Here is a 69,765-nt window from a genome sequence, read left to right on the forward strand (position 1 = left end):
TGGGGCTAATGGGCCGCTGTCATTGTCTCAGTACTTCTTGAACAAGGGCCCGGATTTTCATCTCTCTGGGCCCTGCTCTCGGATATGGGGATGGTCCTGGCCCGAGGCCGTCCCCTTCTGGGAAGACACGTGTTTGTCACAAACATTCGGCATGTCTGCTTCCTCCTAAGTGGCCCCTGACATGGCCCCCGGGGGCGATTCACTCATTCTCGCTCAGGGTCCCCTCAGAGGTGCCTTCAAGCTCATTGTGGGGCTCTTCGGTGCCCCAGTTTTGATCCTCCAGCTTTTCCCTCAATTTTTGACCTTTTCCCGGCCAACACTCATCAAGCCTGAGCCAGGAGTTAGCGTGACCTCTCTCCTCGTCCTCATGACACCCCCTCTGAGATGGAAATGATGGTGCGCTCCACTTCACAGACGGGGAAGTCGAGGCTGGGAGACAGGGGCAGCTGACTGGGTGGCTGAATTCAGGCCGCGGAGCCCAAATCCTTACCAGCAGCTTCCTCTCCCCCAAGGGGCAGAGGCCACCCCCTGGAGGTGGGAGGAGAGAAGAGCCTGTCCTGAATCCACATGCTCCTCCCCTTTGCAGTGTCCCTTCCCCAGCGTCCACTCGGCACTGGAGCCAGCCGAAGTCTCTGGGCTAAGTCTCCGAAGGGCGTGGGGTCTGTGACTGCATCACTGGGTGGCGGGGGTGACCCACAGGACCCCTCGGTGGGGGCACATGTGTTCAGCACCAGGGGCCAGCCTGGGCCTCGGCCTACATCCCATCGGGGCCTTGCCTGGGCTGGCAGAGTGGCCTCCCCGGGGACTCAGGGACTCGCTGTACCAGCGTTCCCAGGGCTGGTTCTAAGGGAGCTTTTTAAAGCCATTTCCTGGGCTACAAAGAGGAAGATGCCAATTAAATGCCTGGCTGAAGCGTGAGACCCAAGCACCCTGAACCCAGTCACTCACGCGCTTCCTTGCGTTTCTCTCCTGGCCTCTGGGACCTCTCACTGGAGTCCCTACAGGGGAGACTTCTCAGGCTGTCTCTCCCGCCCCCCGCTCCCCGTGCCCGGGCGCTCCTCACAGCGCACACCCCACCCTGCAGGTCTGAGGGCTCAAGCATTTCTAGCCAGCTCCCCAGGGCCAGGTGCTGCTGGTCCTGGAGAGAGAGGAAGAGGAGGAGGAGGCAGGGAGAGAAGGGGGGACATGCAAGAGGGTGAGAGAGATGAGGGAGGAGGAGAGGAAAGGAGGGGGGATGAGAGAGAGAGACGGGGGGGGGGAGAGGGGGAGAGAGAGAGAGAGAGAGAGAGAGAGAGAGAGGGAGGAGGGCAGGTACCTAGTGGCAGAGAAGGCGAAGGCTCAGGAGGGGTGTGTGGTGGTGACTGGCATGGGCTTTGCCACTGGGGTCCTCGGCCCAAACCCCAGCTGCACCACTGCTGGCTGTGGCTCAGGGTGCCCTCCTCTTGACAATGGGGCAATGACAGTCCACACCGTGGGCGGTGTGAGAGCAGAGGACCTGGCACCAGGCGGGAGCGCAGGCCCTGTGGGGAGTTTATTTATTTATTTATTTATTTATTTATTTATTTATTTATTATTTTTAAAAATCTCCACTGGAGCATTTTTTTTTTAAATTGATTTTAGAGAGAAAGGAAAGAAGAGGGAGAGAGAAAGAGAGAGAAACATTGACGTGAGCGAGACACATCGACTCGTTGCCTCCAGTATGCACCATGACAGGGATTGATCCCGCAACCCCGGTGTGTGCCCTGGCTGGGAATGGAACCGCAACCTTCTGGCGTACAGGATGATGCTCCAACCAACTGGGCCACCTGGCCAGGGTGCCATGGGGTTTTACGTTATTTGAAATATGACCCAAGCAGGCTCTTTCCAGAGATATTCCCTGCCCCGATTTAGGACTCCTTCCTCCCCAAGGAGGGATACCCTGGCTGTGGAAGAGTCTCGTAAAACGAAAACAAAGAAGCGAACCCCACACATGATGCTTCAGCGTGGAGGGCGTGGCTGTGGAGAACATCTGGGAAGGGAACTTCATGTTTTGCTTTGCACACTTCTTCTATGTCAGTGCCCTGGGGCTCACTACAAGGGGTGCCCTTGAACTCTGATAAAAAGTTGCAAACGCAGTACAGAGAGTTCCTGAAGACCCCTGCTGAGCGCACTCAGCTGGAATGGAATGTCATGGGGCCTCCTGACCAGGGAACACTTGGCCAGACTAGGAGGCCAGCGTGGAACACTGTTGCTTACGGCACCGTCGGCCTCGCTTAGAGCTCTCCGGGCCTGGGCTGTCCCTTGCCTGCCCCAGGCCCCGTCCAGGGCCATGGCGTTCAGCCCTCACTTCTCCTTAGTCCTCTGGCCGTGGCGCTTCCCCATCACTGCTTGTTTGGAGATCTGGGCCATTTGGGGGAGCACAGCTCAGGTGTTTGCTGAAACGCCCTCCAACCTGGGTCTGCTTGATGTTTTCCTCCTGGTAGGACCAGGGCTGTGGGGTTCCGGAAGTGGACCACAGAGGTGACGTGCCCTTCTTGTCACATCCTATCAGGGGGCTACGTGATCTCCACACGGCATTGTTTTACATATACGCTGTCTGGAAACATAGTGATGCTACAGATGCTTCCTGTGGGATTTCTGCCTGCTGATCCAGGTGTGGAGGTGCATGTCCGCCTCTCAGCGCCCAGGGGTCTCTGCACGGAGATCTCCGGGGTTAACTCTGGGGAGGGCCGTGGGGCCCAGCAAAGGGTGTGGTCATCAGGGAGTTGAACCCTACCTGTTTTCATTTTGACAAGTTACTCGCTTTTTCCACTGAACCGTCATTGAAACTGTGACTGGTCCCACGCTGGCTGCAGGACAGGGACAGCGCACAGACACGGAGGAGGCCAGGCACGGGGGCTCATGACCCCAGTGCGTCTCTGGGTTCCAGCCGGGAGCTCACAGAGGCCCCTGTCCTGTGGGCTGGAGTGGGAGGAGCCCAAGCAGAGCTGCCAGCTCCCCGGCTGCACTTTGGGGGCAGGCTCACCAACCTCCATGCACAGGAGGGGGAGGGGCCCGTACAGCACGTGGGCCCACGTCAGAAGGACCACACAGTGTGGCCACCATCCGAGTGGCTAAAGCCTCATTCAAACACATCTCTTTCCAGGCCAGCATGACCCAGAGCCCCCCAGAAACAAAGCAGACACCTGGGGGGGGCCACCTGGGGGAGGGCCACCTGGGGGGCCACCTGGGGGAGGGCCACCTGAGGGGGGCCACCTGGGAAGGGCCCAGCAGAATTTGAGTTAGTTGTGTAACCCCTTCCCTCCCATAGAAACAGCTCAACTCCCTCCCTGTCTCCCTCTCACGTGGTGATGAATGAAATCCCAGGGAACATTGGCCAATGAAGGTGGGGCTTCGCAGCCAACTCACTGTTCCTAGCTCCTGGGAAACCCATGTTTTCATCTCCCAAATAGCACGAGACTGTGCTCCAAAGCCCGCCCTTGCCCGCCAGCCTCGGGCAGCAGTGAGCTGAATGACGGAGCCCCTCTCACACCCACCTGGAAGCTCTGAATGTGATCTTATCTAGGAAAAGGCTTTTTGCAGATGTAATTAAGGATCTCCAATGAACTCACCCCGGATTAGGGTGGGCCCCACATCCCATGACCAGTATCCTTAGACCCGAAGGGAAGGGGAGGGGACACATAGAAGAAGGCCACGTGACGACCAAGGCAGAGACTGGAGTGATGCTGCCACACGCTCAGGGGGCCTGGGGTCGCCAGAAGCTGGGAGAGGCAGGAAGGCATGCCCTGGGGCCTTCAGAGGGAGCCTGGCCCTGCCAATCACTTGACTTTGGACTTCTGGTCTCCAGAACAGGGAGAGAATGGAGTTCTGTTGTTTTAAACCACCGAGTTCGTGGTGTTTTGTTACAGCAGACACGGGAAGCTAATACAGACACCATTAAGTGGTTGTGATGATCATAACTATTCCTCTGTGCGGTTCAACCAAAATTCACATCCGACCTCAAGTGAGGGCAGGCTGCGTGCACACCCCCACGGCTGTGCACGAAGATGAGCGCCTTGCACTAAGGGCATCCTCTCCCTGCGAGGGGCCACTCCCTTGCTACATGGTGTTTGAGAAACCTTCTCTAGCATCCCGCAATCTGACTTGGCCAATTTCCTTGCTGAAATCAGACCTCCTCATAACACTGAACCCCAGCAGCCTGGCTTCCGGAGGCGGCACCTCCCCCACAGGCTCTTTGGAAAGACAGCAGGGCCAGGTGGGTGGACAGCAAAAGGCTCAGGTGTGTGGTCCTGGAGGAGCTATTTCTTTCTTTCTTTCTTTCTTTTTTTTTTTTTTAATATATCTTTATTGATTTCAGAGAGGAAGGGAGAAGGAGAGAGAGAAATAGAAACATCAATGATGAGAGAGAATCATGGATAGGCTGTCTCCTGCACGCCCCACACTAGGGATCGAGCCTGCAACCTGGGCATGTGCCCTGATTGGGAATTGAGCCTTCTGGTTCATAGGTCGATGCTCAACCACTGAGCCAGGCCAGCTGGGCTGGAGGAAGCTATTTCAAGACACTCTATGCCCTGGGGGCTGCCTAAAGACAGCACAAGGAACTGGAGGGTGCAGGAAAATATTTAGCGTCTTTGAGGGGCATTTGGCTAGAAGTGACTTCTCAGGGGAGATGCCCGTGGGGAAGAAGCCAGTTATTCTGGAATGGGGCAGACTGGGCACGAATCCCCGCTGCCGTGGCACTGGCTGTTGACCGATGTGCAAGTTAGAGCACCGACCCGGCCTTCACTGCAAAGGGGCTAATCATGGTACTGCCAGCGCTGGCTAGTGAGACAACTGACATTGTGCCACCATGGCTCTGGGCACAAGGACGGCATCTAAGATAAGGAGATGTGCCCTGGCTGGTTGCTCAGTGGTTAGAGCGCCAGGCCGGCCACCAAAGGGTCCAGGTTCGATTCACAGTCAAGGACATAAACCCGGGCTGCAGGTTCGATCTCTGGGTGAGGATTCACGGCCCTGGTCGGAGATTCCTATCACGTTACAAGTCACTCAGGGTGGTCGCATCTTAGATGCCTCAGAGCCACGGTTGTACAGCGTCAGTTACCTCACTGACCAGCGCTGGCAATACCGTCTTAGCCCCTTTTGCAGTGAAGGCCAGGGGCGGTGACCTAACTTGCACCTTGGTCAGCAGCCCTGGTCGGAGAGCATGTGGGAGGCAGCCAATCGATGTCACATCGATGTTTCTCTTTCTCTCTCTCAGCCCCCTTCCAATCTTCCTAAAAAGTCAAAGGAAAAAATAGCCCTGGGTGAGGATTAACCATAAATAAGTAAGTAAGTGGTGGGAGAGGCTCCTGGGAGCACCTTTGGGGAGTTTGGGGGATGTCACCCAGACCAGGGGTGGTATTTCCATCCCGCTCCCGCCAGAAGCTGAAGCTTCCGAGGTTGGCCACCACTGGCTCCTGTCTCCCAGCGCCCATTGCTAAATACTCTGCTGTATTTATATTTTCAGTTTGGTTTCCTGCGCCCAGGCCACTCAGTTGGTATTTCACTCCCTGCTTGCTCCAAGCCTGGTGCATGGGAAGCCTGCGGCTGGCGTGGTGGCTGCTCGCCATTGCTGTCCACGCCAGCTGCGACTTCCCCTCCTGCCCGGTCACAGAGAGGACCGACCTCTGCTGCCCACGTGCAGGCCCCTGGGCTCTCCGGCTGCCCCTGCACGTGCCGGGGGTCCTGTCTGCCTGGAGAGTTCCTTCCTCCAAGCTTTGCCATCTGGGGGTTCCTGCACCCCGATGTCTCCCCACATGTTCTCAGCCCCTCCTTATCTAGACCCATTGTGAGAGTCACCCGTGACGGCCTAGGTTGTCCCCTTGCAAGTTCCCTGGATCTTCTCGGCCTCTGTGCCATGAATTTGAACTTGACTTTGCTATCTAGTTGGCAATAACTAGTATTTTCCAGTCCTCCAAAAAACTTCTGCATACATCACTTAATTTCCGCACTATCCCTGCCAGATGGTGGTGTGAGTATCACTGGCTCCATTTCACAGGGGAAACTGAGGGCCCCACAGTCCTGGTGCCAATGAATGTTATTTACCCAGATGGCTGTCCTGGCTGGAGTTTACTGATCTGAATGTTCAGATCCGAAGGCTTCAGGGCACGCTGCTTCCCACCCCAGCAAACTTTTATTATGTAAACTTTCCAGCATGCAGAAAGGGGCAAAGAATTTAGTACAATAAAAGCCTGTATGTCCTTTGAATCTCCGCGCTGGTCCATAAGCACCTCAAGGGCACGGGAAGTGCAGGTCTGCAGGTGCAGGGTACAGGCACTCCGTCCAGGGGTCGACCCAGACCAGCCTCCTCAGACTCACAGTCACCAAGATCCTCCGGGGCGTCACGGGCACAGTCAGGCTTAGCAGTGCTGCTGACCCAGACTTTTGTCCACTCTGGAACCCAGCCCGCACATAGTAGGTGCTTAGTTCGCACCTGGGGAACGAAAGGACGCCAGCTCCCTCCCTCTCAGTTCAGGGCTCTCCTGGGACAATGTCCATCAGGGCTAACTTGGGGCACAGACCTGAGATTTGCATGCGTTTTGACTGAGGACCTGGGCAGCTGGCATGCAAATGCAGGGAAATGGCCCTCGGGCTCCGGGAGAGGCACAGGGAGGAGCCGTGGGGCAGGGCCCTGCTTTCCTTCGGGCTCCCACCTGCCCCTGTCCTATTTATAGCCCCACGGGCTGCCGGGGACTCTCCCCAGACAGTCGCCACTAGGAACATTCCTGGGCTTCTTGCGTGCCTCCGGGCAGCCAGTCCCACAGCTCGGGCTGGAAGATAAAGGGCGCCAGCCCAGCGCTGAGCCTGAGCCTCGGCTCTCAGACCTTTGCTATCAGTCCCGTAAAAATAGCCTCTTCTCGCTATTCTGGGCCATGGAAACCCTCAGGGAGACACGATGTTCTGAGGAGGACCAGGGGGAAACCCGCGGCTCACCCGGAGGGGAGGGGAGGGCCCTCACCAACCCCCACCCCGGCCGCACCACTGACCACTGACCGGCATTTCCAGCAGATGGGCCAATTTCTACAAATCGCAAATTAGCGGCCAATGTGTGAGAATAATGGGGAATGTTCTCACGAAAATGCAGTCCTGCCTCTTTCTACTCGCCATTTGGTTGCCTGCCAGGCTCAGAGGCCTTTGAGCTCCTGGCCCTGGGGTGACTTGACTCCCTTCATGGGGGAGGGGGTGTTTGAAGGGGAAGGGTCTTAGCAGGAACCTCTCAGGTGTAGGATGAGTTCACAGCAGAGGTCCCCTTAAATGTCCTATGCCCGTTTGGCTTAGTGGATAGGGCATCGGCTACGGCCTGCGGACTGAAAGGTCCCAGGTTCAAATCTGCTCAAGGGCACATGCCGAGGTTGTGGGCTCGACCCCCCAGTGTGGGGATCCCCAGTGTGGGGCATGCAGGAGGCAGCCAATCAATGATTCTCTCTCATCATTGATGTTTCTATCTCTCCCTTTCTCTTCCTCTCTGAAATAATATATATATATATATATATATATATATATATATATATATATATATATACACAAAACAAAACACATACTAGTAGGTGCTTGCCTTAAAATAAATAAACAGATACATAAATGAAAAATAAAAATCCTATCCCATCCCAGCTGAAACGTTCTCTCTTCTGTTCAAACACCTCTCCCCTCTGCTGAGCTCCGTAAGGACAGCGTTCTAACGGTGGGGCGGCCTGGTGCCCACCACAGAGGCTCGGTGGCATCCATATTCCCTTCCTGCCCCACCAAGTCCGCCTGCAGCTGCTGAGTGGCCTTAAGGACCAGGAAGAGCACTCAGTCCTGTCGATGCAGATGCCGGTCGGCTGCGGTCACTGTCCTGAGATGCCCACGTCGGCAGCAGCAGTTTCTCGGGGTTCTCAGAGCAGGTGACGGGGCATGAGGAGGCACTGATATTCACATGCTGGGTTTGAAGGCTTCTTTCTCCGGCGAATGAGCCTCCGTGTTCCCATCTGTAAAATGGGGGTGGTGACCCGCTCACAGGCTCTGGTAGGTTCCCTGGAGGGTTTAGTGCACAGCTGGGTTAAACCACCCTCCAGGTCCCTAGCTTGGCACCCCTGCTGCTCACGATTCACATTATTCTAATATTATTTTGCATCCCGAAGAGCAATCAATGCAATCCTGTACCCACAGCCTTCCCCTCCTTCCCCCTCCCTTCCCTCCTCCTTCCCTTGTCTCCTTAGGATAGCTGCTTGGAAACAAAGTTGCATGACTGCTTTTGCAGGCCAGGCTTCAAGGTCAAGCAGCCTGTCCAGGGCCAGGCAGAGTGTGAGAGCAAACAGCTCCGCCGCTGGGGGAGGGGGTAAGGGTGGTGATCTCTGGGGGAGGGGTGGGGACTGAAGATCCTGAACCCCCACCCCCACCAGACCCTAGCCCACCCTCCCTTCTGGACAGGAGCCTCTTTGCATATGCAAGGAGCTGCTCAGCCTCCCCAGGCCAAGTGGGGCCATTCCTGCCTCCCTCTCTGCAGGGGTGGCTGCAGCCACTGGGGGTGAAACCACTGGGGACCTTGGAGGGGCTGAGGTAGGGACCCCCATCAAGGGCAGCAGAGGAGCCTCCATCCTCCCTCCTTCCCTGCCTCCCTCCTTTCTCCTTCCTCTTCTCTCTCACTTTCCTTTCCTTCTCTCTCTCTCTCCTTCCTTTCCTCAGATCTTTCTCATGTCTCTCCTCCCTCAACCCTCTCCCCCCTCCCTTCCCCTCCCCTCCTGTCCTCACCATCCCCTCTGCTCCAGGGTATGCACACAGTTGGCCAGGTGCCCAGTGGGAGTTAAGGAGTGGGTGTCCTTTAGCTCTTCTGACCCTGGAGTCTTTGCAGGTTGCAGCAGAGCTGGGGACAGGGATTCACATTTCCGGGCTGACCTCACTCTCCATTTTCTTTAACACATGAGTCAGGGGAGCAGAGCCTGACAGGGAAGGTGGGGCTGGAAGTCTCCCCTCCATCCCCAGAATGATGCTTCAGTGGGGAGCGCAACCAGAGCCTGCCCCGCCCCCGGGGTCCCGGTGTAAGGGTCTAGGTGCGGCTTGGACACTAGGAATGTTTAAAGTTCCTGCAGGACTTAGTGCACAGGCAAACTTTGGGATGGCTGTGCCAATGAATATTTGAGAATCCGAATAATATTAACTCTCCTTTATTAAGCATCTCCTGCACACTGGATTTCTTTATTTTTGCAAATGTCACAAACTGAGCTCCCTCAGGGCCAGGCAGGCTGTGTGATTTAAAAAAAAAAAAAAAGCAGACAGAGTGAGAGGCAATAGGGAATGGTGAGGACTGTGGTGAACAACTTGGCGCACTTGGTCATCACCATCCTAGGAAGCAGGCCCAGTGCATTCGATCATCTACAGATCCAGAGCAATAGGAGCTCTGAATTTTAATGTGAAACGAGCCAGTTTAACATCAGCAGCTAATGCAGCTTAAAGAAGGTGGGGTGGGTGGGTGAGGACAACCACGCCCGTGACTGGACATAGCCTGCAGGTGGCCAGTTTGAGGTCTTGGCTTCATGGCCATTACCTTTTTTCCCTCATTGCAGTGTCCATGGAAGTTAGTATTATCACTCTTTTGAGAGATGAGGAAACAGACTCAGAGAAGTGAGGCGGCCGACTCTAGATTGCTATGGTAGGCAGGATAATGGCGCCCCAAAGATGCCCCACCCTATTCCCTGCGACCTGGGTTATGTCACGTGGCAAGGGAAATTAAGGTCGCAGACATAATTAAGGTTGCTAATCAGCTGAATTTCAGATAGGAAGAGTCTCCTGTGTTAGCCACGAGGGCCCAGTGTCATCATAAGCATCCTTTAAATGTGGAAGAGGGAGGCAAAGAGTCCGTGTCAGAACTGGAAGATAAAACTGGCCTTTTTTGTCGTTGTTATTGTTAGTCCTCACTCAAGGATATTTTCCCACTGATTTTTAGAGAGAGTGGAAAGAAGGGGGAGAGACCGAGAGAGAGAAACATCAATTGGTTGCCTCCTGCAGGCACCCTGGCCAGGACCGGGGATCAACCCTGCAACTGAGACACGTGCCCTTGACCAGAATTGAACCCGGGTCCCTTCAGTCCGACGCTCTATCCACTGAGCCAAACCGGCCAGGGCAAAACCGGCCTCTTTTGACTTTGAAGGTTGGAGAAGCGGCCACAAGCCAAGGAATACAGGTGCCTCAAGAAAATGGATTCTGCCCCTGAAACCTGCGGAAGGAGCACAGTTTGCTGACACCCTGAGGTTAGCTCCTGAGACCCATTTAGCCATCTGACCTCCAGAACCAGAACCAGAACCATCTATATATATAAAACCCTAAGGGACCAGCCAGTAGCTATGACACGCACTGGCCACCAGAGGGCAGACGCTTAACGCAGGAGCGGAACCACAGGCATGGAAACATGGGACAGATTGATAAATCTCAAGGGGAAGGGGAGAAGGGACCCCACTGGTGCACAGCCTCTAGTATGCATATAAGATCTTTGGTTAAGGTCTTCCCACCCTCCCCCCTCTTTCCTTCCCCTTGAGATTTATCAGTCTGTTCCATGTTTCCATGCCTGTGGTTTCCGCTCCTGCGTTAAGTGTCTGCCCCCTGGTGGTCAGTGCACATCATAGCTATCAGACAGTCAGCTGGTGGGCTGGTCGGCCAGTCGCTTAGGCTTTTATATATATAGACTAGAGGCCCGGTGCACGTATTCGTGCACCAGTGGGGTCCCTTGGCCTGGCCTGCGGGGATCAGGCAGAAACTGGCTCTCCAACATCCCCTGAGGGGTCCCGGATTGTGAGAGGTCACGGGAGCTGCAGTGCATGTCATAGTTACCGGTCGGTCGGCCGGTCAGCCGGTAGGCCGGTTGCTTTATATATATATATATAGATGGTTCTGGTTCTGGAAGTCAGGGGGCTAAATGGGCCTCAGGAGCTAACCTCAAGGTGTCAGCAAGCTGCGCTCCTTCCGCAGGTTTCAGGGACAGAATACATTTTCTTGAGGCCAGGCCAAGGGACCCCACCGGTGCACGAATCCATGCACCAGGCCTCTAGTAAGAAGATAAATGTGTGTTGTTTCAAGCCACTAATGTGTGGGTGCAGCTGTGGGCTCAGTGGTGTCCTACATAAGCTATGGCCTCTAGGGGCCGTGTGTGTGTGTGTGTGTGTGTGTGTGTGTGTGTGTGACCAATCGTGGGGGGAGAGGGTGGGGGATGGGGAAGGGGTCCCTGGTTTCTCCCAGGTTGCACTTCCTGTGGAGAAAAGTTCTGAAGAGAAGCAGCATTGACCCTTTTACAGTCCATCTGAGATGGCTTTGACCTCAGATTTCACCACCTCCTCAGCACCATGGATGCCAATGCGCAGCTCTACCCAGGGCTCTCCCGCGTGGTCCTCAAGCCACCTGCAGCCACGGTGGGATTGTCCCCAGGCTGTGGACAGCAGTAATGATAATACTAGAAACAATTTGCTTAGCCCTTACTAAGCACAGGGCCCGTGCCTAGCAGTTTTCCCTGTATTATCTCACTTCAAGATCTCAAGAGGTGGCCTGTGTTACAAAGAGGGGACCCCAGGCACTGAGAGGTTCTGCAACCCGCCTCCTGAGTGAAGAAATGAAGCTCAGAGGCAGTAACTAGTTTGACATCCCTGACAAAGCCGAGGTGGTAGGTGCAACCACGGCAGGGCTGGCCATCCTCAGGCCTATGCTCTTTCTGCTGTCAATCTTATTAAATAATAATTCCAGATTTTTAACTGCCCCCTCCCCCCCCATACACACCACCTTCCTCATTGCCACCGTGCTGAGCACGTGTGGAGGTGGGAGAGGTGAGGAAAAACTCAAAATTTCTCCTGGAGGCTGGCTACTGCGATAGGTGTCCCTGCAAAGCCACCGTACTTTGCAGAGAGAAATCTCGGTCATGAACGATGGGTGTTGTCCATCTGACTCAGATTGAGAGCCCCAGGTTGCGCGTCGTGTTGCTGAGAAATATAGCTTGTTGTTAGGTTGCTTAGCAATGTGGTAGGGAATTTAAATGAAGGATTTAGCCTCAGTTTCCCCATCTGCAGGATGGGAATCATGGGAATCATGTCAGTGAACGGCTATTAGTTTAGAAGGATGGTCTGGGATTTCTGCTCTTTCTAAAGAAACCCTCAGGAGGACAGAAGGGACACGTGGAAGTTGCGGGTTAATTTTTGCGCCCGTGAAATTCCAGCGCGGATGCAAATGAGGACAAACATGGTAATAGGTACTGAGGTTAAACTGGCTGTGAGCATGCCACTTCTAACTCACTTTAAAAATCGAATACACAGACAGCACACAAGCGCTGCTGCGGCACATGGAAAACACGGTTTTGAGCATTGCTCAGTGGCAGGCACTGCTGGGCGGCTTCGCAGGCTGTGACGCGTTCGTTCTCATGGGTGTGGCTCCGGGAAGCTGCTCCCATGAGTCCCGTCCTGCAGATGAGGAAACTGAGGCTAAACCTTCTTTTAGTGCCGCAACAATAGGGGCGTCCAAGGAAGAATGGGATTCACTTTAACCCATCTTTTAAATGTGCCTCAATTGCCCTCTCCTCCCCTTTTCTCTTATTTCACGCAGTTCCTATCTACCCTTCAAAGCTTAGAAAGTTGGCCCAGCATCACCCCCCCAAGGCTGGTGAATGCCCCCCCCCCTTCATGGCTCTGAAACACCTCCCATATGCCTGTCCTCAATGCCTTTCCCCACTGCCAGCCAGAGCTCCTCCAGGGAGGGGCAGGACCCCACTCTGCCCCCTCCCCAGCTCGGGGCACACAGTAGGTGCTTAGCGATCGCTTCTTGAATAGATGAGTGAGTGAATGAATGAAGCAAATGCAGAAAGCAAATTCATATTCAAAATCCAGCGTAGCTGTGTTTCCCACCGCGGCACCAGGACACTGGAGATGGTCCCTGTCTTCGCTGTTAGTGTGTCTGTCTGTTGAAGGTGCCACTGCTTTGAGCCTCCTTTCTCATCTACAAGATGGGGACACCTGTAGGAAGGGGGCGGCGCTGCCCCTCCCTCAGGGGACGGAGGTAAGGACTGAGTTGATATTGTAGCGTGTTAGAACTGTGCCCGGCACAGACAACATGCTCGGACATGTTAATAGCAGCAACATTACGTATCATGACATATATTATCTATTTATCTAGATCGTTGCTGTTTATGATAAGTGACATTGGTTTCCCACCTACCCCACATAGTACTGTGAAGTTTTAGTTAAAAATAAACGTATTTGAGATTCAATGCAGTCCCCATTAAAATACCAATGGCATATTTCCCAGATCTAGAACGAACGTTCCAAAAATTCATCTGGAATAAAAAAAGACCTCGAATAGCTGCAGCGATCCTGAGAAAGAAGAACAAAGTAGGTGGGGTCTCAATACCAGATATCAAGCTGTATTACAAAGCCACTGTTCTTAAAACAGCTTGGTACTGGCACAAGAACAGACATATAGATCAATGGAATAGAATAGAGAACCCAGAAATCGACCCAAACCACTATGCCCAATTAATATTCGACAAAGGAGGCAAGAGCATACAATGGAGTCAAGACAGTCTCTTCAATAAATGGTGTTGGGAAAATTGGACAGATACATGCAAAAAGATGAAACTAGACCACCAACTTACACCATACACAAAAATAAACTCAAAATGGATAAAGGACTTAAACGTAAGGCGGGAAACCATAAAAATACTAGAGGAATCCATAGGCAGCGAAATCGCAGACATATGCCAAAGGAATTTCTTCACTGATATGCTCCTAGGGCAATGGAAACTAATGAGAAAATAAACAAATGGGACTACATCAAAATAAAAAGCTTTTGCACAGCAAAGAAACCATCAACAAAACAACAAGAAAGCCCACTGCATGGGAGAACATATTTGCTAATGTTATCACCGATAAGGGTTTAATCTCCAGCATTTACAGGGAACTCATACAACTCAAGAAAGGAAGATAAACAATCCAATCAAAAAATGGGAAACAGACCTAGATAGACACTTTTCAAAAGAGGACATACAGAAGGCCGAAAGACATATGAAAACATGCTCAACGTCACTAATTATACAAGATGCAAATCAAAACGACAATGCAGTGTCATCTCACACCTGTCAGAATGGCTATCATCAACAAATCAACAAACAACAAGTGCTGGCGAGGATGTGGAGAAAAAGGAACCCTCGTGCACTGCTGGTGGGAATGGAGACTGGTACAGCCACTGTGGAGAACAGTATGGAGTTTCCTCAAAAAACTAAAAATGGAATTCCCATTTGATCCAGTGATCCCACTTCCAGGAATATATCCCAAGAAGCTAGAAACACCAATCAGAAAGGATATATGCACCCCTATGTTCATAGCAGCGCAATTCACCATAGGTAAGATTTGGAAACAGCCTAAGTGCCCATCAGCAGATGAGTGGATTAAGAAACTGTGGTACATCTACACGATGGAATACTATGCTGCGGTAAAAAACAAGGAGTTCCATTTGCAACAGCATGGATGAACCTGGAGAGCATTATGCTAAGTGAAATAAGCCAGTCAATGAAAGAAAAATACCACATGATCTCACTCATTTGTGGAATATAGAGAACATCATAGGCTGATGAAAAGGGATAAATCCAGAGGCAGAGAAGCAGTGATAAGACTGTCAAACCTCAGAGGGAAAGTAGGGGAGGGTGGGGGTAAGGGGGAGAGATCAACCAAAGGACTTGTATGCATGCATATAAGCCAAACCAATGGACACGGACAACAGGGGGGGCAAGGGCATGAGTGAGGGGGGGAGGTTATGGGGGGACTGAGGTCAAATATGTAATACCTTAATCAATAAAGAAATTAAAGATTGAAAAAAAACATATTTGATTTTTTAAAGTGAGTTAAGAATAAGCCAGTATCTGTGTGGTGGTACCTGGCTGTGGTCTAAATCCTGAGGTGGGACGGTAACTCAGTTTGGGGCAGCTTCTACAATCGAGCCTGGTCGCTGGGGACAGGACCACTGCCCCTGTGTGGCCTGGGGCCTGGGAGGGCGGAGGCTTTGTGAAGAGCCCGGATGTGCTGCCACCGGGCCTTGCCCACCTTGCCTGCTCTGAGGGTGCACTTCCGGCCCAAACCTGGGCTGGTATTTTTAGCATGAACGCACCCTCCACCGCCTCCTACCCTCTGACCAAGTTTAGAAATCTCAAGAGGTCTTTGCACTCCAAGCCCTGTAGGAGCAATGAATGAACAGGCTGCTGTCCAGCCAGAGCCAACGCTTGCAGCCAGAGCTGATGCTTGCAGGGAAGCCCCAGATTCATTGCACAGCGAGAACAAGTGAGTTGAGGGACCGCTTATGTGGTCCGGGTCTACTGCAAAATCATGCATGTGTATCTGGACGCACAGACGGAGAGGGGCGTGGGAGGGGCTGCTAACAATGGGAATGCAGGGATGGGGAGGGGGGGTCAGGCAGTTTAACGTAAGTGTGTATTGCTTCTTAAATTTGAAAACTTTGAGCAGCAAAACGTTTATATCCCAAGATTGAAAAGCCTCAGACCACACGTGCATTTGGGATTCCCCAGTTAACCGAGGGCTTCTGAGGCTGTGTGTGGGGGCCCCTCGCTGTTTCTGAAGATCTTACACCCACCACCTCTTTCTTCCCTAGAGCAACTCAGATGCTCTGGTGCACCTGGTGCTGGCTCCACCCTCAGCTCCAGGGAGGGGCATAGCCCGGGACCAGGATCTGAAGGCCACCACTACTTCCTGCTCTGCTCCACAGGGTGCGGACCCCACCCCCAGCCCCCGGGAGGGGCATGGCTGGTGATGGCCAATAGGAACACAGCAGCCCCTGGTTCCTCAGGGCTGGGTCTGGCCTCCAGCAGGGAGATTCCTGTGGACATTGTTGGAAATGGAGAGCCCGTTACCCCCTGCTGAAGAGCTACTGTGGGACCTTCTTTCACATCAACCAATTCATTCCCAGGCTTGTCTGAACAGAGATTAGGTCCTTCCAAGCAAAGGAGGTGGCACAGCTATGAAGTTACACATGCTGATGGCTGAATTATCAGGAATTTTGCATATTGGTTGTTAAACGTGGCCAATATTAAAATTAAACATATGAAGTGAATGATATTAAACATCCTATATAATAAAAGGCTAATATGCAAATTGTCCCCTTGACCAGGAGTTTGACCAGGGGTGGGGCTGGCTGGCCAATGGCCCGTGGCCCCTCCCCCTAGCTGGCCCCGCCCCCAATCAGCCCCGCCCCCGACTGGGGGTGGGGCTGGACAGCCTCCTGTGTCTCCTCCCACCAGCTAGCCCAGATTGGGGTGGGCCAGCCAGACTCCACCCGCGCACAAATTCGTGCACCGGGCCTCTAGTATAAGTAATAAATGCTCAGAACTTATCACTCCTTAATTATTTCTACACTTTACTGTTATCCATGCCCGTGGAGTTATTCACCTGTATTGTCTCGGGATAGCGGAAATACTGCATAATGGTGCGTGCCTGTGTCTCCTCCAACTCCACACAATGATTCACTCTGGCAGCTTGAAACCGAGCCATGGTGGGGGTATTTACACCATGGGAATTGGCTAACACGACAGTTAGGGCCCCTCCCTCCGCCCCCGCCCCAAGCTGTTGTTAAACATTTACTAGCAGAACAGAGGCCTGTTAAAAGGCAGGTCTTGTCTGCTTTTCAGGAGCCCCAAGTAATAGGAAGAAGAGATTATAAGTGTATTTAGGGCAAGAACCACACCTCAGCTCTCTTGGTCTCCCCGACATCAGCCAAGGCATTCAATTATGTATGTTGAATAACTTAAGGAAATCGGAGTCCAGGAAGTTGAGGGCTGCATCTGTGGTTACCTAGTGGTGGAGTGGTGCGAAGAGCCGGTAGAATACACTTGGTTTAATTTACGTCAGCTGGACTCAGGGGGCAGGCAGAGCCACTCCCTGGGGCGGGACCAGTCCAAAGATTGGACGCCACCCAGTCTGACTCCCCCGCCCAGAGTTAAGGGGATGGATCTCATGATGTCAAAGGCCCACCCAGATGTGATGTAACTTCCTGTAACTCAAGTATATAATAAAGCAGCTTTCGGAGCTGGCTCTCTGTGTGTGCTCTGCCCCTCCGGGAGAGCAGGCTCTCTCTGCCTGTCCCTCTGGAGGGCAGGCACCACACCCAGCCCAAGCTTTTAATCTGTTTTATGTCTATCTTTCATTTATTTCTTCAATCCCGATAGCGCCTCCTAGATTGTAGGAACTGGTTCAAGTCTCCTTCTCCGTGCGGGCGTGGGAAGAAGACAGCCCCAGGTAAACTGCTCAGTATAGAGTAGGGGCCCGAGCGCAGCTTTTACTTTACTCCAGATCCTAGTCAAGAAAGAATAGATAACCTGAATAGTCCCGTGGTCATTAAGAAATAGTATTTACAGTTAAAACTTTCTGACAAAGAAAACCCCAGAACAGGTGGCTTCACTGGTAAATACTACCATTCAAAGAAAAAATAATCATAATTCCACACACACTTCTAGAAAACAGAAGAGGAGGGAAGACTTCCCAACCCATTTTATGAGGCTAGCATTGCCCTAATACCAAATATACTACAAGAAAAACATCTGTAGACCAATGTTGCTTGAGAACCTAAATGAAAGAATTCTCAACAAAATATTATCAAATCAAACCCAGCAAAATATAACAAGGATAATACATTATAACCAAGTGATGTTTATTTTGGAATGCAAGGCTGGTTCAAAATGAGAAAATCAGTCATTGTAATTCGTCATATCAGCAGATAGCGCAAAAGCAAATAATCTTCTTAAGCACTTGACAAAATTTAACATCCATTCATGATGAATCCTCAGCAAACTGGTAAAAAAAGAAATGTCCTCAACCTGATAAATGGCATGTACAAAAAACCTACAGCTAACATCATACTTAATGGCAAAAATGTCAGGCTCTTCCCCCAAGGGGCAAAGATGTCTCCTATTGAACATCCTACTGGAGGTCCTAGCTAGTGCAATATGGTGAGGAAATAAACACAAACAAATTGGAGAGGGAAAAATAAAATCTGTGTCTCTATTTGCAGATGGCATGATTGTCTCTATGGAAAACACCCAGGGGTCTGCCAGAACTGATAGCGAGCGAATTTGGTAAGACTGCAGGATATAAGGCCAACATACAAAACTCAGCTGTCTTACTCTATGCTGGCAATGAACAATAGGAAATAAAAAAAATTAAAAAGAGTACAATAACAATAATATTCCCCCCGCCAGCCAAAAAAAAAAAAACAAACATGAAAAACTTTGGTATATATCCAACACCTGTGCAAGATCTGAATGCTGAAAACTATAAAACGAGGAAACAAGGATGAAAGAAATCAAAGAAGATGTAAATAAATGGAGAGATACACGGCATTCACGGATTGAAGACTCAATATTGTTAAAATGTTAACTGATCTATAAATTCATCTCTCCTGCCAAATCCCAGCAATCTTTTCCTGTACAAGTCAACAAGTGTGTTTGAAAGTTTACATTGGAAGGCAAAACAATCTAGAATAACCAAAACAATATTGTAAAAGAACAGTGTTGGAGGACTCACATTTCCTGATTTTGATGCTGACCATAAAGCTACAGTAATCAAGACAGTGTGGTACCCATGAAGGGCGGATCGGTGCAACAGAACGGAGTCCAGAAATAGACTCCCACATGTGGGGCCAATTTGCTTCCAACACAGCTGCAGAGGGAATGAGATGGACAAGGAGGTTTTTTTTCAATAAATGGCGCTGGAACAACTGGGCACCCACATGTGCAAAAAGCGAACCCCGATCCATACCTTGCATCATAAACAAAATTGGACTAAAAAAGGATCACAGACTTAAATGCAAAACAGAATTATAAAACTTCTAGGAGTAAACCTAGGGGGAAAAAAATCTTTGTGACCTTGAGCTATGCAAAGATTTCTTCAAAAGGACACTCAAAGAATGATTCATCAAAGAAAAAAAAAAGATAAATTAGAGTCCATCAAAACTTTAAAAAAATCTGCTGTTTGAAAAACACTGTTACCAAAATGAAAAGAGAAGACACGGACTAGGAGAAAATATTTGCAAAACATATGTCTCATCAAGAACTTGTGTCCAGAATCTATAAATAACTCTCAAACAACCTAATTTTTAAAAAATGGTTAAAAGATTTGACCAGACATTTCACTGAAGAAGATATGCAGATGGCAAAGAAGCCCATGGAAAGCTTTTCAAAGTTACTATTACTAGTCAAATGGAAATGAAAACCACAATGTATTAGCACTGCAAACCCAATAGGAGGCTAAAAACAAAACAGCAAAACAAACCCTGACGATGCCAAGTGGCATTGGGTGTTGGGCAGCTGGCACGCTCAGACCTGGCTGGCGGGAACACAGAATGGTGCATGCCCTTTGGGAACAGGCTTGGGAGTTTTTTTATAAAATTAAACATAACTCCACCTGATGACCCGGAAGTCTCACTTAAAGAGGAATGAAAATATATGTTTGCACCAAACCTGTACACAAATGTTTATGACGGCTTTATTCTTAGTCTAGTGGGAACCATTCCCCTGCCCTTGAACTCTGCATGGATAAATGGGTTGTGGACTGCCCATACCATGGAATGTTACTCTGCCATGAAATGAACAAGAGGTCCACCAGCAGCAGGACTGGATCTCAGGTGATTCTGTCTGTATCCTATCCCGGTGGTTACTAGGGGCTGGGAGCAGGACACAAAGGATGTTGGGGTGATGGAGATGCTCTATGACTTGATTGTAGTGATGGGTACATGGCCATTCATTTGTCAGAACTCAGAGAATTATACCCTTAAAAATAGGGTGGGGGATTTTACTGTATGTCAGTTATACCTCAAAAAATTAAAAAATGTTTAATGAAAAAAGATGTATTGTTGGAAACTAGCACTAAGAAGAATTGCAATATCCATTTCATTTAGATAACGAGTTGTGATGAGTAAACGAATGTCTATTTGCCCAACATCTGAGGGCCCCACCTTCCCTTGACTAATGTCTGATTCTTCATGGAATTTAAAAAATATGAGCAGGTATCTACCTGTACTCATCCATCCACCCATGCTGGGATTGTCCCGTCTGTCACAGTAAGGGGTAAGAATCATGTTTAAGAAGAACAGCGTCCTCCTTCTGCAGGGCCCCGTGTGCCGAGAGGAGCGTTACCTGACACAGGACACACACGCCTGCGCGGTCAGACACGTGCACTGTGAAACGGTCCCTGCCCCGCGACGCCGTCACCGGGAGCAGCACCTCCTGGACAGTCAGCAATCCTGGGTCTTCTCGCTGTCCCTCTCCTGTCACGGTTGTGCCTGACACTGTCACAGCTGCCGTGCTTGCTCCCGGTTCCCTGAGTTTGCCATCTCGGTGCCAAGCCATGGAGGAGGCTGGCAAGTCCCACAACACAGGTGGGACTTGTTGCTTCTGGAAGCTCTGCCTCTTTCTGTTCCCGTGGGACGGTGAGCGGTGGACAGGCCACTGGAGAGAGGCTGCGTTCTGTTCTGGGAAGAACCTGAGAATGGAAGCTATGGCTGCCGCAGAACATTCGCATCTCTAGTTTTCCCAGCATGAGTGAGGGCGGGGAGGGCCGAAGCCTGGAGAGCAAGAGGCCCCGGAGCTCGCTTTGCAACAAAACTGGAAAATGCTGATTCTCCGGGGCCACCCCCTGCTAATTCCACGGGCCTGGGGGTCCAGGAGTTTGGTTTCTATAAGCTCCCCAGGTAATCCCAATGCCCGAGAGCATTCTGAGCCACTGCTGTCCAGGGCCTCGAAGGAGCTGGAGTGTCCCCGAAGATGACGGAGTTGGATGAAGGCCGGGCATGTTGAGTGGTGGGAGGTGTACAGAGCCACGCTGCAGGGGGAGTACCCTGAGGCCCAGGCGGACGGAGTGAGGGTGACCAGTGCAGGGACAAGTGCACACCCAGGTGACAGGTGCCACAGCCCTCGCGGGAGGCACCCCGAGGACTGGGTGTCGCCTGCAGACAAAGTGACCAATGATGATGGGTTTAAAGTAACTCACTGTCAAGCACGCTGCTTTGTTCTCACTTTACGGATTCTGCTGGTTCAGGCCTTGGGACGTAATTATACCGAAGATCAGGATGAGTCTTTCGATCAGGGACCCTTGTCATACTCCACGAGCAGGAAATGGCAACACGGTGCCTTCCAGCTCGTTGGTTGCCCCCGAGAGGAGCGTGTCGCCCTGTGGCCAGCTTCCACTCGGCCTGGCTCAGTTAAGAGGTTTTTGTTTATTTAATCCTCACCCAGGACACTTTTTCCATTGATTTCTAGAGAGAGTGGAAGGGAGGGGGAAAGAGAGAGAGAGAGAAACATCGACGTGAGGAAGACACATCGATTGGTTGCCTCCTGCACGAGCCCCCGCCAGGGCTGGGGAACCTGCGCCCGAGGTACGTGCCCTTGACAGGGAATCGAACCCACGACCCTTCAGTCCTCGGACAGAAGAAAACTGGCGGGCTAGGAGGTCTCTTTACTGCCGTTTTGTCTCCGCACGCATGGTGAGCGACCTCTACAGTATTCTACCTGCAACTGCTGAGGAAAAAAGGGATTTATGTCTTTTGAAATCCTAGATAAGGGGTCCTCAAACTACGGCCCGCGGGCCACATGCAAATACAAATGTTGTATTTGTTCCCGTTTTTTTTTTTAATTCAAAATAAGATATGTGCAGTGTGCATAGGAATTTGTTCATAGTTTTTTTTTTAAACTATAGTCCGGCCCTCCAATGGTCTGAGGGACAGTGAACTGGCCCCTGTTTAAAAAGTTTGAGGACCCCTGTCCTAGATGGTGCGTGCTATAAAAGACAATGACTTAAAGGTCAGGCTCATACGCAGCCAGGCCTTGGAAATGATACAAACCTACTAAAGTAACGTCATAAACTAGGATGCCACTTAAAATCTGTTTTATCAGATATACTCAATCAAAAATAAACTGCAATATGCCCTGGCCACTGTGACCAAGTGGTTAGAGCATCGGCCCGCCTAGCAAAGGGTCCCGGGTTCGATTCCCAGTCAAGGGCACATACCTGGGTTCCACGTTTGATCCGGGTCCCAGTTGGGGTGCGTGCGGGAGGCAATCAATCGACGTGTCTCTCTCACATCGAGGTTTCTCTCTCCCCTTCCCTACCTCCCTTCCACTTTCTCTAAACATCAATGGAAAAAAATATTCTCAGTGAGGATTAAAAAAAAAAAACTGCAACAAAAGGATCAGCAAAATGTAGCTGAAGTCGGCTGGTTAAGCCAAATGTCCTAAGGCTTGAATTCAGCGTGTTTAAGTGTGACTAGCACTGCCCATTCATGACAGAGCCATAAAGCATACATTGAGTCTCCCTGTGGTTTCCCACGGTTACCAAAACACCACACTGATGCTGGAAATGACATCTGCAAACGCGCCATGTTCAGTAGTAGCTGTCGGACTTCACAATATCAACTCTTCGCTTAGATCCTCAGGGCTAACCCTCCGCTGGGAGCCGCCCCGTCAGTGGCCGACTGCAGCAACGCAGGCTTCAGCCAGGTCCTAGGTTTGTTTAAAAAGCGTCCTTTACATAGTAAAACTGTTGTCAAACAATGTTGTAATTTAAACACCCGCCCCCCGAAACAGAGACGTTAAATTGTGCAAGAGGTGTACATTCCAGAACGATTTCCTGTGGGCCGCAAAGCTATTTTAAGCTGAAGCGTTCCCGTTCCGAAGGTGGCTCAGTCCCCAGGCGTCTGAACTCAGGGCCTCCACCCCGTCCTCACCTCCAGGTTTTGTAAAGGCCCCTTTCTTCACGTGACAAAATCAAGTGCAAGAAACCCTCCTGTTACGAATAAGGGCAAACCATTTTCACCTTTCTCTATGGTACGACATTGATCACTCCAACGCGGGAGAGTTTGTTCCAACTTGGCCATTCCTATCAGAGTCTCCAGTAGCTGAAGGTGTGTGTCCGCGGTTGGGGAGGAAGGAGGGCGGGTGGAGGGGGAGGGCGGAGGGGAGACACAACTGCCCTCTTGTGGGGACTGCTGTCATCGCTCCTGCCACAGAAATCGAATGCACTAATAGTTTACTGTGCTTGACGAACAAACGAGTTTCTCCTTTTATGCAGGCGTTTGGTGGGAGTCTGGACACATAATATAGACTCAAAGCCCATCATCTGAATTTCATTCTACATCACATGTCATCAGGTGTTATACATGGAAAACACTGCAAAGCACTTACAAAAGACAGCTTATGAGGAGGTGTTGATGTTGTTAGATACCAACTGGGCTTGCAGTTTCAAGCATGTTTTTTGTTGTTAATCCTCACCCGAGGATATTTTCCCATTGACTTTTAGAGAGAGTGGAAGGGAGGGGGAGAGACAGAGAGAGGGACACAGTGATCGGCTGCCTCCCACATGCGTTGAGGCCAGGGATTGCAACCGAGGTACATACCCTTGACCAGAACCGAACCCGAGACCCTTCAGTCCGCAGGCCGTCCTCTGCCCACTGAGCAGCCCAGCCAGGGCTAAACATGTTTATCGGTTCCCTTTAAATTTAAAAATGCTTAATTGTAGTAAAATACACAACATAACACTTACTATTTTAACTACCAGTGGGCAGTTCAACAGCACTGGGTACATTCACGCTGTTGTGCAACCGTCAGGAACTCTTTCATCTTCCCCAGCTGAAACTCCGCACCTGTGGAACACTAGCACTCCATGCCCCGCCCCCGGCACCTGCCATTCTCCCTTCTGTCTCCAGGAATTTGACTACCCTGGGGCCCTCATATAGGTGGAATCATACAGTGTTTGTGTTTTTGTGTCTGGCTTATTGCACTTAATGTGATGTCCTCAAGGCACATGCATGTTGTAGCAGGTGTCAGAATTCCTTCCTTTTTGAGGCTGAGTGCTATTCCATGGTACGGATGGACCACCTTACCGACCCATCCATCCACCCATGCACATTGGGTGGCTTCCACGTATTGGCTACTGTGAATAGTGCTGCTATGACCGTGGGTGTGCAAATATCTCTTCAAAGCCCTGCTTTCAATATTTTAGGTGTACACCCAAACTGCTGGGTCATAGGGTGGTTCTATTTTTAATTTTTTTGAAGAACTGCCTTACTGTTTCCCATAGGGGCTGCACCATTTTACATTCCCACCAACAGTGCACAAGAGTTTCGATTTTTCCACATCTTCATCAGGGGGGAAAAGACATTTTTAGGAACCACCATGCACATTTTATAACAAAGATAACTTTAAGTCATTTTATTGAGTTATGCAAAACATTTTTAAACAACAGTAAAAAAATAAGAAACAATTACAAAAGTTCAAATAGAATGGTAGCATATAACAGACTACGTCTCACTATGTGAATTCAATGGTTTGTTGTTATGAAAAGAATATAACGCCCTCCCACAGGCTCACCTCGTCCAGCGCTTCTGACTTGGGATATTTTTAACAACAGATCAGCATTTTAAGAATTTGAACTGAGCTAACAAGATGGGAGAGATTCTTAAACAATGTAGTCACGGTGTAATCATGGTGATGTACACTTTAACGTCTCATATTTTTATTTGTCAATTATACCTCAATTAAACTGGAAAAAAAAAGAATTTGAATATAGGACCCATCATTGATTTTAAACTCTGGGGAGAAAATTTCACAGCAAAAGCAAGTGCTGAGCTCAGAAGAAAAAATGTGTCTCCTTATGAAGATAGGAACTAGTTAACTTTAATTCTGGGCATTTCACATGCTGTTCGAAGATGGGAAGGTCTTCAAAGGCTCATTGTTTACAGGGGGCTCTAAAAAGGTGCAAATTCTTCTCCAGGACACATTTTCACGACCAGGGTTTTGTTTTTTCTCTGCCAATTATTTTGAAAACATAAAGTGGTTTTAGCAGAACAAACGGGTGATGACCTGATATGCTGATAAGCAGTAATGGAAATAACCAGGGTGATTTCCTTCCAGCCAAAGGACACAATTCAGGAAGCACACAAAGACCTAAATGCAGGCTTTGCTCGGACACCGAGGTGAAATAGGTTAAGCATTATTTTCTAGTCGAATTTAGAGTTTCTCATTTTCCACTCAGTTGTGTGTTTTTTGTATAATATTAAGGTTCTTTGTGTTGAATCTAAAACTCATTAAAAGTATTATGATGACTTTAAATTTTATGGAAAATTCATTTGTACAAAAAAGGATATAAAATTTATATTTTATGTTTAAAATTTGTAATATTAGAACTATCACGGGCATGTACAATTCAACATAAAGTTTTCCAGCTTTGACTGTTGGCCGAAGCACTCAATAGTCTGTGCTACGACAGAAATAGGTATTGTCCAAAAATCATTGCTCATTCATTGTGGGCGACTTTGGCCAAAATCTAGTGAATGAATTCATGGGTTTGGGATTTTATCCCTCAATTCAAGATGTGGGCCTCTTATAAAATACCTGCAATGTTTTTTGTTTTAATTTTGTAAATATTCAGTGAAAAACAGGCAAACAATCCTAGGCACTGCCTCCAGCTTTGGAAAAAACTATGACTACCAGTGTCACAAACTTCACTGTCTCACAGAGGAAGCTAAGCGTTCCCAACCCGCGTGAGGATGGCGCGCTGTGAGAATGGCCCGAACGCCTCACTCGTTCAGCATGTTGAGGACCATCTCGCAGGTCAGGTCTCCATCCAGGTCCTTTCTTCCGGCTGTGGTTTCCCCGAAGTTGACAGGAGTCATCTCTCCTAGGTACTGGTCTCCCCTCACCATGGAGGCCTCCTCGGCCTCCCAGGCAGCGGCTTCTTGGGGGGGTGGGTGGGGGGGAGGGGAGAAAGGCACAGGGTTGACATATTTAAAATAAGGCCAAGGAGTCAGTGCGAATGCATTTTGGTTGTGAGCCTAGCAGCACTCTTTTTAGAAAGCAGTCTTTCTGGGATGGACAGGACGACTAGTCTGCTCTCAGCCCTGCCTCTGTCAGGGTTCCTCCACCTCGGCTCTGCAGCTGTTCTCCGTGGCGGGGCTTTAAACACGATTCCCCCGCGCATTTAGGTGAAGTCACACATCTATGCAGATGTTTTCAGGTCCCTCCCACTTAGAGCCCAGGTCCAGGTGGCCTGGTCTTGGGCTTGCTGTTGGATTCCACCTGGTTTGTCGCCTCCAATAAACAAGTGTACCTGGAGTGGGTTGAATCGCTGCCCGCCCCCCCGCCCCCCCGCGTTGTGTCCACACCCTAACACCCGGCCCGAGTGTGACCTTTTTGAAATAAGGGTCTTTGGAGAGGTAATTAGGGACCTCGCGATGAGATCATCTCAATTTTCCAGGCAGACCCTCAGCCATGACAAGGGCTTTATAAGAGAGAGAAAAGGTAAAGACAGACAGAGACTGGGGTGATGCAGCCAAGAGCCAGGGAACGCTGGGGCCACCAGAAGCTGGAAGAGGCAGGAGGCCCCCACCCTGGAGCCTCCGGAGGGAGGGGGCCTGGCCACGCCTCCACTCAGGATGTCTGGCTTCAACTGTGGGGGTCTGTCACCTCCTGGTCCAAGCCCCCCAGTTTGTAGTCGTTACTGCAGCACCTCCGGTGCAAACACAGCGCCAAGCAACCCACGGCTCTGCTGAGGGAGCTTCAGGGACAGGAGGGCGGTGGGCAGGTGCGGTTGTCATCCAGCCTCACCAACGTGCCCCCCAGGAACCCCCTCACCATGTGGTGGGGGGTGTGGACTCCGCCCAGGGCTCCCCAGTCCCTCCCTACTCCGACCTCACTGCAGCCCTGAGAGGGGGTAAGTGACCAGGCTGCTTCCCCCCTGACCACACGGGGCCAAATGGAGCCCAAGACCTGCCCGCAAGTGGCAGGAGCCGCTCCTGGGCCAGGCCTGGGCCGGTGCCTTCAGGGCCTGGGCCTCAGGGGTCCCGGGTATGCTCCCCGCAGAACGCTCAGCACCCAGGGAAAGGGACAGCGAGCACATCATGGTCAAAGTCACCCCCAATATGTTTAAAAGGAGGTACCGTATTCGTCCTTCTCCTTCGGGACCGCCCACATCCTCGCCTGGGTCCGTCCTTGTCCTCCTGCTCCGGGGGCCGCGGCCGCACACTTCCCCGCGTGTCTCCACATGTTCGCCTGCGGGGAGCACACACGCTGAGCCCGCGGAAGGCGTCGGTGCGCGGCCGGACGCGCTGTGGCCACGGTGGCGCGTGCCTCACACTCGTACACAAAAGGGTGACTTTGTAAAGGTGACCCTTTCTGTTGTGTGTAGGTCGAGCCAAAAGCTGGCGTGTTTTAGATAGTTCTTTGCAACAGAGTCAAAATGGGCTTTTCTAGATTGCTTCTACTCTCCGAGGCGAGGCTTGATATTAAACCAGAAATTCAATGTATTGGTCGACTTTATGAAAACCAATAACAGACCAGAGCCATCACGGCCCTGCCAGCTCTCGCCTGCCCCGCTCTGAGCTATGAACACTGCGAACAGCAATCAGGTTACAGTGGGGGTCTGTCCCGGGCGGGCCTCGCAGCGATATATTCTTAGGTAGGAACATGGCGGAGGATTTGGCATCAGGCAGAAAACCTTCACTATCTGAAAAGCCCATATGCTAGTGGCAGACACCGGTGACATGCCATTAAATTGGCTGATTACATAAAATTTCCATTTTGGCTTCAGGATGGGGCTTGCCGGGCCGATGGGTGGCGGAAGGAGGATTCGCATATGACAGAGGGGGAAGGTCACGGGTTCCTGGAACTCCGTGTGGAGTTTGTGCGCAGGGGCTGGTGCGCTGTGGCCGAGGGCAGCCTGGCCGGCCGACGGCTCCTGTACGGCACGTGCCCCGGGACAAGCCACATCCCTTCATTTACGAACGGCCACCCCCGGCTGCGTTCGTGCCTTAACCTCAGGCGCGAGCAGCCGGGGCGGAGAGGGTCTGTCTGGTCTGAGGAGCTGAAGTAGTCACTGTCTGGCCCTTCACGGAAAAGCCCGCCGGCCCCTGGTTTGCACGGCGGTGATGGGCACACGGAGCCTCTCGGGTCGAGGATGCCCTTGAGGATAAAGGGCGATGGTCCCTTCCCCAGAAAAGTGCAGACATGTGCACACCTCGCTCTCCCTACAACCTCGTCAAGCTCGCGGTTAAGAACGTCTCACGTCAGTTTTGAATAAACAAAAAGGTCAAACGAAAACACGCCCAGCCTTTAAAAAGCAGGTGGAGGAACCGACAGGACACCCAGGCTATTCAGGACTCAGGGGGCGAGGTAGTGTGACAAACCCTGTGCCGGAGAGAAGCTGCTCCTGGGAGGACCCAGCATCCCCAGTGCAGAGCAGGGTCCTCCCGGGAGGAAGGGGACCTGCCTGTGATGTCCTGGGATGATTGTGTGCTGAAGCACAGAAGCTTGTTGCCCTGGCTGGTGTGGCTCAGCTGGTTGGACCATTGTCCTGTACACTGAAGGGTGGTGGGTTTGACTCCCAGTCAGGGCACATTCCTGGGTTGTGGGTTTGGTCCCCATTCTGGGTGGGTGCGGATGTGAGGGAGATGGAGAGTCTTCATATACCCCCTGCCCCACATCTGCACACCTTCCCCCACTATCAACACCCCCACCTGATGGTACATCCTATATAATACAAGACTAATATGCAAATAGACCAAACGGCAGAATGACCTGTTGTTATGATGCACACTGACCACCAGAGGGCAGATGCTCAATGCAGGAGCTGGCCCCTGGTGGTCAGTGTGCTCCCACAGGGGGAGCACTGCTCAGCCAGAAGCCGGGCTCTCCTACCTCTGTGGCAGCGCTAAGACTGTCTGACTGATGGGTGGGGAGTGAGCCTAAGCCGTCAGTCGGACATCCCCTGATGGCTCCTGGACTGCGTGAGGGCGCAGTCCGGACTGAGGGACCCTTCCCCCCATCATGAGTGCACGAATTTTGTGCACTGGGCCTCTAGTTTGTTATAACTGATGAACCTACATTGACACGTCATCATCACTCAAAGTCCACAGTTTACCTTAACGTTTGCTCTTGGTGTTGTATGTTCTATGGGTTTGCACAGATGTATAATGACATGTGCCCATCATGTATCATACGGAGAAGTTTCACGGCCCTAAAAATCCTCTGTGCTTCACCCAATCACTCCTCCCTCTCCCACTCTTGAAAACCAGTGGTCTTTTCCTGTCTTCATAATTTTGCCTTTTCCAGAATGTCATATAGTTGGAATTAAATAGCACGTAGCTTTTCAGATTGACTTCTTTCACTTAGTAATGTGCACTTAAGATTCTCCCATGTCACCTGGCTGGTATGGCTCAGTAGTTGAGCGTCAATCTATGAACCAGGAGGCCACAGTTCGATTCCCAGGTTGTGGGCTCAATCCTCAGCAGGGGATGTACAGGAGGCAGCCGATCAATGTTTTTCTCTCATTGATGTTTCTATCTCTCTCTCCTCTCCTCTCTCTGAAATCAATAAAAACATATTTTTAAAAAAAGCAATAGCAGAAAACGCTTTTTAAAAGATTCCCCCATGCCTCTCCATGGCCTGACAGCTCCCTTCTTTTTAGTGCCGGGTGATATTCCATTGTCCGGATGGACCACAGTTTAAGTGCTCATTCACCTACCGAAGGACATCTTGGTGGCTGCCAAGCTTTGGCTATCATGAACAAAACTGCTACACATGTCCACGAGGAGGTTTTCCTGTGGACATAAGCTTTCAGCTCCTTTGGGTAAATACCAAGAAGTGTGACTGCTGGATCGTATGGCAAAAAATATGTTTAGTTTCGTAAGAAACTGCCAAAGTGTCTTACAAAGTGTCTATACCAGTGTGTGTTCCCACCAGCAATGCTTTTTAAAAAAATATGTTTTTATTGATTTCAGAGAGAGGAAGGGAGAGGGAGAGAGAGAGAGAGAAACATCAGTGATGAGAGAGAATCATTGATCGGCTGCCTCCTTCTGGGGATTGAGCCCGCAACCTGGGCATGTGCCCTGACTGGGAATTGAACCATGACCTCCTGGTTCATGGGTGGACATTCAACCTTTGAGCCACACCAGCTGGGCTTATTTTATTTTTATTTATTTGTTAATGCTCCTTAGAGAATATTTTTCCATTGATCTTTAGAGAGAGTAGAAGGGAGGGGAAGAGAGACAGACAGGGAGGGGGGAAGGGAGGGAGGGGGAGAGAGAGAGAGAGAGAGAGAGAGAGAGAGAGAGAGATCAATGTGAAAGAGATACATGTGGGATACAATCCAGGAACATGCCCTTAACCAGGAATCAAACCCATGACCCTTTGGTGCCTGGGCCAGCAATCTAATCACTGAGCACGCCAGCCAGGGGCTTCGCCACTTTGAACCCAGCAGCAGTGCCTGAGAGCCCCAGTTCCCAGCTCTTTTATGGTGTGTTTGTTAGTTAGTTAGTTTGTGAATCCTGGCGCCGGAAGATACTTTTCCATTGATTTTTAGGGAAAGTGGGAGAAAGAGGGAAAGACAAAGGGAAACATTCCTGTGAGAGAAACACATTGATTGGTTGCCTCCTGCCTGCACCCTGACCAGGGCCCAGGCCGGGGAGGAGCCTGCAACACAGGTACATGCCCTTGGCCAGAATCAAACCCGGGACCCTTTGGTCCGCAGGCCGACGCTCTATCCACTGAGCAAATAGGCTAGGACCACTATGGCTTCTTTAGTTGTAGCGATCACAACAGCTGGTTCTAGGGGTATCTTTACTGTGATGTTGATTTGGATTTTCCCAGTAACTAACGATGCCAAGCATGTCTCATGAGCTTCTTTGGAGAAGTGTCTGTTTAGAAGTGTCTGATTTTAATTGGTTATTTGAGCTTTTTTATTATTAAGTTGTAAGAGTTTTTTTTTATACATTCCAGATGTAAATCCAAATATCTTCCTTCTTGAATGAAAGACAAAGTTTGAAAGCTTCTGATTCCACGCTTTGAGGGACATTATGAGGCCAACTCACTCTGTTCTCCGCTTTCTGTTTCTCTCACCAGAGGGCGCTCTGCACAATGTTAACTCCATGGGAATGCTCCTTTTTGGAGCTTTGCCATGGCTTTTATTTGACATTTTGAACTACTGGCAGTAACACTCCAGAATTACCCCACTATGCTACCTACCAGAACACACAGCTACCCTACCTTTCAAGAGAAAAAAGTTTTCCTCCATAAAAATAGTCAACTTCAGATAACTCAAACTTTTATAAAGTTAGCGTGGAGCATCCACTATCTAAGGACCTAGCTAATCATATGTGTGTGTGTGTGTGTGTGTGTGTGTGTGTGTGTGTGTATGTGTGTGTGTGTGTGGGGGGGGGTTAAGTGGCCACACATGCTTTGTCACTCTTCCTTTCTAAGGGCCCCCATGCCCCACCTTTGAGTATGGGCTGGGCTCGGTGATTCGTTTCTAAGGAATAGCAGGAATGTTGTCACTTTTAAGGCCAGGTGACAAAAGGCTCAGTGGCTTCGCCCTTGCTCACTGGAGCAGTCCAATGGAGAGGTCCGTGTGCCCAGGAACCCAGGCCTGTGCCCACCTCCACGGAGTGGCTCCCCAGCCGGGGCCGCCTTCAGAGGGTACAGCCCGCCAACACCCTGAGGCAGCCTCATGGGGCCGGCAGCCAGAGCCAGCGGCCAAGGGTGGGCCACAGGACCGGAGGTCGGACGTGTTCGGTGCTATCAGCCAAGCGGCGTGAGGCAATTCGTTAGGCCGCAGAGAGAAAACAAACACAACACCCCAAAAAGAATAAAGCGGAAGGGTAAGTGGTTGGCTGAGCACAGTGCCAACGGCACTATATGAAGACCATCTGTGAGCCCTGGCCGGTTTGGCTCAGTGGATAGAGCGTCGGCCTGCGGACCGAAGGCTCCTGGGTTCGATTCTGGTCAAAGGCACATGCCCGGGTTGCGGTTGCAGGAGGCAGCCAATCAATGGTTCTCTCTCATCACTGATGTCTCTCTCTCTCTTTCCTTCTCCCTTCCTCTCTGAAATCAAATACATATATATATCCATCCATCTGTGAAACACTTTGAAAATTGCATTCTGCCTGTGAAGAAGCCTAAATCGCATTCGCTTTCTAAGCGTCACACTACAACTAGGGGTTCCTCCTGCGTTGCTGTGCGTCTGGGAGCCCCTAAAAGTATCTGCAAGGCTTTGTTTGCAGGACTGTCTTTTCTGGCAGAAGGAGAGACACACTTTGATAGATTGCCAAGCGCGCTGCGACTACCAGCCACTTTCCCACGGCACAGCGGGCGCTGCCTGGCAGGTTCATGCCTGGGGTTGAGCCCCGGAGAGAGACCCTGGGCCTGGGAGGGAGCGGGTCCTTTCAGGGAGACGGAGGGCGCCCGGGAGCTTACCCGGCGGGAGAAGCCTTTCCTGCACTTGGGGCATTCCGGCGGGGAGGCGGCGTGGCACTTCCTGGCGTGGGCGCTCAGGAGTTCCTTCTTTGCGAAGCGCTGGCTGCAGGACGGGCAGGCGAGTGGCTTCTCTCCCGCGTGGGTCCGGGTGTGAAGCGCCATGCGGCGCCCCTGGAGGGAGGGGGGGAAACGGCCGTCAGCTCCTCACGGGGACGTTTTGTGTCAGACATTATTTATCCTGTGTGTCTTTCCTCCCCAAAGATGAGCGCAGGAGTCACAGCGGAGACATTCCCGACACAGCGGTGGGCGGCCCTGCCCAGGCTCCCGCGGGCCCACAGCCCCGGAGGGGGGGGGGGTCGGAGAGCACGCCCGCGGGAGGGAAAGGACCACCATGCTCCCTCCGGAGCCCACGGATTTGCAGACCCGCTTCCAGCACTGTTTGCAGTGAGCTGCACTTCCGAAGGGCGGACGAACTCGCAAATTAAACACATAGAGTTCCAGTTCGGGGGCCGTGTGGGGCTGGAAGCAAAGAGGCTTCCATTTCCCTCCTACTTCCTGATAGAATGACAGCAAACCTGCACATCGAATTAGAAGCATCATGGTGCAAATGATTGTTCTCAGCAAAGAAACAACAAACATTTTAACCAAGATTTACAGGAGTAAAGAATTTCGGGAGAGCCCTAGCCGGTGTGGCTCAGTGGGTAGAGTGTTGGCCTGCGGACTGAAGGGCCCCGGGTTCTTTTCTTGTCAAGGGCAGATGCCTGGGTGGCGGCCTCGATCCCCAGTGGGAGGTGTGCAGGAGGCAGCTGATCAATAGTTCTCTCTCATCATTGATGTTTCTATCTCTCCCTCTCCTTTCCTCTCTGAAATCAATAAAAATATATTTTTAAAAAAGAATGTTGGGAGAATCAGGACAAAAAATATATAAAATCAAACAAAAATACACATTTTATTTGATTTAAAATGCTATGATTATTTTTTGTTAGTTTTTGTTAATCCTCACTCGAGGATATTTTTCCATTGAATTTTAGGGAGAGCGGAGGAGAGAGGGCAAGACATTGATGTGACGTCGACTGGTTGCCTCCTGCACAACAGGGCCCGGGCCGGGCAGGAGCCAGGAGCCTGCAACCAAGGTATGTGCGCTTGACCGGCATCGAACCTGGGACCCTGGGTCCGCAGGCCGACGCTCTACGCCCTGAGTCGAACCGGCTAGGGCTAAAATGCTGATAATTCAGATGACACACAGGAGCACTTCCGCCCTCCTGTTAATTACCTAATGGACAGTCTTTCTTCGTGTCTCTCTCTCCGGAACACCCTCCGCCCCTTCACCTGCCTCTCATCTCCAGGACCATCTCCCGGGCTCCCCGCTGGGAGTCACCGGCCCACCTGGAGCCCGGGTCTCCAGAATCAAAGCACTCAGAGCACCCAGCAGCGTCCCAGCTCAAGGTCCCCTGTCTGCGCTCTGCTTGACCCCCTTGGGGCCCCTCCTCCCCTCCAAGTCTTGTCCATCTCCCAGGAAATTCTGCTGGCTCATTTAAAAAGTCTGAGCCTGAACTTAGAATATTCCAATGCTCCAAGCTTACTAGACAAGGCCCCTCTTTTCTTTCCTCATTTATTTCTTAAAGCATTTACCATCTATAGCTCCTACTTTGAAACACAGTAAGTACTGCCTTCGACCTTTCCTAACCAGGAAAGATCCAAGTGGCACATGCCTTTGAAAAACATCCTCACTCAAGGATAGGCTTTTCATTGATTTTTTAGAAAGAGAGGAAGGGAGAGGGAGAGAAACATCAATGTGAGAGGAAGCATGGACAGGTCATCTCCCACATGCGCCCCGAACAGGGACTGAACCTGTCACCTGGGCGTGTGCCCTGACTGGGACTCGAACCCTTCCGGCGTACAGGACGATGCTCCAACCAACTGCGCCACCCTGGCCAGGGCCGTTCTCACACTCTTGGTCTTAGGACCCCTTTTATTCTTAAACATTATTAATACTCAAAAAATTATTAACACTGACTCTATTAGACATCAAAACTGAGAAATTAAAATAGTTATAGATTCTTTTAAAAAGGACAATAAACCGACGACATGTTAACCTATTTCTATAAACACATATTATTTTTTTCAAAACGAAAATGAGTATCTGGCTTAGCAGACAGGGTTGCCAGTTACCTTTTGGGACATGCATATATACAAAAGTACTTGTTTATCTGAAATTCAAATTTAAACGAAGACAGCATGGTTCTCTCTCTGCTTCTGCCTTCAGTCAGCTGAGGTGTGTTGTGGTGGAGATGCTAGTAGATGAAGGAAATCTACTCTCACAGATAGGTAGCTGGGAAAGGGACAGAATTTTAACGGCCTTTTCAAATGATTGTAGACATCCTCTTTTTGATATTACACCAAAACTCAAAAAGTGGTATTTCTTAAAAACTGGCTAGAATGTGGAATCTGAAACCACCCAATGAACTTTTGTACTCTGAGACATGAAAAGCCGTTGCTCTGTCTTATACTTTGAATGGATTCTTTACCCAGCCCTCATTTTGTAAAATAATAGATTGGTTGTTCGGAAAAAAATCAGTCTGAGTTACGAAGAGCTTCTGAATGCCAACACATTTCATTATACCATATACAAAACTGCTTTCTTAAAGTCACTCCCATCTTTGGATATAAGTTTCCCAAAATTCTAATTCGAATTCCCTCTTAAAAGCTGATGCATCCTTGGCCACGATATTTCTCTGAAGTGATGTGCCTGTTTCCTTTACCTTCCAGGAGAAGGTATTGGTGTTGTTAAATACCCAGGAACTGAGTAAGCAGAGTTTGTCGCTTGCGCTCGCAGATCCTGGAAAGTGGCCGGTTGAGCTGGCACCTCCAGCAGCCCCACAGGCACTGTCCCCACAGGCACTGTCCCCCAGACGCTGTCCCCCAGACGCTGTCCCCACAGGCACTGTCCCCCAGACGCTGTCCCCACAGGCACTGTCCCCACAGGCACTGTCCCCCAGACGCTGTCCCCACAGGCACTGTCCCCACAGGCACTGTCCCCACAGGCACTGTCCCCCAGACGCTGTCCCCACAGGCACTGTCCCTACAGGCACTGTCCCCACAGGCACTGTCCCCCAGCCGCTGTCCCCACAGGCACTGTCCCCACAGGCACTGTCCCCCAGACGCTGTCCCCACAGGCACTGTCCCCACAGGCACTGTCCCCCAGACGCTGTCCCCACAGGCACTGTCCCCACAGGCACTGTCCCCCAGATGCTGTCCCCACAGGCACTGTCCCCACAGGCACTGTTCCCACAGGCACTGTCCCCCAGACGCTGTCCCCCAGATGCTGTCCCCACAGGCACTGTCCCCCAGACTCTGTCCCCCAGACACTGTCCCCCAGATGCTGTCCCCACAGGCACTGTCCCCCAGACACTGTCCCCCAGACGCTGTCCCCACAGGCACTGTCCCCCAGATGCTGTCCCCACAGGCACTGTCCCCCAGACGCTGTCCCCACAGGCACTGTCCCCCAGACGCTGTCCCCCAGACGCTGTCCTGCCTCAGACGGGGAGGTGCTTCCTCCCGACCCCCAGCTCGCCACCTGAGCAGTCAGGGTGCAGACAGAATACAGTTCCTAGCTCTGCTGCTTCCCCAAGGACATTAGTGAGTAACACGGCCCTTTATTTCTGCTTCCCGTGCACGAAGGTGAAGGGCACAGGGTGACGGGCACTGCTTTGCTTTGTACTAAGGCACCTCCACGGCTCCTGCACAACCAGGGCCAATGCCACACAGCAAAGGGCATATTGGCATTAATTCATTATTTAAGGACAATATTTTTAAAAATCCTTAGCCAAGGATATGTTTTTATTGATTTTTAGAGAGAGAGGAATGGAGAGGAAGAGAGAGAAGGAGAGAGAGAAGGGAAGGGAGAGGGAGAGGGAGAGGGAGAGGGAGAGGGAGAAGGAAAGAGAGAGAAACATCGATCGGTTGCTTCCCATATGCACTTTGACCAGGAATCAAACCCACAGCCTTTGTGGTGTAGGGGACGACACTCCAACCATCCGACCCACCTGGCCAGGACAATCCTATCTAAGAAAGAGGGAATATGCTAATTGACCCTCATACCATCACAAAGATGGCGGCACCCACAGCCAATAAGGAGGGGATATGCTAATTGACCCTCACACCATCGCAAAGATGGCGGCACCCACAGCCAATAAGGAGGGGATATGCTAATTTATTGCCATGCCCTCAAAGATGGCAGCACCCACAGCCATAAGATGGCGGTGCCCAGTCCCCTCAGCCCTGCCGGGGTGGCAGGCACATGGCAAGGCTGGGCCCACCCCCAGGCAGACCTGGCTGCTCCACCTGTCTGCCTCCGAAGCCCCCAGTCCCCCAGCCGCCCAGGGCTGGCTGAGGCTCAGGTAACCAGGGCCGCCCGAGGCTCAGGTAACCAGGGCCGCCCGAGGCTTGCGCTGCTGGCGGTGGCAGCAGCAGAGGTGTGATGGGGCATTGCCTTCCCCTGATCACTGGGTCGCCTCCTGCCCCTGAGGCTCCCGGACGGTGAGAGGGGGCAGGCTGGGCTGAGGGACCCCCCCTCCAGGGCATGAATTTTCATGCACCGGGCCTCTAGGTAACAATAACAAGTTTGATCTCATGGCCCTGATTGGTTTCGAGGACCTCTAGGGGCCTATGAACCATACTTAGGAACTGTTGCTTTAATTTATTGGCTCATAGCTGCCTTCTGGTTATTTTCATTAGCCTTTTTATAAAAGCATGACTTTTTTCAGCATTTTCAAAGTGATAGAAAACCCCACTCCAGCCCTCCATTCTTCCATAGTCCACGGCCTCCCACCGCGTCCCCAAACCGACTGAAACTCAGTACCTGCTTGCAGGTGTAGCTGCAGTGCTCACACTTGAACTTCTTCTCGTTCCTATGAGTTTTCTGGTGCTGAAGGAGGCCATAGCGGTCGTGGAAGACAGCAGGACAGTAGTGGCACTCCATCCCTGCGGCTTTGTAAGTGTGCAGGTTGCGGATATGGACCCCTAAAACCGTTACAGGACATTATATTTGGGGGTGTTATTTCCTGTGAGGCTGCTCTAAGCCAGGGTTCCTCACGCAGCACTCTTAGCACATGGAGGGTGCAGGCCCTTTAGCAGCATCCCTGGCCTCTGCCCACTAGATGCCAGGAGCATCCTTTCCTTCTCACAACCAAAATACCACGAAGCTGCACTAATGCAAACCAGCCACCAGAGGGCACCACAGGACTTGTGGAAAAAATACAAGTTCCCAGACTAGTTCCTGCAGCCCAGCTGCCTCCCTGGAATCAGGCCCAGGGCTCCACAGGTTCCCCGGCAGAAGGAAGTTCAGCAACGCCAACACTCACGCAGGTCGCTCTTCCTGGCGATGAGCGCGGCGCAGTGCGGACACTGGTACTTGGGGGCGTTCTCGCTGTGCTTCTGCACGATGTGTATTTTCATGGTGCCGCTCTGGGTGAAGCGCGCGTGGCACACGTGGCACTCGTAGGGCTTCTCGCCTGCAGGGTGACGACAAAGACGACCCTCGGCAGCGGGGCCTCACCCCGCACGCCTCATCCTCCCCAAAGGACACTGGGGCTGAAAGCTTGTCTTTTGTTCCCTGGGCCCCTTCTTCAACCCCTTCCTCCTATGTCCACCCCCAATTAGTACAAAATTCCCAAGTCGAGTCCAGACCGCCATCTCGCTCCCATCCTCAGTGTAAGGAGCTGAGAAGCACATATGAACACATTGCTTCTACAACGAAATATAAAGTACGTGCACGCTGGGACCAGCGCTCTGTTTTACGTGCTTCCAGGTTGAGGATACGTTAAGGAGCTGACTTTTAAGTCCTGAACAACCAATGGCAGCAAATGCTTGACGGTGTCTTCCTTGTCACAGCGGCGTGACAGCACAGGGCTTACGTGGGCTCCTGGATGCCACATAAACGCAAAGGCACAGAGCGAGTCCCCAGGCCGAGAAGGCGCGGAGACACTCACCCTGACGCTCGAACCTGAAGAGTAAGTCTTACCAGCTCACTCCTGAACTGAGACGTGGCCTCCAGCGTGAGCCACGCTTACCTGAGTGTGTCCTCATGTGCCGTTTCAGCTTGTGGGTGTCCTTGCTGGCGTAGCTGCAGAGGTGGCACTGATAGGGACGCTCCCCCGTGTGTGACCGGATGTGGCGCTTCAACTTACTCGCCTAGTAAACACATGGAAGGTACTTGTTTGCAAGAGAAACCAGAGAATTTTAGATCCAATCTATCAGCATTATAGAGAGAGACTGACATTTTAACCTCAGACCATACTTGGCACCCTGAGAAACACGAAGAGGTCATTGCTTTTTATCTTCTGTTGCCAACGACTGCTTTTCATTTGACGTGCGTTTAAGATCCTTCGGGAGCAACCAGCAGTGGTTTCCAGAGACTCTCAGATTCAACTTCACGGTCCACAGGGAACACGGCAAGCTGGCCACTCGGTGCCGCCCGGGACTGATTTCCATTTCCAAGGCCGCTTACACTCGGGCGGCAAAGTTTAGGCCGCGACGCAGAAGCACAGAGCAAGGCGCTTTCGTTTGCGTAAGTAACAGGAGGATTTTGAAACATTCGCTCTCTGAGAGGCGGACACCTGTCTGAGGCCCTTCTCAGGTTCTGTGGGACCCACGTGGCCATCAGAGATGGTGCCATGTGCCGGAGTTTCTTTACAATGAGTCACTTTTAAGTGGAAGAACGTACATTCTAATTTGATTAATTACGCACCCCAGGCAACCAGTTAGAAGGCAAACCGCCCATTACCTCCCATTTGATCACTTTTGCCTGATGGTTCTATTACCCCCCAGAACCAGGGCAGGGGTGACGGAAGTCAGAGAGCCCATATGCCCTGCCTATGGTCTCTGGGTCTCATTCCCCAATAAGTGACACGCACACATAAGCCCGAAGAACATTCAAGAACAAATGAAGACTTAGATGTAAACCAAAAGCATTAGATTTTTTTTTTCCAGATGAAAAGTAGATGTCTTCAAGTATATCAGAAAGTGAAACAAAAAGAATTTTTAAGATGATAGCATGAAAGATTTGATGAAGGGCTGTGATGATCAAAGGCAGCTATGTGTTAAGCTCCTCCGGATGGCTTTGCAGGGGAGGGTGTGGGAGGGGGCGCTCAGAGCTTTCACAGGATGTCTTGGGCACCCCAGCGTGATGCATTCCTGCCGGCGTCTGTGTGAGAAATGGCGTGGGGGTGCGGGGAGCTTAGGACGCCCCGCTTAAAGCAGACCAGTATGGCAAGACTTAGAAACTTCATAAAACGGGGTCACGAGAGCCAGGCCGGCCAGTCCACAGGCTGTGTGCAGACGGCGGACTCCGGATGAGGGTCTCAGTGCACCTCCATGTTTGCGCTCAGCCCTCAGGACACCAACCGAAGTCCACTCCAGGCTTGAGCGTCTCAGGTGGCCTTGTTCTTTGAAACTTTCATTTTTGTGTTTTCAAACTAAAGTTGCAACCTTTAACTCGGATGAGAAAGAACTTTCAAAAATAGTAAGAGCAGAAAAAAATTCTTGGAATCAGAGTCTGACCCTGTCCGTGAAATTCCCTCGTGTGTGAAACGAGGTTGCATCATTCCCCTCTTTCAACGTTAGTCGTGCCCTTTAACTTAGTTCCCTTCCGGAGTGCAGTATCCTGTCCCAACTGGGCTCAAAACCAGGTCCCACAGGCGTCCCGACAGACAGTGGAGTCCTTAAAAATTCCTCGTAGAATAGACAGCGAAAGCAATGGTCACATTCGTTCGTCTCATCCAGCGAGCGGCTGAGCCTGCTAGAAGGTCTAAATGAAAGGATCTGGTTGGTATGGCCGGGACACATGTCTGAAGTTTGAAACACTCGGTTCCTCTGTAGTATCAGGGGATGGTATGTTTAAACCTTCAAGCAAGTCTCTTTGTATCTGACCAAGAGCCACTGAGGCAAAAGCGTCAGCCACCCTGCAGCCTGGATCTGGGGTCTGTGTGGAGCGGATACATTTGCGTCTGTGGACCTGAGCGCTCCCTAACATACGAGGGAGAGCTTTGAGCATAATTTGAGATTTATTTCCCAAGCACCTCACGCAGTTCTATTTGTAATTTGTACACTTTTATATATTGCTTTTGCTAACAGGTAATCAAAGCAAAAAGAAATCCAATTTTCTATTTTCAATTTAGAAAATTGAATGACTATTATTTCCTGCATAGACTGTGTATGAATAATATCTTTAATAAAACCTCTTTTGTAAGGGATTCTGCTGTTAGTTTAATGTAACATAATTTACAGCAACTTCTTAATAAGACGCCACGAAGCTTTAAGCACACGTGTGAACTTACTTCTACGCTCGCATACTTGCACGTGGAACACTTAAACGGCTTCTCGTGAGTGTGTCTGTAACGTCTGTGCCGGATGAGCTCTCCGCTGGTGACAAATGCCATGTCACAGTCACCACACTTGTGCGGCCTGGTTCCTGTAAAATCACACAGTTTATCCTGTTCAGCAAGATTTCACCACAAGTTTCCTTAGAAATGTATAACGCCTGAATGACACTCAGCCTCAACATGCATTACATGTGACGAAGAGGCTTGCTCTCCCAACCTTACACAGGCCAGGCAGAGGTGAGAAAAACCTTTGTAACGTCAGTGTTGTTAACTGAAATGGCAGAAAACAAGACAAAACGAAAGTCTAAAGCAACACGTTATCTTCACATAGAACAGGTTGCATTCGCATCCTTGACGCCTTCACACGCGTCGCTCAGGGCCGCGTCCTGCCCGGCGGTCACCTGTGTGGGTGTTGATGTGGTTCCGCAGGAGGGTGACCGTGCGGAAGGCTTTCAGGCACAGGTGACACTCGTGCGGCTTCTCGTTGGTGTGGGTTTTCGCGTGACGGTTTAAGCTCGCCGCCCTGGCCGTGGTGAACATGCACAGGTCGCAGTGGAAGGCCAGCTCTCTGCCTGCGGGAAGGAGACAGTTGGTGCTTCTGTAAGAACCTCTTCGTGTTCCAGTTTCTCTTGGGGGCGATGAAGGGACGCTGGGATTAGACAGTGGCCGTGAGTGTGCACACTTGTGAATACGTTAAAAACCCGAAATGAGCTGGGAATTGGGGTTTTGGGGGCACAATCTCTTGTTTGAAATACATGAGAAACTACTATATAGCGAGGGTTGCAAATTCAACCGCCGACGGGAGCCAGCGGCGGTACTGCTAAGTGAGTGACCTGGACCGCCGGCCGTGGTGGCAGTGTGACTTCCTAAACCAAGTCACTTCCCAGCCCAGCCACCTGCTGCAGGAGGAAGGAAACAGAGCCAAGTGTTGCCAAATAGGACTTTAAAAAAATGAGCTAAAATTTATTTGAGATTTGGAGGGTGAACTCTTAATTTAAACAAGAAATTATTTTTTTAAAAAGCCAAACAAATAATTTCGAAGGTCAAATTCATCCTGTGGGCTGCCAAGATTCAAGCTCAGTTTTTTAATTTGTTGTTAATCCTCACCCAAGGATATTTTTTTTCCATTGATTTTTAGAGAGAAAGGGAAGGAGGAGGGGAAGAGAGAGAGAGAGAGAGAGAGAGAGAGAGAGAGAGAGAGGGAGGGAGAGAGACATCGACGTGAGAGAAACACTTTGATTGGTTGTCTCCCAACCGGGTCTGGGGATCAAATCTTCAACCAAGGTACATGTGCTCTTGACCGGGAATCGAACCAGAGACCTTCAGTGCACAGGCAGGCGTTCTAACCACTGAACCACACCAGGGCTCAACCTCAGTTTTAACATAACTTCAAGGTCTTTCCTAATCTCGCCTGATCTCCCTCTTTGAGCACCATCCAGCCTCATTATGAAGCCACACCCACAGGCCACTTCCTGCTGCCTGGACGGGTGGTCCCCACTGAGTGGTTTCCTAGTCCCTTCCTGGCCTCACCTCACCTTCCTCTCCCCCAGAGGCACCTCTGCTGCCTTCTCCATATCACGCCTCCTGGACGGGGAGCGGCTGCACACTGGGGAGTGGATCAAAGCCCAACATTCTATGTACATGCACAGCACTTTGCAGGAGCATTTTCTACGCTTTTAAAACATTTGTGTGCAAAATGCAAAACGCTTGGCTTTGATGCACAGTATACAACATCAGTTTAACATTTCTCCCACTTCCTGACTTTCTGAGAGCAACTAGAAGTCAACCACTTAAAACTTCAACAGCAGCCAGTTTTATGCAGGGTCTGTCACACCATGAACCCGCCTACCCTTGGTCTTCTGTTGAGTTTTTGGAGAGTTGGCTGTTTCAACAGGTGGCTGACTAGAAGCAAGACGATCTTCTGTTTCTTGCGCGTTTAAGTTTGAAATTGCCAGAACAACTTCCTGTCCCCGCCTTGCTTCCAGAAGAAAGAGCTGGTCTTGCGCTTGCTGGACGCCTCCGTCAGCGGGCAGCAGGTCCTCCTCCGGACTCTCCTCAAGCTAATAAATAAAAACGAGCGTTCAGACAAACACGACACGTAAATCACAACCTGACTCAACGCTTTGCCTTGATGACACCAAGGAATACTTAACGAAAAAGAAAACTAAAGTAGCACATAAGGTTGTCCATGGCAACCAGCATGCTTAAGCGTAATTATTAAGCATCAAGGAGTTTTGGTGGTAAAACAACACTATTTTATTTTTTTAAATATATTTTATTGATTTTTTACAGAGAGGAAGGGAGAGGGATAGAGAGTTAGAAACATCGATGAGAGAGAAACATCGATCAGCTGCCTCCTGCACACTCCCTACTGGGGATGTGCCTGCAACCAAGGTACATGCCCTTGACCGGAATCGAACCTGGGACCCTTCAGTCCGCAGGCCGAGGCTCTATCCACTGAGCCAAACCGGTCAGGGCAAAACAACACTATTTTAAAAAAGACCGCACAGTGTCACCTGATAGTATTCTAATTGGTGGAACTCTTTAAACTCTTAAAAAGAGCACGTGCTCTCCAGGATTTTTCTGGGAATTATTTTAGTGTGTTTCATTTGTCCATACATAATACGGCACAAAAGGCAACCTAAAAAACAGTTTGTTTTGTAAATCTCCACGTGAGGGGTCCTTTTTTTAGAACCAGCCGTACCTTAGTCAGCCCAGCGCTTTCGGGCGGGCTCTCCGCACACGGACTGTCCTCAGGGGCCAGGGCCACGCTGTCCTGCAGGACCTGGAGCTGCATGGGCTCCACCGCCCGCAGCGAGTACAGCTCGTCCTGGATGCTGATGGTCACGCACTGGTGCAGGCTCTGCCGGGCCCCCTCTCGCACCCACAGCAGCGAGGGCAACGCGCTGCCCGCCTGCGGCATCATCCCCGGCCCCCCTTCTTGGTGCTGTGGCATCTGACAGCCGACCTCCTGCAGCTCCCCGTCTTCGAAGGTGGGGTACACCGCCTGGAGGGTCAGGATGTGCCTCCCGTCGTCCTCCATGGCGGCGGGCACCAGCTCCTGCTCTCCCTCGGAGATAGGGGTCAGGAGAGCCCCATAGGTGCACTTGGCCTCCACTCCCCTCGGGTTTGGGGGCTCCTTCGCTCTGCGCACGCCACCCTCCTGCTCCTCCTCCTGGGCCTTTTCCGGTACCAATTCTAGCTCTTTGATTTTGGTGAATTGCCTGGAAGGGCCCGAGACCTCCGTCCTTGCCATTTTGACTCGGCCTGTTTGAGAAAGAAGCAAGCGGTCGGTGGGGCACACTGAGGTCTGGCCCAGCAGGCTTTGGGGCTGACCGCAGAGGCTTTAGCCTCAGGAATCAGGACTAAGCTGGCTCAGTGGAGGCCTAGGAGGGGCTGAGGCTCAGCAGGATAGGCTAAAGCAGGCATTTGCTCAGAACATTCTAGAACCGACAGATTTGGGCTTGAGCAGGTTTTCAGCGAATGCACGACCTAGGACAAGCAAGGTGGCCTGAGCAAGCTTTCCACCATTGCACAGTTCCAGACTGAGCACCATTTCAGCCACCCGGGCCTTGGGCCTGGAGTCTTGAGCCCACACCCACTTAGCAGACGGAGCATGCGCACCCCCACTCCCGGCCCCTCCCCGGCCCGGCCCCTCCACACCGCCCAGCCCGCCTGCCGCCTTCCCACCGCCTCACCCACCTGCCAGCCAGCAGAGCAGCACGTGCTTTGCAGGGCCACGCCTGGCCCCTGGGTGTGTCCCCCGCCCCGGAGGCGTGGCCTTGGTGCTGGCCCGCCCTCCCCGCCGGTTCGCCTGGACTGAGGGCTGCAGGCGCTGCCAGCCCAGGTGGCGGCTTAGGCTCCAGGATCAAGGGGGATCTAGGATAGAGGGCTGCTGTGTGCGCAGGCGCAGGGCAGAAAAGCAGGGGCTGGGGGTGGGGTGCTGGATGCAAGGGGCGGGGTCAGGGGGCGGGGCGACTGCTGAGGAGGGTGGTGGAGGGCGGGACCTGAGACCTGGAGGTGGGGGTGATGAAGGAGGAGAACTAGAGGGTGCCAGCAAGAGCCCGAAAGACCTGGGGGGGCGGGATGAGGAGGGCAGGTGGAGGGGGACCTGAGACCTAGGGGGGAGGGGGAGGTCGGAAGTGGAGGGGGACCTGCAGGGGGCGCTGAGAGAGCTGGGGGGGGAGGGGAGGACGGAAGTGGAGGGGACCTGCAGGGGGCGCTGAGAGAGCTGGGGGGGGAGGGGAGGACGGAAGTGGAGGGGACCTGCAGGGGGCGCTGAGAGAGCTGGGGGGAGGGGGGCGGACGGAAGTGGAGGGGGACCTTCAGGGGGCGCTGAGAGAGCTGGGGGGGAGGGGGGCGGACGGAAGTGGAGGGGGACCTTCAGGGGGCGCTGAGAGAGCTGGGGGGGAGGGGCGGACGGAAGTGGAGGGGGACCTTCAGGGGGCGCTGAGAGAGCTGGGGGGGAGGGGAGGACGGAAGTGGAGGGGGCATTATAGGGGGCGCTGAGAGAGCTGGGGGGGAGGGGAGGACGGAAGTGGAGGGGGAATTATAGGGGGCGCTCCCAGTGACAAAATGGGGGAGTGACGGGGAGGGAGCACCAATAGGAGTTGGAAATAGGCGGCGGGTGGATGGACCGGCAGCGGGAGGAGGGAACCTGTAGGAGGCTCCAGAGACCTGAGCAGGAGATCCGTGGGGGGGGTAGGGGGGAGGAGGAGGTGAGGTAGGAGGGGGTCCAAGACATGGGGCTGTAAGTCAGCGGAATAAGAGGCGTTGGGGTGGGCAGGGTGAGCTGTGGAGGGGTACGGGGAAGGAGGAAAGTGGGTGGGGATGTCCGGCAGAAGAGGGTGGGGAGACGGGAGTGGAGAGGGCCAGTGCGGGAGGGCAAGGGGCCCATGCTGCTGGGAGCCGTTCCCGGGTCTTCAGACGTCATCAGGTTCTCCCCAGAACGCCTCCTCCAGTGGGAGGCGAGGGGAAGTGGCCTGAAGGAGATGCGAGAGAGACTAGAGTCGGGGCCACCCAGCTGGAGGGGCCACACGTGGTGAGAGCCGGCACTACAGGGGCTGCTCGCGGGGAGTGTCCCCTCCGCGCCTGCTCTGCGAGGGTCAATGCTCCCGGTCGCCCCGGAGCTACAGGTGCAGGCGTGAGCCCGGGGAGCACCGCAGTCCCACGCAGAGGCCAGAGCTGTCCTGTCTGTGACAGGGCGGCCTCCACGGCCCCTTCCAGTGGCTCTTCAGTGTTGTGTCACGTTCTTGTGCATAGGATGCACTCAAGTCTATATTTTTTCATTTTCGATGGCACGAAGGATGGAACCACATTCCCTTTCAAAAGGAGCGCGCGTGCCAGCAGTCCTGCCTTTGTTAGCTAGCGGCTCGGCTGGCTGGCTTCGACACGGTCTGGGTTTCCATTACAGCCTATGCATACTATACGGAGGTAAATAGTAGAGGGTAAGGGAAAATAGTGCATTGTGATAACTCCTTTTAAATCATTTAAATGAGTTTCTCTGCCCGAACAATCACCACTTATTTAGTGCCTTCTCGCTCTAATGCTCAGGCAGCTGGAAAGTTTGACCACTACTTATATAATAAATGTGTATTTAGAAATTTCAGCTACCAATTTAAAGCGCATTTTTTAAAGCAGGTATAAGGCCAGTGGAAGGAGGGGCATGGAAGGAAGAGTGGGGTAGCCCTGGAGGGGAAAACATAGGGTCTTAGAGAGGAGAGGGGAGAGAGGAGAGGAGAGAGGAGAGAGGAGAGAGGAGAGAGGAAGAGCAGGCGGGAGGAGAGGGTCTTGAAGGGGAGAGGGGGTGCCAGGGATGAGGTACTAGGAATGGCAGGGAAGACAAACCAGCAGTTTTTCTTCCCTGCAAAGCTGCGAAGATAAACTTCGCTCCTATCCTCAAGTTGCACCGAAAATTAAATTTGTTTTCTTTGCTCTTATTAGACATCCTGGGAGTCTCTGAGGGGCGGCCACCTCGGACCTCCTGGGAAGCCCACCGCTGAAGGGTGCCTCACCTCGGAGCTGCTGGGGACCCTCTTTCTGAAGGTGGAGGTGGGGACAGCACCAGGAGGGGGCAGTATATAATCTCTTCATAGTGAAAGGAAGAGAGAAGAAACTCGCTCAGATGATGGGAACGTGATTCAGAGCATCCCTATATTAAACACTGTGTAGTTTGCTACTTATTATGGTTTCTATTTGTTTATTGACGCCTGGAGGAATAGACTATGACAAGAATGTTCAAAGGCCTGGGAGGGAGGGCCGGCCCTGCTCTGAGGAGCAGCTGGGTGTGTGTGTGTGGGGGGGGGTCTTGCCCTGACCCCCTTTCTTTCCTGCCTCCCTGCGCACGGGGAGGGAGAGCTTGGTTTTCACATCCCAGAATCTTCCAGAAACCAACGTCACGGTTTTCTTTTGTTGCTCCGCAGTGATGTTTACCTGAACCACTGAATGACACCTCTGTCCTCTTCCTGTTAAGAGACCTCTCTGGCCCTTTCACTTTATCCAGCAGTTGTTCATGCACACAGTGGGTGTTTATAATGAACGCAGGTCTCTTCATTGGGGTGCTCAGACGGCCTTCCTGAATGGTAATCCGGCACCTAGAGTTTCCAGCTTTGACATGGGTGTGTGATCTCCCAAGATGGACTTGGGCCTGCTTTAAAGTAAGAAGTTAACCCACAGTAGGCGAGGAGGTCGCCCTGGACTACCCAAGATGTGTGAGCTCTGCCCTGTGTGTCACTACCTCAGCTCAATTCTAAGGAAAAAGAACCGAAAGAGGTTTCCTACTTTGTTGACTATTACAGTTGGAGAGTAGACGCCAAGGGCTTCTCCTGCGTGGTTGGTTGGCTCTGCGTTTATTGATATTACTCCGAAGCCTGTGTAGCAGCTGGTACGTCCACCATTACCTAATCCAGCCTTATGTGATAAGTTTGGCTCCTCTAAGTGCCACAGAGATAATTCGTACCCGAAAAGTACATCAACAGGCTGGTTCTTTTGCCTAAAATGATCTTGTTATCACTCTGATTTCAACCAATAGGTTGGAAAGGAGTGTCTGTTTTCCACGTGCCAGTTAGCCTCTGGCAAAGGCTGTTGGATCGTTACACTTTGGACTTTGGTATGAACACAGAGAGCATGTACCTTTACCTAACAGGTGGTTCAGCATTGCTCATGGACTTGGCCACAGGGGCGGGAGGCTGGGGACACATGCACAGGAGAGTTCTTCAAATCAGTAGGAATGGTCATAAGAAGAGGCAGGGTGCCAGCATGGGCATTGGACTCTCAGGTAAAGTGTACCAAGTGTCCCAGAACTCTCTGGAACTTTATCATTATAACCTCTACCTTGTCCTGTTTATCTATGAAGAAGCATTGGGCAAATAAATAGATAAATATGTAATAAAAGTTTGTTGCATTTAGCTTGATTAAATGGAGTCTGAAAACAAGCATCTTGGGGTAAAAAACCTGAAATTGTGTACTCCAACCTGTTACTGGTAGTTAATTTGGGGGCTGGGGTGCTGCAGGGGACAATGCAAAGGACTCTGCTTTATTCCTTTCAACAGTACAGGTAGTGTGTGCAATAGAAAAGCTGATCTACATTTTTGTTGTTGGGAAAAAAAATCTTGGAGGATCAAAAATCTGAAATAAATTCTGCGGGTCTATGGACTGTGCTCCATCTGTCTCTGTATTCCAAGCTCCTAGCTGCTATGCAGCCCAAGGAGGCAGCATGCCATGGTGTAAGAGTGGTGCCCAGCTTCCCAGCTGTGTGGCTTTCCATGGGTTACTCACCCTCTCTGAGTCTCCATTTTTCCATCTGTAATGTGGGTCTAATCATAGTACTTCCTAATTTTATTATTGTGAAGAAGAAATGAAATAATCCACTGCAATTGCTTAAAAATCACACAGTGCTTGGGATATAGTGGCTGGAAAATAAATGCTAGCTATTTTATGATTACTCTCAGTTATGCAACAGTTGTTACTAGTTATAATAAAGTTATTTAATGTCATTGGGATTTTGGAGGTCTTATGAAATTCACTTTTCAGAATTTTTTTGCTAGTTCTAAAATTAAATCCTCCAAAAAAAAAAAAAAAAAAAAAAAAAAAAAAAAAGAGACATCCCTAAATATCCTGGCAGAGAATAGATCAGGTCTTATTTTACAGCTTTATATTTCTCAAGTAGGGTTAGCGTTAGAAAAAGGGCTGAATTTGATGGCATGGCTAGATAATACCGAATTCGGTGCTATTTAGAAGTTGATGATTTTACTCCTAAAACCTAAGGGGGTGATGCTTGCTATTGTCCAGTGCTGAGGGCAGTTCGGGATGTCCTGCTTTCTGCCGAAGCTGCCCCTTTCCTGTTCCTGTCGAGGTCAGCGGTCACCCCACATGGGTGGCTTCATGCGCAGCCTCAGTGCCTACCGTCTGTGATCTTTCAGGGACATTATGGGAGGGAGACAGGAGGGTGGGAGTCAGTCTGACATCAGGGTGGGCATGGGGGCACCCAGGGGCTCCTGCCAGAGCCCCCAATGGCACGACAGTTTCTTTAACCGGGCTAGCCAAAGAAAGTGTGATCTTTTCCAACTTGGGATGGAAAGCTGGTGATGCTGGACCTAACATGCTGACTTTGGAGGGGTTACTTCAGCTCCTTGAGGGTCCATAGATAGAACTTAGATTATAAACCATTTCAAATGTGCTCAGAACGTGCCCCCTGTGCTCCCAGAGCAAATTTTTCTCACCACCCCCAAACGCACCTTGGCTGTGGGAGCCGGCGGCCTGCGGTGGGAGCTCTGAGGAAGGACCGCTTTCTTATGGCTCTAAAGGTCGCACATAACCCAGCTGAGCCTCCTCTCTCACCCTTGAATGACACGGACATTACTGCAGCCGAAACACTTTTCTTATCAGGTGACTGCTCAGGGAGTGTTTATTTGGAAGCTCTAATGTCGTTATTGTTTTAAACGGCCCGGCCGACGCACGAGGACATTGGTCTTCGGTGTGTTGACCTTGAAAATGTGGTCTAGAAGGAGGCCAACATACTGGCTCATCCTTTTCACCCTGGTCTGCCATGCTAATCCGAGCCAGCTCTTGCCAGCAGCTTTTCTGACCTGACACCACCTCCCCCCGCTCCCTTCCACCCCCTCCCCCCGCCATGCCCTGGGCATCGTCCTTCCTCATAAATGCCAAACACATCCATGTTGGGGGTATCCTCCCTCCAATGTAACCGTGTTTTCTCCAATTAGCTGCCATCTGAAATACTCCCCTCTCCAGCACGTGGCTCCTGTCAGCCCCGGCTTCCCTGTCCCTTCTCTGAACCTGGGTTTACGTGTTTGCCTGTCTATTGTTAGCTCCTCTCAGGGTGGAGCTCCTGGGGAGCAGGGCTGTCTTCTTGTCCTCGTCCGCAGAGCCGTGCACGTTGCCTGGCACTTATGCGCTAAATGAACTCGGAGAGTCCAAATGTCAGTGTGCTTTCACGTCGTGTTTTCTGCCGTGAACTGGAGTGAGGGCACCACAGCTGCTCTTGACCTTGACAACAGCCCACACAGCAGACCTAACTCACCACGCTCCGTCTCCTCAGCCTTTATCGCTGCGCAAGCACCTGGCCCTTGCACACCGACTGCCCAGCGCATGGCGTTTTCCGGAGTCGAGGTGGAGGCCCTGGAGTTCACGTGTGCCCGCGCGCCTTTCAGCACCGCTTGCCTGCCTTCTTCCTCAGAATTTCCTCTGGCCTCTTTCCAGCAATCTGTCAGGAAGTTATAGACTAAGCACTCTTTGGTAATTAGACTGGGCTTCAGTTGTTTTTGAAAGATGAATTTAGAGGTAATTTTCCAATTACCAGCCGTCGTCAAATAAACGGAGACAAAAGACGGCTGGATCTTTCTCTTGGCATGAAAGGTCCTCGTGCCTGCAGGAGCTGGCCGTGGTGTCTTAGTGATGAATGCGGAGAATCAGCAGCTTAAAAACCAATTAGCTTTCCGCTTCTTTTGCTAACGTGGGGCCAGTGCTGGCTGCTTGGGGATGGAGTTCGAACAGGGCCAGCGGGAAGTTGAGCTGGCAGAACTGATGAAAGGCCCGCTCCAAGGGCGTCCGTGTCTCAGCAATATCCAGACCTTCATCTTCATTTGATGGAACACTTCTGAGTCTGACCTGTCAGTGCAGGCATGAAGGGGTGATAGCTGTCGACGCCTGTTCTAGGTGCTGCCGCCTGAAGGTATCACGGGGCATTTTTCACGGGAGCCTTGGTCTGCGGGTGGAAGTTTGCCTATGCATTTGCTATCTGCAAAGATGTCGCACTTACCCACACTCATATTTATAAGGCGGTAATCGTGGTGTTTTTCTGCCATTGTTTGTGTGACATTTTGCTCTGTTAATGGTTGCACTTTGTCATGGGTCTGACAGGAAGGCCTGGGGGTCACCTTGGAGTGTTGTGTTGCAGGGGCTCAGGGCCTGATTTGCAGCCTCGAAGGTCTAGACATTTAATTCTGTTAGGACTCTACTGTGGAACTCACCAAACTCAGAAGGCCCTGTTGTATCAACCAAGGTGCCAATTTCTTAATTTACAACAAAAATACTACCTTTCCGGGGAGACAGACCTCAACTCTTCCATCTAGGGAGCCCCATTCCTTGTAGCTGCCATGATCGGGTGGAAAGACAGATCTAGTACAGAATCCCAGCTCCACTAATGACCTCAGGCAAGCCTGACCTTTCTGAGCCCCCGTTTCCTCATTTGTCGGACAGTCATCCAGGGAGGTAGTGAGGAACACACATGTGAACTGCTGGGCCCAAGAAGAAACATTGAATGATTTGATAGGACGGCCAAGTGCAAAGGTGAAGAATACAGACTTTGGGGTCAGCGTGTGGATTCCAATCCCAGCTTCTGCCACACGAATAAGTGGCCCCCTATTTCTGAGATTCAGTGTCCTCATCTGCAAATCAGGACTGAATGCTCTCTAACTCGTGGACTTGTTGCGGTATTGAATGATAGGCCATATTGGAAAGCCCATGGCGTGGTGACCACAGCTCCTGGATGTAGTAAGGGCTCGAATGAATGGAAGCTGCCCTTATTATTAGGCATGTTCATGGCTGTGGTGGTTAGAAATAAGTAGTAATGGCTATTGTGGCACCACCAGCAACAAAAGCAAAACAGCCAAGAGGTGCACGTTGCTTAGTGAGCAGAAAATTGACCCAAGGGGTGGACTGTCCAGGGAATCATGCTGGCGCTATTCATGCTTTGGGCTGAATGATCCTCTTTTTTTTTTGGCGGCGGGGGTGGGGGGTGGGCTGTCCTTTTCATGGCAGGGTACTGAGCAGCATCTCTGGCCTCCACTCACTAGATGCCAGTAGCACCACCCCGTTGTGACAATCCAAGATGTCTCTGATCGCACCCTGCTGGAGAAGCACTGGTCCAGGGGACCCCTGCACCCAGGCCACAGAGAAGCCCGTGAGCCTCCACAGCACGCCTGCACCTTTATAAACTCTCACTGGCCCAAGTGTTTTGCTTTGACTCTCCCTTTTCTGGGTTTAATCTAAGCTCTCTTTTGTCCCTTCGATGACAAGTATCAAGTGGCTATTATGAACCCCGTGCCTGGAGGATAGTCTATTGGAGAACAGGCTCGGCCTCTGTCTAGGAAACAGGCCACAGCCCTCCCCTCAGCCCCTCTTCTGCTCTCTCCTTGCTCCCATGGGTCAAGGCCACTGCGTCCGGAGCAGGATGCTTCTTGGTCCTGCAGTGACAAGCCTTGTCCGAGTGGAATGGCTTCTTCTTAGAGCTCAATGTTTTCCCTGTGCGGACATGCACGCTACTTACTAGCATAATAACGGTCGAGACACGGGTCACAGATTCCTGTGCAAAATGGGGATCGTGCTCTATCCCCCAACTGGTGCGTGGAGGCAGGTTAACTGAGCTTCTGCAGGTTGTTCCCTGGGCTCTCTCCTGTCTAATGTCAACCTTATTCCAAATCGTAGACCAGGCCCCTTGATGTTTACCACCAAGTGGTTTTTACGGACAGAGCGTCACCTAATGCGTCGAAGCTCCCGTTTCCTGCCGTGTTATCCAGTGCCCGCGTCCATCTGCATTACTGTCCATTCTGAATGCCCCTTGCCCGCAGAGTTAGTGCTTCGTAAACCTCCGCATCGTGACCAGAACAGTCGGTCCCATTGTAATTTGGACTCATGTCGGGGAAGGCCTGGCCGAATGATTAAAAGTTCAAATTATTTTCCAATTAAAGAAAGACATTTCATTACTTTCAAAGTGAGCAAGACCCGGGCTAGGCAACTATCTATGACTTTAATAAAAGTCTGTGGGGAACCATTAAGCACACAGACAAGCATGGCTGGGAGCTCCATTCTGGGCGCTCCGTATTGATCCCTCATTGGAGTCCATGTAGGGTTCCCACCGAGAGCTAAGTGCTCACCAAGCCCCTCTCTGCTGAACGTGTTTGAAGCACGTGTGTGCTCACGCCGTGGCAACAGTTACCAGAAATCTTGTTGACACTGTCAGTTTACTTAGCAGAGGCGCGCTTAAAAGATCCACAAAAGCAAACTTTAACCCGGCCTCTGTCAGAATTCCTAGTAGAGGCACAGAATCGACGAGGTGTGTTTAGCTCCCCACCCCCGTCTGACCTTTGAGAGCGATCACTCTACATTTCTCAGCGATGTCACGTTCAGACCATGCCACTTTTCACAGACGCTTCACATACTTTCACCTGGGACGTCCAGGTGTAACGGTGTCCTGTTTTAACTACTGATTTTTTTATTGAAAAACAAAAACCATAAAAAATTTGCTGTGCGTTCGCCTGCAGTAGCTCCCTACCTTTTTCTCATCGAGTCGTTGCCGTGCGGTCTGTGCCAAGCTCGCAGGCCTGGACAGACAGCAACAGACCTGGCCAGGCTCAGGGCCTGTCTCTAATGAGCTAGGTTAATTTCTTCAACATTCAGTTTCCTTATTTTTGAATAATCTTCCATTTTCCTACCTATCAGAGTTGTGAAGATTGAGATTGGGAAGCGAGGGGGTCTGACGACTAAAAGAAATACTTTATACAAACACCTGCCAACAGGGTCTCTTAGATCTGCAGAAGGATGGGTTGGCATATCAGGGCTCTAAAAGGATCTTTCAGAGAGTGTGCAGAAAGGCAGCCATGGAGAAAGGCGGCAACGCCACGAGGGACAGTTCACAAGATGAGCTGCCATTTAGAGATAATGCCAGGTTGAAGGCAGGAGGTGCAGCGCCTGCTAAGGAGGGCACAGGCGGCCCAGCGACACTTGGTCTCTGGTTATGCCAGGAGGGCTGGGCAGGCAAGATGAGCAGATGGAGAAAGTAGATTGGTGGTTGCCAAGGGGGAGGTGGGAATGGGGAGTGAGTGCTAATGGGTAAGGGGTTTCTTTAGGGGCTGATAAAATGTTCTAAAAAGTGATTGGGGTGATGGTTCCACAAATTTGTGAAAATATATGGAAAACCGCTGAGTTCTATATTTGTAAAGAATGAATGTTAGGGTGTGTTAATTGTATCTCAACAAAGCTTATTATGGAGAGAGAGAGAGAGAGAGAGAGAGAGAGAGAGAGAGAGAGAGAGATTTATGCCTGTAAACACTTGAGACAGGATTTTAAAAATATCATTATTTCTGATAATAAAAACCCTGCTTCCAGAGACTGAGTTGCTGAAAGAATTGGGTTTAGGTTCAAGAGACCTGGCTCTAGTGCTTGGGCAAGTCCCTCAGCCCCCCAGGGCCTCAGTTTCCCCATGTAAATGTTAGGGACTTTGACAAAATGACCCATGTGTTCCGTCCCAGCCCTAAAAGCACTGCCGTTTCCAATCTGCCATTCCTGTCTGCTTTCTTCCCAAGCATCGCCCCCAAATCCCCCTCTGCCAGCACTCACACGAAGAGAACTTGTGTGGTATGACTACAGATGTTTTATACGTTGGGTTTCCTTTGAGTTGGGCATCCTTAAAACAAGAAGTTCCCAGTTCTCCTTAAGCTGTCCCATACGAGTCTAGGAATACTCACACACCCGCGCACGGGTCCCAGAACTGTGACCGTCGGCCTATTTTATGTAACCTGCCTGTTACATAATCATCAAGTTCAAGTTAGGAGTGTCTTGACTTTTGCCTCGGGTCCAACACCTGCCTGCGGGACTTTTATCACTTTATTTTCCTCCTCAGCGCCTGTTTATCTCTCCTGCCCTTCGAGTCCCTTGAAGACATGAGCACAAACCTCACCTGATTGAACTGATTAGTGGAAACAAGGCCGTCAGCCTGGGGCTGCCCATGAGACGGTTTTGCAGGGCGATGCCGGCCGCTCCGGCTGGAGCTGACGTCGGCAAGTTAAAGGTGGAGGAAGAGAAGGTTCGAGCTGAATCGCAAGCTCAGGGTCGGCCACCAACTAATAAAATAAATGCATGGTAGTGGCTGCCGGGCAGACAGTGGGCTGACGGGGAAGTGACAATTGAATCGGCGGGGGCTGAGCAGAGGCGAGGCGTGGGCTGGATGGAAAACTAAAGAAACAATAAAAGCCGGCACGGCGGGGAGAGCAGAGGCGGCTGCCACCTTGTCTTAGGAGAAATTAAGAAGCCAGACAAATTATAAGTGTACTTTCATCTGGAGACGTGCTCAGACAGCCCGAGACTGGCCCCCCGGGGGTGGTGAGTGGCGCCGGAGGGCCCTGTGCGCCCGCTCTGACTCGGCATGGGCCCGCCGGGACTTGCTGCCGTGTGCAGGTGTCGATGAAGTGCAGGGCTGGGCGATGTTTGGGGTGTTGCTGGACGTCCTTGACTTTCCTGTTCAGAGAGGGAATAGAAGATAAAATGAGGATGGTGACCGTGGGGGAGGGCTCTGTGTGTCCAGCCATGGGCGCCACAGGGGAGGTCACTGTCTGCCACTTGGGCTTGTGCAGTCAGAGGGGACACTGAGGCGCCCGCCTGAGCACTCACAGCAAGGACTGTGCTCCTGACCTCCCCGGGAGTCCTCCCCGGGAGTCCTGCAGCCGCCGTGTGAATGGTGAACCGTGCCTCTCGCAGGGATGGCCGGAGGGGGTGCAGCCACGGGAAGGGTTTCCAGGGACGCCTAGACTTGGATGACACTCATGCCCTTTGTCCTGCCACCAGAAAGGAAGTGGATGGGACCACTCTGAGCACTTTCCCTTCTTCAGCATTCGGTTGCTTCTCCTTCTCTCTATTGGCACTGGTTTCACTAGGCTCTCCATCAATAATGCCTGAAAGAGCGCGCCTCAGTGCGCCTTGGGAACAAAGGCGCGAAGAACCTGTCCCATGCAGACAGCTGTGGGCCTAGCCAGGCAGGGCTGGCCAACACCTGCAGCTCAGGTGAGCTCCAGGCTCACGGAGCAGCTCAGCCCTGGTGGCCAGCAAGAGGGGGGCTCCTCCCTCAACTGTGCTCCCCAGCCCACACCCAGTCCTGCAAGCCTGCTTGGCCACCGTGGCCTCTGCTCATTGAGGAGGGATTCAGTCTCCTTCTAGAGCAGCGGTTCTCAACCTGTGGGTCGCGACCCCTTTGGCGGTCGAATGACCCTTTCACAGGGGTCGCCTAAGACCATCCTGCATATCAGATATTTACATTATGATTCATAACAGTAGCAACATTACAGTTATGAAGTAGCAACGAAAATAATTTTATGCTTGCGTCACAACATGAGGAGCTGTATTTAAAGGGCCAGAAGGTTGAGAACCACTGTTCTAGAGGGTTCTCTCCAGTTCTCAAGAGTCATGACCAAGTGGAGGGAGGAAGGCTGATTTCGACCTGGATGCCGGCTTCGCAGCCAGCACACACAGCCTTCCTCGGCAGGGCCAGCTCCGGGCCCAGCACCTTTGCCCCCATCCCAGGACGTCGGGGAAGCCCGTGGAGTAGGGTTCCCGGGTAGATCCTCCCGAAAGGAAAGGCGCGGCAGACGAAGAAGCCCCGTGGACTGCCCAGCCCCAGCTCATGTTTCGTGGGGATAATAGAAGGCATACTTTGTTTTCAGGGTGTAATTTTAATAGCCCTTAATGCAAAAAAGGTAAGATGGATTCCCTAGTATTTTATAATAACTCTATCAATTTTCTAATACCATACTATTATAATAAGCATTTTACTGAACGTGATGAATGGGTAATTGCATTCCTTATCAATTAGCATATCATAATTTACCACCCCAAACTTTGGTCTCATATCCCCTTCATTCTTCTATTTTCACTATTAAAAAACTTTTCAATGTTTTCTACAGTGGCTCCTCAGGCTTACGTTGCAGGCTTTCTGCAGCAAACCTGTGTTTCTGTTACCGCCTCTCTCTTCAGATGGCAAATTACCCTGAACGCTTTAATGAATAAACTAACAAATGAATTAATAACCACCAGAGCAGGTCCCGGGGAAGCAGCACGTTCAGGGGGCTCAGCCAACATTGAGTGGATGGGGGCTGACTGTCTTATGATACAAGATGAACTCCATGTTCCCCCAACTTTCTCCTTCCTGGCTCATAAGAGTGTTCACTGGCAGTTACATAAACAAGCACGAGGGAAATTATTGCCTAATTTCAAAACCATAAATGAATCACTAATATAAAGCGCACCTTTGCTTCATGCTTGTAAGTCTCAGGTGACTCATGGCGCGATGCTGTGCTTTCGGAGACGGGCTCGGAACAGGCTGACCTGCCCGACGGAGGCCCTGGCGTCCTCTGGGCTCTGCGTGAATGCAGGTGCCTCTCGTGCGGGGAGGGTTCACCCGAGCGCCCTCCCCCCCAAATCACAGGCGTCAGGGCGTGTGGCCCTGTCCAGCACCGGGCAGGTCGAGGAGGCTCCCTGGCTGCCACCCACTACATGCCAGTCGTGCTTCCCTATGTTTGTGAGCACCCCCAAAGCTCCACACATTTCCAGAGGCTGCCCCGTGGCAATGGGGGTGAGGGTCCTGCCCCTGGTGGAAAATGTGTTCCAGAAGATGCGGTTCTGCCAAGCTCTCAGCGGTGTGGGCCTGTGTAGCTAAGCACCTACCTGTGGCTTTTGGCCACTTGGCTAACCGACAATCCCTGGAATGTAGTACTGCTCTTTTTTATTCTTGCAAGACACCTGTTTTTGTTTTCTAAAAGAAGAATGATTTTACGAATGGGCTCTGGGCTCTCAGGGAAGGAGAAGGGTAGTGTATCCCATACACATAAAACCTGGAACTCTCAGTGATCTGCCTGAAGCCTGAACAAGATACAACAGTAGCAGGAGTCTGAGGCCGGGGCAGGCACCCAGGGGGGTCCCTCAGATGCACCAAGGGGAACACTTACTCCTGGCTGAGTCCTCCATGGCCAGTGTTATGACTCCGAGCCTCCAGCCTCAATTCCAATGCTGTGAGCAACCTGGCAGTCGATGGCTGTCAGAGCAGGGCTCCCCCCACCAGCTCCTGAGGCTGAGGTCTGGAGCTGGGAAGCCCGCGTGCCGACCGGCGGTGAAGCCAGGGCTGGGCCGGGATCACTCAGCCTTTGGGAACCAAATCATAATTTCCCGGAGCTCAAGACCAGAGAATTCAAGCAAAGGGGCGGCTCAGACAAGCCGAATCCACCCACTATGCCACACAGTGTTGAGCACGAGAGTCAAGGCGGGGCCAGTCATGACCAGACTGACAGGTGTTTTGCAGCACTGAGCTCACATTTGAATCAGGAATTCTGGGATTTAACACACAGACAAATGAAAACACGAATGACAAATAGTAATAAATGCCAAGGAGAAAGCACGGCGGTGGACGTGGGTGGGTGGGTGCCAGGAAATGACAAGATGGCCCAGCCATGCACAGACCAGGAGGAGCGCTGCAGGCGGGCAGTGGAGCAGGTGCAAAGGCCCTGTGGTACAAATGAAGGTGGCTCAAGGGTGTGGCTGAGTTTAACTCACACCAGGGAAGCTGAGCATGAAGTTCTGATGAGATCCTTGGAACTCCCAAGGGCTGGCCGCAACCTGGTCCCGAGGGCAGAGTCAGCAGGTGGAACAGTTACAAAACGACAGACCAGGGTGTTCAGGATTCTCCTGGCTGCCCATATGCATTCCCACACCAGTCTCCCCTCAGAACATCGGCACAGAGTCCGCTCTGTGGATTGCACCCAGATACCTGTTAATAAGTGTCCCAGGCACTGCAGAAAGTGGAATGAAGCGGCAGTGGGCGAGCCAGCAACAAATAAAGACATTTTTTGTAAAAAAGAAAAGAAAAGAAAAGCCGGAGGTAATAAAGTCCCCATGTTCATGCAAACCTGTTCAGGCCTCGATTTCCCTTGGAAAGTTAGACTTCATCTCTGACTTGTAGTTTTTCTTACTGAAGGAACAGCATGTCACGTGGAACATTTTTTGACATGACAATAGCTGGGATAATTAGATACGGAAAGAGCAATGAGGAGCGAAGTGTTTCTAAGTCTATTCTGAGCGGTTGTTATTCAACCTCAGTGCCTTTCAAATGTCACTTGCGGAGTGTTCGTCTGTTTGTAGCGAAGCACAGAACTTTCTCACTGTTCTCCTCCAAGGGTCCCGAGAGCACGTGTGCTCTCTGCGTTGAACTGTGGCAAGTGGCTCCAGAATTAAACCTGCTCAAAATCTGTGCTTTGAAAAGCAGGAACGGTGCCCATCAAGGCAGCTCGGACACCCCCTGGGAACTCACGGAGCATGCTCCCTGGAAATAAGGTCAGGGAAGCGCTCATTTCAATAACGTGACAGCTCACAAGAAGACATCGGTGAGCATCGCCTTCCATTGTTCCAAGTGCAACAAAGGAAGTCCAAGGTTTTCTTTCCCAAAGAACTTACTGTCAGTGGTTCATAGGAACTCCTTTCTATGTGGCCGCCTACTGAATGCGATGCCTTAATTTCGCTCTCCATCTCCGCAAATGGAGGTTGCGAGTTTTCATTTTACATAAAGGACCCCTGGGATTTGCCGGAGAAAAACAAAGTGTGAAGGCTGCTCACAAAGGCTTCACGCACGCACCAGGGCCCTCGCCGTGCACCCCTCTGAGGCGCTCACGACATGTTCAAGGCTCTCCCGTGTTAACAGGAGCCCGTGTGACGCAACTCGGGGTGTTCTCATGGCTCAGGCTGCTCCGTGCCCCTATTTGATTGACTGTGTGGATGTCTTGTGGCTCTTGATGCACAAAGTAATGAGAACACATGGTGGGACTCTGGACAAGTAAACGGCGCAGCTCGGAAAATGCCTGCTCGGGTGCCTTCCATCTGACCCGGCAGTATGTGCTCGGGGCCGGGAAGCCAGGGGAGCAGCGACGCCAGGAGAGAGCAATGAGCCGGTTATGCCTCACACTTAGTCGCATGAATCCGAATCAGGGAGCTGAGAGAGGCGTGGAGAGGGAAGCATGTGGGAAAGTTAAAGAGAACCCACAGACTCCGTGGGTGGGACATTCTGGGGTGGATTTATTGCCTGCACCATGCTCTCGGTGCTAGGCACGGCGGCCGGTACGGCCCCGCTCCCGCCTGCGGCACTTGTCTTTCCAGCTGGGTTTGTTTAGTGGACATTTGCTGAGCACCTACTATGTGCAGGGGCTGAGGTAAGGAGGGTGCTGAGAGGAGCGAAGAAACTGCTCCTGGAGGTCGGGGACGTGGCCTTTGCTTTTTTTGTCCCCTCTCTCCTGTGCTAGAACTCCCCAGGAGCCAGTGTTTGCACGAATTAAAGGATTTGCACGCATGAAGACCAGTGCTTTTCCTTTGGGCATTTAGGAACACTCGCTCCATCGTGCAGGCACTGTTCCCGGGTGCTTATTTGGGTACCAAGCCCGATCCTCTCATACTCCTTGGGATGCCAGGGCCCTACCTGCGGTGGAAACGTTGAGCCAAGGCCTGTTTCTGATGACCTTGGTGGCCAAACAGGATCAAATGCTGCGTGCGGTTGGCTCACCTCTGTACAGAAGTTGGTGTCTGAAAGCCCAGACCTCCCACCACTTTTCAACCCTGGAGCAGTTGGCCCGGCTGCCTGGGGAGGGAGCCCGCGGGGTGGGGAGCTGAGCCAGCCCTGAGCCAGACGCCCGAGCCCTAGACCCTGCCGGTCCTGGCTGCATCAGCGCGGGCCAGCACACAGGGTGAGAAAGGGGCCTGTTCTATCATGGTTTCCTTACTGCAAGCGGGGGAAGAAGACTCACATAACCTCCGCCGGCTTCTGGCTGAATAGCCACAGGACAGGGCCCAGTCTGCTTGAAAACAAAGAGCCACGGGGCCCATTGCACCTGAGGGCGCAGAGGTCCTCCAGTCCCTGCTTCCCGTCTTCCTGCTGAAATGCCAGTGGGTGGCATGGCCGCCTCTCCCATCGGGTTGGCTGTGCCTCTCGGGCCTGCAGCCCAGTGCTCACCCCTCAACAATTTCACTTTTTCTTAAATACCCCAAACACCCAACACGAAGGTTTCTTTCCCCCTCGACCGTTTATCTTACTCGGTTGCCTCTTCGAAGCCGTGCAGGTTGGTTTGGCGAAGGGCTCACGAGCTGGCCGCCTTCCCACCAGACTCGGCCCCGCTCACACTCAGGGTCTTCCCGGTGCGTGGAGATGGGCTTGGCTTCTCGACCCGAGTTTTAGAATATCCGCCCGAGGGGCTCAGTTCCCACCACATTCCCACTTGGAGATATTTCAGGGTCCAATAGCTGAGTTAGGAGCCCCAGCCCTGAGGAGGTGCGCTGGCTGCACCCCCCACCCCGGGGATGTGTCCTCAGGTCCCGGGGGGTGAGCCTCCCCTGTTGGGAGAGGAGCTGAGAGTGAGTTAGATTTAGAGTTTGGGAATGATCCCCAGCGCGGACCAGGACAGACATTTTCGTGCTGAGCCCTAACCTGAGAGCGAGGGAGGATTTGCAGTCACCAGGGAGCGCGAGGGAGGGTGCATTCAGTTCTGGAGCAGTGACTGTGGCTTCCAAGAGGATTCACTGAACCGCAGAGTGGATCCATTTTCCCGCTGTTTTTGTGGGGCCGGCGCGCCTGGGTCTCTCTGCCCCGTGCCGGCCTGGGCACGCTGGCTTTCCTCTGCGCGTGTGTTTGGAATGGGATTCAGCGGCACATTTCTTCTCACTCTCACTCTGTTTGCCACACACTCTCTCCGGAAATGGACTTGCTCGCTCCTGAGCACCTGAACGCAGGGGCCCTCTGAGTCAGAAGGGCCGTCTCGGTTTAGAGACGAGGAAACGGGGGCCATAAGTGACGCACCCGGGCACTCAGGGCCGGGCTGGGCCCTCTGTCCCTCTGCCCCCGCTGACGTCGGTCATTCCAGAGAATGTGTGAGAATGCAGATGGCACAGCATTCCAGAGCCACTGGAGCCCGACCGCACAGCCAGTGCCCTCAACACTAAACCTCACAGCGGATAATGGGGACGGAGGGACACTGGTGATTCGGGCTACAGTCTGGGTATGCTCTGTCTACAACATCAACCCGAAGGACAGAAACCGAGGCAGGGTTGTACAAAATTAGGGCAAATCGGAGTTTGTAATTTTGTATTGTCTTACCCAGACTTGCTGTCCGTCCCTGTCCCCCCAGGGTAGTTGCGCACCTAAGTCACCTCCCCTTTAACCAAGGCCTCCCAGCCTCCAACAAGAAGAGAGGCTCCGCAAACACTGTTGCCGTCTTCCAGAGCGGGCAAGAAGGAAACGACAGAAACCAAACCGGACAGGACTCCAGGGAGGGCAGGGCCTCGGCGGGTGCCTCATCCACCTGCTCCGCACAGGCGAGGAGGGGAACGCAAGCTGCTGGGGAGCTGGCCTGCAGCCACCACGGCCCCTGAGTCTGGCTTCTGGGTGGACGGGGTATGGAATGTAATCTCAGACGCTTTTGGCTGCAAACAACGGGCCACCCAACTCAAAACGGCTTAGACAACAAGGAGCGTCAGTCTCTCAAGGCCGAAGAAGAGCAAGCTGGGCACGGAACAGGAGCAGGTCTGCAGTCGGCCTGTCCTGACCGTGGGTGGCTTTCCCTCCACTGACCGAGTCAGCATCCCCCCGGCGACAGCAAGACCCTCCGAAGGGCGCAGCCATTCACGGGGTGGGTGTGACGTGCTGCGTTCCTCTCCCACATGTGAGTCCTTTCTGCATAAACCTGACGGAGAAAGAGCCGAAGGAAATAAAAATGATTGTATGGACTCCCTATTTCCCCGGGGCGCTAATGATTGTCACCGGACAGAACCAGCCTCGGAAAAGGTCTGACACCTGGCGGTCCGCACTCACTGAACATATTCTCTGAGCACATCTCTGCCGCAGAAACCACGCTTTATCAGCTCACACCGAGCAGAGTGGTTTGCCTCTTGGTTCATTTTATTTCTTCATTGTGGAAAGAATATGTAAACAAAACCATGACCCTCCCTGGGGCAGATTCCCTAATGATATTAACGGTCCTCTCTGCCTGCCTAAGACATTATGAGGCCATTGGGAGCAGTGGGAAGGATGAGGTCGAGGGGTGGTGCTGGTGGGGCTTGGAGGGTGCTGGAGACCAGCCTGCCTCCTAGAGAGCGGCCCCCACCCTGGGCCATTGTTCCCTCGTCTTCAAAGGAGCAGATCGGAATGCATCATCTTTTTTCTCTTTTAATTGCGGTGAAATTCACGTAACATAAAAGGAACCATTTTACAGTGTACAATTCAGTGGCATTTAGTACATTCACAATTATGCAGCCGCCACCTCTATCTAGTTCCAGAACATTTTATCACCCCCAAGGAGAACCCCTACCTGTTAAACTGGATTAGCCTAATCTTTTAAGGACCTTTCAATTATATAATTCTGTGGCTCCAAACGAGCAAACTGACTCATTCAACTCTTAAAAATGCCCTCCAGGCCTCAAAGACGCAAAGATTACCCCATAAATGTGGAACATCTAAATATTTGTCCCTAACAAACACAGTGGGGTGGACGACCTGGGCTGCTGGGGGGCAGATGACTCCTGGGCTGCTCGTCACTCAGCTCCACAGTGTCGGCCGTTTCCACGGCGGGGCCAGCCGAGTGCCCACAGAGCCGGCCCCCCGGCAGCGGAGACGGCACAGACGTGGGATTTACATTGTTCGTTCCTTGTCGCCTCCGGAAAACCACAGCCCCTTCTGTCTCTGCCAGAAAGGGGCCACGCTTTTCTAGGAACTCAGATTCCTGAGCCGAGGGGCATTTCTGTGGAATGAGCCCATCCCGTCACCCCCATCGGTGCGGGGAGTACAGAGGGAAGGTGATGCTCTTACCGTGAAGAGCCTTAGCGTGGGAAAAGGTCCAGCTGTGCTCTCCGGGCCTCGCTGCCCTCCTCCCCTATGAAAGAATGTGGCTGTCCCATGTTCACACGCGGTGAGATTCCTATTTCGAGCAAAGATCCAACATGGAAGCCCAGTACATACCACAGGCGGGGAAGTCTGCGAGCTCATCTCCCTGGCCTTCTCCCCTCCTCTGTGAGGGGGCTCCGTGGACTCCCCCTGGGGACTCCCCCCATTCCCTCAAGCACAGGATGGAAACCACCCATCCTGGCCCTAAGGGGCTCCAAGCGCTGGTGCTGATGGTCTTTGGACCATCTGTGCACCATCTGTGAATTTCTGCTTTTTTATTGGCCACCGGGTCGCTAAGAAACGTCCATGTACGTCACAATCAAACTTCCCGAGAGTCCTCGGTGAGACCCCTGCAAGTTCATGGCTTTGCTCTCCATTGCTCACCTGGATCACAGCGCTCCCTGCCCCCCTCCCCCCCAACCCCGGCTCACCTGCTCACACCTTTTAAGCCTCAGCAGCCCCGCCCGAGTCTCCAGGCCACCTTTGCTCCGTTCAGCGCTGCAATGAAAAGATTAGAGGCGGGCGGTGCGACTCACCGCTCCTACATGGTAATTGAACTCGCTGGTTTCTCTCGCCGAGGACTCGGGACATAAACACCTGGAATTTATGAGTGGTGTTTAGAACGGCAAATGAGTGCTGGTTTCACAGTTTTGTTTTCAATCTATGTGCTCTTGGAGGAATCAGACCTATGACAGCTTTATCAGCCACACGGGCATCCCGACCCATTAGGCGAGATGAACCGCGGATGCGTGTGTTGTGTCGTCCTGCGTTGGGCTGGGAATTCCACGGATGTCACATGTGGAGAGAGTCCCTCAGCCAGGAGCACTATCACATCCTGGTCGCATTTAGACAGGACACAGACTTGTACGTGGCTGGCAATGCCACTGATAATGAATTCTAGTGACCGAAAAAGGGAAATAATATAAAACTAAACAAAACCGCTCACATTGCATTTATACTGAAAGGTTCGATTGGTTGAATAAAAACCCAAGTGAATGAAACAGCAGCGGGGGACAGTTTGGTGGAAGGCGGGAGCGTGTGCACAAACTGCAGTGAGGAGGGAACCCTGTGGACAGGCCACTCAGCACGCCGGGCCTGAGACAGCCATTCCGGGGCCTTCCACCAGGGGGTTGTCAGCACACGCTCCCTGGGGAGGCAGGCGTCCCTACCCGACCTCATTGGAGGGAGGGGGCTCCCCTGAGCCTAGGGGTTGGCTGTGGGGAGTCAGGGCCTGGCCCCCCTCTCCTGACTTCTCACCCAATGCTCTCGAAACACCAGCAACCGCTCCATGGTCCATTAAATTGGACCGAAGCTCCGACGGCTTGCAAAGCACATTTTTCTAAAGAGCTGTTATAAAGGTCTCATTGCTCAAGTGTAATCTAGCAAAACCGCCAAGCCCCCCCCTCCCCCACCCCTCCCCCTCCCTAGGTGCTCGGACTTGGCAGGGCAAAGAAAAGGGATAGCTGCACCCAGCCCGGAGCTCTTTGGAGGGTACACGGAAGGTTCCAGAAGAGGCAATGGCACCCCACAGGATCGTCTGGGGTAGTACTCCGGAGCCCAGCTCGCCTGTCCTCTAGCTCTCCCTCTGCTGCCCACCAGCCGGGGAGCTGGGAGTAGGGCCCTGCCTCCCGGTGCCTCAGTTTCCTTGTCTGGACATAGGGTTGTGCATGGGCTCCGCCTCAGAGGTTGGTCGTGATGCAAGGCCCGAGGACAGTGCTTACGGTGTGTCAGTAACTGTACCCACAAAAATGAGCAAAATAGGCAGAAACCCCTGCCTTTATATTGGGGTACAGTGAACACTCAGTAGGGTTATTAGCCCCCAGTTAGGTCAGACCTTTGCCAACAAGTCACCTGTTGGCTGGCATCAGGCACAGCCTTCCGGGGCTTTGAGGGTGGCTGACACCTACCACCCTAATGTTCTGCCAACCGGCAGCCATGGGTACACACAATGTGCTGCCAGCTTGTGCCCTGGACACACTCGACGTCCAGGAGGTGCCCTGCCAGCCTGGGCCCGCCCCTCCCGCCTGTCAACGGAAGGGCATGTGTTTTGCATCAGCAGTGAACTGGGCCAAAGTTTAGTCAATCAGACGTTGTGTAAGGGCGGCTGGCGAGGGGTCGGAGGCCTCCTGGCATCCCCGCGGCTGGCTGTTCAATGATTATCTCCCTGGGGTGGGTCGTGGGGAGCCGGTCCAAAGCGAAGCTGACCGTGGCCCCGATCCAAAGGCCTGCCCCTGACGTCAGAGACGAGCCTCCGGGGTGGGGCCAGGGGGCAGGACCTTGCTTCTCTGTGGCATTTAAAGCCAGCGCTTCTGCCACCAAACACCAAACACCACCTTCCCACCGGGAAAGCAGGCTCACCAGCAGGAAGAGCCCGGAAGCAGGCCTTGGATCTCTGGTCGAGACCGTCCAGAGAGCAGGAAGGTAGGCCGGGCGTTTGAACTTACGTTGCTAAAAACCACGGAGTAAACGCGAACTCGCTTCCTTATCCTTACAGCTACGCCGGGCAGGTGCGCCGCCAGACACAGCCCCAGCGTGGGCCAGAGGGCGCCAGTTCTCGCTCATGCTCAGGAAGCCCATGCTTGCCGTTGCAGGGAACCTCCGTGTCTGTGGCCCTCAGCGCGACTCTGCAGAAATGCCTCCTCAGCTCCCCAACGGCCTCAACTACTCTGCCAAGGTCGTCCAGGGCACCCTGGACAGCCTGCCCCAGGCAGTGCGCGAGTTCGTGGAGACCAACGCCAGCCTGTGCCAGCCCGAATGCATCCACATCTGCAATGGCTCCGAGGAGGAGAACCAGCAGCTGCTGCGCGAGATGGAGGAGCAGGGCACCATCAAGAGGCTGAAGAAGTACGACAACTGGTGAGTGCGCCCCAGCCCCCCCCCCCCCCCAAGGTGGAAAGAGGTGGATGAAGAGCGAGGGGTGAGGGGTTTGCAGGCCTTTGAAAAATTATGTAATGGCCAGAACCATATAGGCTTTAACTTAATGACACTCGTAGTGCCCCAGTCTTCAATGAGCTGGCATAGGCAAGCAAATGCTCTTTGCAAATTAGACACCGGGTAAAAACAGAAGTCGACCGCCCCTGTCCGCCCAGACTGGCTCACAGTCTAGCAAATGGCTCCTTGACCCTGCCAGCTGGTGTGGCTGCCACATCTGCAGAACGTCGCCAGTGCTTGGCACCTGCTCGGGGCAGGGAGGACATGAGGATGAGTCAGCGGGTCCGTTCCTACAGGATGCACACAGACGCATTCAACATGGCTGCACTTCCCCTCCGCCCCTCACCTGTGTTATTGTTTTTGCAGCTGGTTGGCTCTCACGGACCCCAGGGACGTGGCCAGAATCGAAAGCAAGACGGTCATCGTCACCCGAGAGCAAAGAGACACAGTGCCCATCCCCAAAAGCGGCATCAGCCAGCTGGGCCGCTGGATGTCGGAGGGGGACTTTGAGAAAGCATTCAACGCCCGATTTCCGGGGTGCATGAAAGGTAGGCGAAGCACTTATTTGAGGGGCAAAATATCCGCAAGCCTTTTATTATGATGTCTGTCCGAACGGTCACTTTAACCGTCATGGAAACTCCCGTGGCCTCGGAGATCTTTAAATTCCATATGTGAGATTGGCAACGTCTTGAAAACGTGCATCTTAGGATTCGATTTACAAACTGTCTCCGAGGAACAGGAAAACGGTTTCCATGCATGGTGGAACCCAATTGCACGTTTATGAAAATGCCTTTGTTTTGGGGATTCTCTCCACTTTCCAGTGGACTCTCGTGGACTGGGGAGCCGGTGGCGGGCAGGGAGTGAGGTGATTGGAGGAAACGAGTGTTGGTTGTTATGAGTCCGAGGCGCTCTCTCACGGCTCCCCCCGCCCGCAGGTCGCACCATGTACGTCATCCCCTTCAGCATGGGGCCCCTGGGCTCACCTCTGGCCAAGGTGGGCATCGAGCTGACGGACTCGCCCTACGTGGTGGCCAGCATGCGCATCATGACGAGAATGGGGACGCCCGTCCTGGAGGCTCTGGGTGACGGGGAATTCGTCAAGTGCCTCCATTCCGTGGGGTGCCCCTTGCCTTTAAAAAGTAAGCACATTGTTTCAAAACCAAAAGCTAGAATTTCTCAACGTAAGCCTAGCCTTAAACCCCCGCGCGTCCTCCGGGCCCTCGGCGGGTGGGGCCACGCTGACCTGACGCGCTGTGTCCTCCGCAGAGCCGCTGGTGAACAACTGGGCCTGCAACCCAGAGCAGACGCTCATCGCCCACCTGCCCGACCGCAGGGAGATCATCTCCTTCGGGAGCGGCTACGGCGGCAACTCGCTGCTGGGGAAGAAGTGCTTCGCACTCAGGATGGCCAGCCGGCTGGCCAAGGAGGAGGGGTGGCTGGCCGAGCACATGCTGGTAAGATGCAGGGAATTCTGAGTGAGCAGGTCGGGGCAGAGGTCGGCACAGGGGCGGGTGCTGGCCAATACAGGTGGCCTTCCAGTGCCCACCAGGCCAGGCCCAGGACACCCAGGCCAGACAGATTCGGAAATGCCATCAATAGTTATGAATGACTCATGGCTGCTCCTTTTGAAGGACGCCAAACACAGCCAGGCCCGTAGGCGCCATTATTCAAAATATTTGTTTGGAAACTTGAAGAGATAGAAGCTGGGGTCCCGCCCTTCGGGGGCTTCTAGGCACACCCCGAGGCTGAGGCTGAAGCATGGGCTGGGAAGCAAAGGAAGGAAAAGCATCAGGAGGAACGTTGTCTCTGCAGATCCTGGGCATAACCAGCCCCCAGGGCCAGAAGAAGTACTTCGCGGCTGCGTTCCCCAGCGCCTGCGGGAAGACCAACCTGGCCATGATGAACCCCAGCCTCCCGGGCTGGAAGATCGAGTGTGTGGGCGACGACATCGCCTGGATGAAGTTTGACCAGCAAGGTGACTCTCAGGCCCACCTGTTGCTCACAGTGGACTTTTGCTTTTCAAACATGCCAAGGGCCCCTGAGCTCACACGGTCCAGATTTTTAATTTAGTGATTTCAGATCTTGCAAAGTCTTAGAAATATGTATTCTCTATAAGCAGTCTTTCACTTACTATCAAATCTGGGTTGAAATGGGAGCCTCTGTGGCTGCTTGTTTATGGAATACATATGTTAAAATAGGATTGATGGAAAACTGAGGGGGAGGAGAGCGTTGTAAATATAATTGCTTGGGTGGGAAAAGAAAAATACATTCTAAGGAGGAGGGGAAAAAAGATTCGAGAGTTTGGTGCAAAAACGAGCCTGGCAAGGTTTCAGAGCTCAGGTATGCATTGCTGGGCGCTCACGTTGACGTCTCGGGTTTAAAACTCTCCAGGTAACTTAAGGGCCATCAACCCAGAAAACGGATTTTTTGGTGTTGCTCCTGGAACCTCTGTGAAGACCAACCCCAACGCCATCAAGACCATCCAGAGGAACACCATCTTCACCAACGTGGCCGAGACCAGTGACGGCGGCGTCTACTGGGAGGGCATCGACCAGCCGCTGGCCGCTGGGGTCAAGGTCACCTCGTGGAAGAACAAGGACTGGACTCCCGAGGACGGTGAGCCCGCTGGAGGCCCCGCCGCCCCCCAACCCTGGGTGCTCGGTGTTTGTTCTGGACACTCAGGGGCCTCTCCTCTCTGCCTGTTGTAGGGGAACCTTGTGCCCACCCCAACTCGCGGTTCTGCACCCCCGCCAGCCAGTGCCCCATCATCGACCCTGCCTGGGAGGCTCCGGAGGGCGTGCCCATCGAGGGCATCATCTTTGGAGGGCGCCGACCTGCTGGTGAGGCTCCCTGCACCCGGCTGGGCGGGTCTGTGGAATCACTCCTTTCCCATGGCCGTGTCAGAGGGTGCCCGCGAGGCCAGCTTGCTTTCCCAGCATCTGGGATGACTGGCAAGCCCAAAGGTAGAAGCCCCTCTGGCCACTAGAGGCTTTCAGGACCCT

General features: G+C 52.2%; 2 protein-coding genes and 2 long non-coding RNA genes across 5 annotated transcripts in view; 2 read left to right on the plus strand and 2 right to left on the minus strand.

Moving 5' to 3' along the window:
* The first annotated feature begins 17,090 nt into the window (after positions 1 to 17,090).
* LOC118663459 lies at positions 17,091 to 18,308 on the plus strand. Its single transcript, XR_004970053.1, has 2 exons — positions 17,091 to 17,264; positions 18,037 to 18,308. It is a non-coding gene; the product is annotated as an uncharacterized LOC118663459 (long non-coding RNA).
* A 6,948-nt stretch (positions 18,309 to 25,256) lies between these two features.
* CTCFL (CCCTC-binding factor like) lies at positions 25,257 to 43,897 on the minus strand. The gene is made up of 10 exons (XM_036320978.1): positions 43,346 to 43,897; positions 42,483 to 42,701; positions 41,043 to 41,205; positions 40,597 to 40,730; positions 38,332 to 38,452; positions 37,624 to 37,773; positions 37,122 to 37,282; positions 32,240 to 32,431; positions 26,953 to 27,064; positions 25,257 to 25,751 (listed from the first exon to the last, which is right to left on the minus strand). The coding sequence occupies exons 1-10, from the start codon at positions 43,895 to 43,897 to the stop codon at positions 25,594 to 25,596; spliced, it is 1,962 nt and encodes a 653-aa protein (XP_036176871.1). The 3' UTR covers positions 25,257 to 25,593.
* Positions 43,898 to 62,036: 18,139 nt separating this feature from the next.
* Positions 62,037 to 64,732, minus strand: LOC118663680. 2 transcript variants are annotated; one of them, XR_004970113.1, is made up of 3 exons: positions 64,264 to 64,732; positions 63,758 to 63,866; positions 62,037 to 62,636 (listed from the first exon to the last, which is right to left on the minus strand). It is a non-coding gene; the product is annotated as an uncharacterized LOC118663680 (long non-coding RNA). The 2 variants fall into 2 exon arrangements; XR_004970112.1 differs by lacking the exon at positions 62,037 to 62,636 and adding an exon at positions 63,185 to 63,631.
* Positions 64,733 to 66,120: 1,388 nt separating this feature from the next.
* Positions 66,121 to 69,765, plus strand: part of PCK1 (phosphoenolpyruvate carboxykinase 1) — a 5,287-nt gene continuing 1,642 nt past the window's right edge. Inside the window, exons 1-8 of the mRNA XM_036323255.1 lie at positions 66,121 to 66,253; positions 66,424 to 66,688; positions 67,130 to 67,311; positions 67,699 to 67,902; positions 68,030 to 68,217; positions 68,576 to 68,738; positions 69,155 to 69,379; positions 69,472 to 69,603. Of these exons, the coding sequence (XP_036179148.1) occupies positions 66,465 to 66,688; positions 67,130 to 67,311; positions 67,699 to 67,902; positions 68,030 to 68,217; positions 68,576 to 68,738; positions 69,155 to 69,379; positions 69,472 to 69,603 (1,318 nt within the window). The 5' untranslated portion in view covers positions 66,121 to 66,253; positions 66,424 to 66,464. The remainder of the gene's footprint in view (positions 66,254 to 66,423; positions 66,689 to 67,129; positions 67,312 to 67,698; positions 67,903 to 68,029; positions 68,218 to 68,575; positions 68,739 to 69,154; positions 69,380 to 69,471; positions 69,604 to 69,765) is intronic.

The sequence above is a fragment of the Myotis myotis genome, unplaced genomic scaffold, assembly GCF_014108235.1.
Source record: "Myotis myotis isolate mMyoMyo1 unplaced genomic scaffold, mMyoMyo1.p scaffold_m19_p_9, whole genome shotgun sequence".
Taxonomy (NCBI): Eukaryota; Metazoa; Chordata; class Mammalia; order Chiroptera; family Vespertilionidae; genus Myotis; species Myotis myotis.

Excerpts from the sequence above, each read along its gene's own strand:
- CTCFL (XM_036320978.1), bottom strand. The coding sequence starts at position 43,897 with ATGGCAAGGACGGAGGTCTCGGGCCCTTCCAGGCAATTCACCAAAATC. Across the intron at positions 42,702-43,345 it reads AAAGCGCTGGGCTGACTAAG|CTTGAGGAGAGTCCGGAGGA; the intron begins GTACGGCTGGTT and ends TTTATTTATTAG. Across the intron at positions 32,432-37,121 it reads GCAGCTACACCTGCAAGCAG|GGGCGCCGCATGGCGCTTCA; the intron begins GTACTGAGTTTC and ends CCCTCCCTCCAG.